At 38.5% G+C, this 72,089-nt stretch overlaps 1 protein-coding gene across 1 annotated transcript; it reads left to right on the top strand.

Moving 5' to 3' along the window:
* Positions 1–23,702: 23,702 nt before the first annotated feature.
* Positions 23,703–45,395, top strand: rps6kb1.S (ribosomal protein S6 kinase B1 S homeolog; the record flags this gene model as incomplete). Its single annotated transcript, NM_001087466.1, is given in 15 exon segments — positions 23,703–23,814; positions 28,840–28,886; positions 29,034–29,154; positions 30,143–30,211; positions 31,014–31,161; positions 31,592–31,649; positions 32,400–32,500; positions 34,515–34,605; positions 34,993–35,083; positions 36,571–36,678; positions 39,515–39,577; positions 40,224–40,301; positions 40,910–41,017; positions 44,153–44,265; positions 45,043–45,395. Coding segments are annotated over 15 exon segments (1,506 nt in total). The 3' UTR covers positions 45,281–45,395.
* Positions 45,396–72,089: the final 26,694 nt, after the last annotated feature.

Raw genomic sequence — 72,089 nt, forward strand, 5'->3', positions numbered from 1 at the left:
ATGAAGAACCATATTTCTATCCTGCATAGATTCCCATCAGAAATCAGGTTTTGCTGGGCCTACACTTAAACCAATATTGGCAAGATTCATCAATCTTGGATGACATTTTAATTGATGTGTCCCCTTCTCAAATAAATGGATGTCTGTATTTTATGTGCCTTTTCTGATTTATTGAAAACCATGCAACACCATACTAACTGCTATGGATCTTGGCTGTTTCAATAGCATTACATATCATATGACAATTCTATCTTCCTGGTAGGGTATAGCACCATATTATTCTTTAATCTAAATTGCACAAATCTTTCAAGGTACAGGTATGGGATCTGTTATCTGGAAACCTGTTATCCAGAAAGCTCCAAATTATGGAAAGTCTGTCTCCCATAGACTCAATTATAATCAAATAATTCCGATTTTTAAAAATGATTTCCATTTTATCTGTAATAAAAAAGCAGTACCTTGTACTTGATCCAAATTAAGATACAATGCATCCTTATCGGAGACAAAATAATCCTATTGGGTTTTATTAATATTTAAATGATTTTTGAGTAGACAATGTATGAAGATTCAAATTACAGAAAGATCCGTTATGCGGAAAACCCTAGGTCCCAAGCATTCTGGATAACAGGTCCCATACCTGTATATCAAAACAAATGATGTGGCACATTTTGGGAGTTCTGAACACAGAAGTAAGTAAGGGCAAATCATTTGCTTTCTATAGGCAAGTTTCATCTCAGTTACAATGTTACAGGGGTTATATAATAAAAGGGACTAAGTTTGCCCAGGTGCAGTAACTTATAGCAAGCAATCAGAAGGTAGCATTTACTGGTTACCTGATTAAAAGAAAACATCTTATTGGTTGCTAATAGTTTAAGGGCGAATTTGTTCAGTTTCTTTGAAAAATTAGCGAATGCAAAAAATGGCAAAAATTTGCGCACGTCAATATCAGCGCTTGCGACAATTTTTCTACACGCGCCTATTTTGGCCAAATGCATTAAAGTCAATGGCCGTCCAAATAATTTTGGGGCACGCGACTATTCTGACGTGCGCCCAAATTTTTTTGATGTGGTAGATTTTTCAGCTGTGAATTTATTCGCCCATCACTAGTAGCTAATGGTCACTGCACATGGGCAAACTTAGTGCCGTTTGTTAGTTATGGGGGTTAGGATCTCCAGCACCATGGACAGTGAAGACTCCTAGCTAGATACTGTATCTGTCAGTAGTGTTAATCCTTATACAAATGACTTTCATAGAAAACAGTGTGAGCGCACACGCTGGCCTTCCTTATTCGATTGCCTGGTGCACAATCCTCTGGGGAGACGGCACTCCCTCGATTTCCAATGTAAAGCAAAGAAAGGAGGAATCGGCACACAGGAACAAATTGCAATGTGTTCGAAGGGGCGTGCCCCCGAAACGTTGTGCATCTTATGACACAATAAACACTTAGGGGTTTTCCTCACATTGCAATTTGTTCCTGTGTGCCGATTCCTCCTTTCTTTGCTTTACAAATGACTTTCACATTTCCAAGATGGTGGTCAGACACAAAATGTGCTGTCATTGAATTTGCCTATAAGTACATGAACATCACTGAGAACAGGTGTAGAGCATTTGCCATGTTTGTTTTGCATTTAGTAAATATACCACAAAACATAAAAGAAGGAAGAAAGTTTGCTTTAGTGCTTGAATGCAATTTTCCTGCTTGTATTTGCTTTAGAACCTACATGATTCATTCGCTCGTGACTTCTACAGATTTACATCACATTACTGCACTTCTTTCAGACAAATTTTTAAATCATGGCAGTGTTTCATAATCTGCCTATAATCTGTGCTTTGGTAGGTTAATTCTGTTGACTAACCTAAAACCCTGATCTGGTCGACTTACAAGGCTAATGTGAAATGCCGTGTATATGAAGTTGTCACATTTATGACTATTCAATATTTAGAGTCAACTGAGTGAAAGGAAAACTGGGTGTTGCCGGGATTATTCGGAGATTTTACAGTTAGTGAGTGCTTTGTATAAATGACCAGTCTGGTATGTGTACGTGTCTAACTATGTATTACAGTGCAAGTCTGCATGCAAGAGTGGGTACTCAGGGAAACAACTCGGCGTGCTTTTCTTTTCATCACCATAGTTTAATATAATATTAAAGGTACAAAAGTAAAAGTAAAGTATTGTTTAACTGTGAGAGAAGGAGGCAGATTGAAATGATATAATCGTGTCAAGAAGAATAAAGTGTACTTGTATATCTAAATGAAGCTGTTCACTAGATTAGACATGGACTGGGCAAATACATGTGTATAGCTGGCACACAAATACACCGCATAATTCTTGTGTCAGGGTTTTCTTGTCCTTGTCGAGAGTGACACAGACTTAAAGGCTCCAGTGCTTGCTCTCTAATTATTTGTTTCTGTTGAGACATATGGGAATGTATTATATGCCTGTGACCCACCTGCATTAAATCATAAAGAAGGGGGATTCATCAATGCACATTTAATGGCCGAGAGTGCACACGGTTCCGAAAACGGGATTGGGAGGCCCATTTATCAAAGGATGAATTATAGTGGTTTTAGAGGTTTTTTGAAACCATGATTAAACTCTTCTTTCTCTATAATCACAAATGTTAGAACTCTGGGGAAAGGGTCGGACTGGGCCGGCAGGACACTTGGAAAAAACCCGATGGGCCCCCGGCCCTTGTGGGCCCCGCCAGCCTAGATCTGCACCCATATCCGCTTCTTAATGCCGCAAACTCTCTTAGTCGGGAGGTTAAGGCAAAAACAGCGTGTGCGTACTTGGTGCTTGGTGCTGTTCGCATACGCACAAACGCAGAGTTGTGCGCCGACACAGCTGGTGGCAGGAGGGGCGCCCTGGAGCAGTAACCCCAGTGGGCCCCGGGCCCCCCATTCCGACCCTGTCTGGGGATAATGCTGCACTGAATAAAAAAAAACATGGCAAACATTTCAAAATGTTTATATGGAATCTGGGTCAAAATTTGCAGTTTTCATGCCATTTTGCTATCATAAAATATGTACGTATCTTTGTGTATGAGACTAATAAATAATGACAAAGATATAGGTGAAACATTGCACGTTTATAATAGCTCTTTAATGTATTTAATTTGGGAGTAATTTGTCCTGTATGTTTGATACTGCTTCCTACTGTCTCTGTGCACTTGCTCCATCATCTATAATGATTTCATGAAAAAAATGTTACTTAGATGGAGACTGTTATGGCCGTCCCATCATGCTTTGGAGGAGATCTTAGTATTGGGTCAGCAGGACTGTCACTATCTCACATAAGAAGCAGCCTACCAGCAAATAGGAAGATCCATTGATGGCTTATGATATCTGTGCCAGGCCAATAACTACCTGCAGAAGAACAAAAAAGGAAATACACAGTATGGTTTCAAAAAAGAGGAGATGAGGTATCTCAAGTCATATTAACCACCAGCTAGAAATGAAGTATACATGTTATATTAGTGTCAAGTTTTGTAGGGGATCTGTCACGAGACATAAAAAGCTGTATAATAAAAGTCCTTTTAAAATTAAACACGAAACTCATATTCATGAACACATCCATATCTGTTTAATAGTATTTAAAGATCTGAGCTGTCAACCACATATTGCCTGCCTCTATTTGGAATTATTTCTTAGGGTAACAGTTAGGGCAGGGGGGCAGAGCCGCAACATAATGGGAGCAGGCCGGTGATATGGTGGGGTGGGTCAGTGACACGGCAGGGGCTCTGTAACATCAGGGGGGGGGCTATGACATGGCGATCGGTAATTGACTGATCTACACGACAATCATAGGAAATCCTGCCCGGTTTTGCTCATTTAGAAAACTGGGCAGGCAGTTTTGACCCAGACAGCTGTCGGGCTGTCCAGGTCAAAACCAGACAAGTGGCAACCCTAGCGACAGTCAATGAAAGCTCTAATTGATGGGGGATGGCAAATGTTAGCATCCCCCCCAAGGAGTGCTATGACTTACCAGGCCAGTGCTCCTGTTAGCAGAAAACTGCACCGGCCCAGGGCACTGGCGAGTGACCCTCTTCCTTCCTTCCTTCCTTCTTTCTTTGCGTTGGTATGCATGCACAGTAGAGCTAAAAGCTGAACTTCAACAAAAATCGGTATCTGGTAAATCGGATGACTAATTACATAAGGGGCCAGGGTGCATGAATCCCCATGAGGACAATTGAAAACAATTGTCTTTTAAAACCTGTACTCTACTCAGGTTGCCTACTCACTGGATATGTGAGTAAATCAGACCAAATCAATATACAGGTACGGGGTCTGTTATCCGGAAACCCATTACCCAGAACTTTCCGAATTACAAAATGGCCATCTCCCATAGACTTATTATTTGTATTCCCTTTTCTTTGTAATAATAAAACAGTACCTTGTACTTGATCCAAACTAAGATGTAATTAATCCTTATTGGAAGGGTTTATTTAATGTTTAAATTATTTTCTTGTAGATTTAAGGTATGAAGACCGAAACTACAGAAAGACCCATTATCTGGAAAAATCCAGGTCCTAAGCATTCTGTCCCATACCTGTACTCTATATCAACAGGATGACAGTCAATATTCTCACATGACTTAGAATTGATCTTTCAAGGAAAAATAATGGGAAAGAGAACCAGTTTCACTATATATCACGAGTATGCTTAAAGGTATAGAATAAGAATAAACCAATCATTTCACAATGATCTGTTTCTGCCACCATATCATTTTGTTGTGCCAGAACTTATAAACTTGTTGTTTGTCCCTACAGCTGCCACCATACAGTATGTATTCTAATAGAACTCGTTTTATTATTTTGGCTGAAAGGCATCTGCTCTGTTGCCATTGTATGACACCTGCAGCATTAATAGTATCACTAGCAGTTGCAGCTGCCAGAAGGCTAACTTAATTCACGGAAGCTACTCACAAAGACAAAGGAGAGGAAGAAAATGAGATCTTTATATTAAAGAATAATGGGAAGTGACAACAAGGTGTTTTGAACTGGAGACGGAATTCATGTGGAACTTGAGGGGAAGGTACAATGCCATTTGTGTTCCTTTTCAAGCTGATTTATTCAGAAAACTGCAGTTCATAAACTCTAGATGATTCAACTTCTGGAGCCAACTACCACTCCCTTCCGAAAAAACTAGCACACTCATTTCTTTCACTCACACTCACATACTGACAGAGAAGTATATTGCTCTACTCATTATTATTATAAGGATTTTATTATTTTTATTATTATTTATATACTGTAGCATTGATACATTATACAGTTACCAAAAATAACCAATCAGCATTTGGCTTTGTACACTATTGGATTAGTTGCTCTGGGTCACTTCACTGGTGCTATATAGCAGTAAATTAGCCCCAGGGACAGACAGCGTGAAAATTTCCCCATTAGTCTTGGGATATATATATATATGCTCTGAGAGTTTGAATAATTAGATGTGCAATTTTTGTATCACCTTGGCCATCTCACGCGATAATCTGTTGATTTGTGATCAGACCAAATCTGGGACCCAAGGGTTTTCCAGATAAGGGGTTTCCCCCTAATTTCCATCACCAAACTTTTAAACATAAAATAAACCCAATAGCTGTAGAGCAATACTGATTTTGGCAGCTTAGTAAGGATCACTGTTATATAAGTACAAAGAAAACGCAAATTATTTTTTAAAAAACATTTGCTTGAAATGGACTCTATAGAGAATACTGCGCCGTAATTCAGATCTTTTTGGATATTAGATTTAATGTAATAATGTTAGAATGAATCCTTGTCTGAATGAACAAAATCTTCCACAGTTTTTAACATTGCTTTGCATGTCTAGTTTTTAAATACTGCGAGTAGGGTCAGATCCGTCTCATTTCATGAGTGACAACAGCAGTTGATCAATATGGGATGTTGACATGGGAAGGATTTCACACATACTCATCAGATTGATAAACTACTCAGTGCTAGTGTGTATAAATGTACATCGTTTTTATGTATACCATGCCTGAAGAGGGGACCTAAGTAATCCTGAAAGCTCAAATTGTTTTAATCTACTCAGTTAGCCAATAAAAGGTATCACTGACTCTATATTTCTTGGTTTTGATCTATGGCTAACACGGTACAACACTCTACTACAGCAGTGCAAACAGAGTGTTAGAGCACCATCTTGTGTTAACTCAGAAAAATGAATCACTGTGTGAAGAACCCTTTAAATAGGGCTTTAGGAAATACAGTACTGTAACAAGAGTCATACTGTATATTATTCAGATTCTATCTGCTGACTTACAACATGATTTCAGGAGTCAGTGCCCGGTGTGCAGAGACATTAAAACTGGTGGAGGTGGAGGACAATGTAAAGGAAAAAACGACAGGTATGGGATTTGTTATCCGTAAACCATTATACAGAAAGCTCAAAATTACAGAATAGCTGTCTCCCATAGATGGAAGACTATAACCACATGATGGAGTCACTAAGGCCTAGATTGAAGGAGTTCTTTGCAGGGCCGGATTTCTGTTTGGGCCATCCCAAGGCCGGAGAGCCAAACACCCGCACCCTCCTACGAAGCACTGGGGAATATATCATGGGCTGTTTAAACAGCAGTGCCAGTACTTCTAATTACATTGTAATGCGGATGGGCGGCATGCCACCCCAAAAATCTTCCCGCCCTAGGCCTGGCCTTTGTGGCCTTACCACAAATTCGGGCCTGGTTCTTTGTCAAAGTCAAAGATTAATGTACTCAAAGCCATTTTATAAATGTCATTTGTGATTGTTTATCGATTTAATATAGTAGTACAGGTATGGGACCTGTTATCCAGAATGCTTGGGACCTGGGGCTTTCCAGATAACGGATCTTTCTGTAATTTGGATCTACCTTCAAAATTTGGCCATCGAATTAAAATACTTCGACTTCGAATATCGAAGTCAAAGGATTTTTCACCGAATTTGGCCATCGAACGATCGAAGCAAAACCGTTCGATCGAACGATTATAGCGTACAATCGAAAGATTTTACTTCGATGTGTGAAGACTTAGAAAAATGCATTAGAAGATCCCCATAGGCTAACATAGCACTTCGGCAGGTTTAATTTGGCGAACCATTGAAGTCGAAGTTTTTTAAAGAGACAGTACTTCGATTATCGAATATTCAAACTATTTTACTTTGAATCGAATTCGAAGTAAATTCTAAGTTGTAGTATCCTATTCGATGGTCGAAGTATCCAAAAGATTACTTAGAATTTCGAAACTTCGATAATTCCCTCGAATTCCTTTCGACCCTTTATAAATCTGCCCCTAAGTCTACTAGAAAATCATGTAAACATTAAATAAACCCAATAGGCTGGTTTTGCTTCCAATAAGGATTAATTATATCTTAGTTTGGATCAAGTCCAAGCTACTGTTTTATTATTACAGTGAAAAAGGAAATAATTTTTTAAAAATGTGGATTATTTGATTATAATGGAGTCTATGAGAGATGGCCTTTCCGTAATTTGGAGCTTTCTGGATAATGGGTTTCCGGATAATGGATCCTATACCTGTAGTAAAATAATGTTCTGATATTGGGTTTGATACCTCAATAAGTTTATGACTGCACAGCGAGTGTGGCAGCTGCTAAGCGAGTGTTGCATGTTATCTAAGTGTTGCATGGGAATTAAGTGTTAAGCATCATTAAAAACCTCAAGGCGTTTAAAAGTAAAAAGGCGTTTTTGAGGAGTTACACTTGGGAGACTGTAAGTACCCAGGGTAAATATGAGTGCAAGTGGTTTGCTGGTATTACTCAGTGTGTGTCTTGTCACGTGTATGTGGTGTTGGAGCAGCAGTTCCATGCACTATGTGAGAGATGTCGGTGGGTTTTGATCTTGCAATCTGAACTGCAGAATCTAAGGGAGGAACTTGCAGCATTTAGGGTGACAGTAAACGTGGGGAAGGAAAGGAGGCTCAAAGAGCAACCACTGGCAGGGGCCAGTGTAGTGGGGGTGGTGAAGGGGCAGTGGAGGCTAATGAGGGAGACAGGTCTGTTACAGTCAAGAGGGGATGTAGGGGGGCTGGTCCACAGCTCGTCCAAAGCAACAGATTTGCCATTTTTTGGCTGAAGATGCTGGGGATGACAGCTCTGAACTGGTGTGCATGGACAGGGCTGTAATCTGCCATAAGAACACTTCATGCTGAACAGTCTGCTGCTTGCCTGGTGCTAGGGTCGGCATGTGGTGGAACGAGTGGACAGATTATTGGGAGGGGCTGGGGAAGACCCAGTGGTCTTGGTACACATAGGTACCAATGACAAAGTTAGAGGAGGTGATGTCAACCTCGCCAAATGAGCAGATCTTATTGCGTATGGCCACCTTTAGTTGAGGTAGTAGGCAGAGTAAGGGAAAAATGGGGGAGGAGATTTGCGTGGGGTTACTGTTAAGGATAGGGAGGACCACATGTCATATATTAATTATGGTTCCAGTATTAAATGTATGTTTGAAAATGCAAGCAGTCTGACTGGTAAAATGGAGGGAAAATATGATGAGCTCTGAAGAAGTGCCGTTTTTTCTGGGCACGAAACGCGTAGGCTTAACTGCACTTTGATTGCCACTGTATATCACACTGTTTGCTTGAAGCCACATTTGATGAAGTTTATACGTTCCCTATTTTCTCCGGCTGAGCGCCTGCAGTGATAGAGCTCTTTTTGTTCCGTGTTAATTGGGATTGCTTGCATCCGTGGAGTTCTCGCGGGATGCCGCTGGAGGGGAGAAGTGCTTTCTAGATGCCGAGTGGGTGAGCTCCGGTTATTATCCTCATATATCTACTTTGGAAAATATGATGTGATTGGTGTGGCCAAAAATATGATGTGATTGGTGTGGCCAAAACATGGCTGAATAAGTCGCATTAATAACAGCGGCTATAATTTGTTTCGGAGGGACAGAGACAACAGAAAAGGAGCGGGGGTTTGTCTGTTTGCTAGGCAGGATTTAAAAGCTTATATAAAGGAGGAGGTGGTGTTAGAAAATGAGGGGGCTGAAGTTTTATGGGTGAAGCTTTTCACTGATTGCAAGGTCCAGCAAATTAATTGTAGGAGTATGTTATAGACCTCCTAATGTAAGTGCGGAGGAGGAAAAACAAAAATACACTGGGGCAACCAAACCCCTGAATTTCAGAAAAACTCATTTTAGTACCTTGAGGGCCTTGTAGAACCACATCGACACTAAGGAAGCACAGCCGCACTTGCTTGCCCATAGTTTTGTGCTGCAAGACAGTACGGCCCCACCACCATTGCTGAAGTAGCTGGCTCACTTTCTGTTGAGCCCATTGCCTTTCCTCTTTAGCTAGGCTGGCCATCATACTGGGGTTCAAACTCTGACTCTGCAAGATTTCCATCTGGACCCATTCGTCAAGCTGAGTTTCCACTTCCTTGTACACCCAGACAGGGGCATACAGCATGCATAAGCCAAACGTTTTAAACATCTGCAGGTTGATCACCTTTTGCAGTTTAGAAACTGAGCTGAACTTCCTGGCTTCCACCTGGCCAGAAAGTACCCAAATGATGCTTTCGTCCTCATAGGGTAGGTAAGTAGGGGCCAGATATGGAGATACTGCTGCCCCCGAATCCTCCCAATCATGGCCCTATGGATAATAGATCTGCAAAAGTGTCACTTTCCCATTGGTCCACAGCCCGTCCCTGCAGGACCCCAGTGTCCTTGTCTAGACAAGCTGTAGGCTCTCTGGCCACCGTCTCTCACCTAAGCTGGCAGCCCGACATCGGTGTCTATTGCGACCTCCAGATTGCAGTTTTCCCTTGCGGTGGGGGTACTGGTTACATCGCCTTCTCCCTGCTGGTGGCCTGAATGGCAGTTGGCACTGCAGTAAGGGGCCTCGCAGCTTGGCTGTACCAATGGATCTCTTTCCACGATACGCAGTTGTCTTTCTATCTTTGTCATAGACAAGTCACCAGTCACAAGTAACTGTAAGGCCTCAATGCAGGCAGACCAGGTGAGGGGGGCTGGTGCACTCACTGGCTGTTTGTGAAACGGGCCCCAATAGCAAGGGTGTCAGCACTCCACACAACTACTGCGGAAGTCTCTCAGTGCCCACCCGATCTCAGCATCGCATGGTCAACATACCGGCATCATCAGTACAACACCATGCTCCATCACTTTCTCTGCCTGTCACAGCTGCCACTCCGCTTCTACAGGGTTTCTTTTACAGTGCAGACCAGGGCTCTGGTTGCCCACAAGGCTATTCTTCATACAAAATCAGTTATTCGTGTACACCACAGCGTTCTCCTCACTGAAGCCTCCAGGGCCCATGCCCTATGGGATGCAGTGGCAAAAGTGTCATTAGCTGTCAGGGGCTCCCTCTTACAGGCCAAAAAGAGGAAGTGCCTCAGCAAGGCACTGTTTTATATAGGCTCACAGATGGAGTTATCGCCACCTGCTGGCTGCACTACAGAATAGTTTAACTATTTACATAATAAAAATATATTGTTTTATTTTTACCCCTTTACACCTAAACTATGTTAGATTCTGTAGAATGTGTACTTTTCAAAAATATATGGTTTTCTGGGGTAAACCTACTGTTCCTGGATTTTCTGGCTGTAATCTAAAGTATGCCATATTCTGGGAAGTGCTTTGAAAATTTGGTAGTGCTGGGAATTTTTTATTAATAGAAGTCAGAAATCTCCATAAAACTATACATATCTGGTATTGCCACATTGGAGACATTACATTTTTATATATATATATATATATATATATATATATATATATATATATATATATATATATAATATTTTTCTGGTATAAATCCCTATATCAAGAAAATTAGCAATCTTTCCTCTTTTGTGGTATTTAGAGCTCCACATCTTTTTTCAGAGGTGAAAATACACAAAATGTATAGTTTTCTTACGCCCCCCCCACGGCCAGGAAATGCCCCTAAAGTGAAAGAGCACAACACAAAATATTCAAAAAATTACTGGCTTCAAGTGTCCTACAATGTGGCAAGAAGTGGACTAAAGAAAAACTGACAAATCAAAAATAATTTTTATTAAAAATACATAATTTGTAAAAAAATATATATATAACCTTTTTGCCAATGTACCTAATTACAGTTGTGTTCAGAATAATAACAGTGTGTTTAAAAATGTGAATAAAGATCAAATCCTTATAATAGCGTTTGAATTGAATAATAGCATTGAATCACTGAACTAATATTTAGTTGTATAACCAGTGTATCTGAGAACTGCTGCACATCTGTGTTGCATGGAGTCCACCAACTTCTGCCACCTGTTATGTTCCATAATTCTTCTGCATTTCTTGGTTTTGCCTCAGAAGCAGCATTTTTTATGTCACCCCACAAGTTTTGGATTAAGGTCCAGTTAATGGGCTGGCCACTCCATAACGTCTTGTTGGTCTGGAATAATTTGCTCAAGATTGTGAAAGCTTCTAAGAATTTTTCTTTATCAATCCCAAATTTTGTGTATTGCTGGACATATGCCCTAAATGAAACAGAAAAGAAGAATTTTACAATTGAAATTTGCTGCATGATTTCCAGAACTATTTCTTTAAATGCCAAAAGTTTATTTCTACTTCTCCTTCTCAACACTAAATATTCAGTTGATACCTCTGCTATACGATGGATAGCCATTAGATACTGTTTTATATATATTTTTTATATCCCTTTAACTTCAAATTATATTTGCTGTAAGGGGATTTTAGATCACTATTTTGACCAGACCACTTAAAACAAATAGTCAAATGTCAGAAGTCACATGCAGATGCTTTAAACCAATTACCAGCATTGAGATTCAAGAGATACTTTTATGCAAACATTTACAATGCTTTGCCAATGATATTATCCATGGGTTTCAGAAGAAAATGGCTATTGCTAACCAAAGTAGCAGACTTTTCATATTGGTGTTTTCCAAAGGGTGAATGCATCATCTGGTGATATGTATATAATGTAGGATCTCTGAAGCCTTCTGAAATGAGGTAAAATGCAGTGTCATTTCACTAGAGTTTAGACTTGGAGCTGAATTTGAATGTTCTATTTACAGTGAAATTTAATGCACTAAAATTGTAGATACCCACTCCTATCTGCACCCTCATTTTCAGGTATAACATAGGTCTCTTATATTTTGCTTTTATCCCATCATAACCTCTTTCCATTGTAGTGCATGCTGCCTATCACACTATTCTCAAGGGCCCATGGGGTAAATTTATCAAAGAGTGAAGTTCCGCCACTAGAGTGAAATTCCGCAGCTCACAATTCATTTCTATGGGATTTTGAAAGGCATATTTATCAATGGGTGAAAGTGAAAGTTCACCCTTTGATAAATACGCCTTTAAAAATTCCATAGAAATGAATGGAAAGTGGCGGAATTTCACTCTAGTGGCGGAACTTCACTATTAACTTCACTCTTTGATAAATATACCCCCATGTGTTCAGTGATGCCTTTCTGAGGCAAGAACTTAGGGGCCGATTCACTAAGCTCGAGTGAAGGATTCGAATGAAAAATACTTCGAATTTCGAGGTATTTTTTGGGTACTTCGACCATCGAATGGGCTACTTCGACCTTCGACTACGACCTTCGATTCGAACGATTCGAAGTAAAAATCGTTCGACTATTCGACCATTCGATAGTCTGAGTACTTTCCCTTTAAAAAAAACTTCGACCCCCTACTTCGGCAGATAAAACCTACCGAAGTCAATGTTAGCCTATGGGGAAGGTCCCCATAGGCTTGCTAAACTTTTTTTGATCGAAGGATTTTCCTTCGATCGTTGGATTAAAACCCTTGAATCGTTCGATTCAAAGGATTTAATCATTCGATCGAACGAAAAATCCTTCGATCGATCGAACGAACGTTTAGCGCTAAATCCTTCGACTTCGATATTCGCAGTCGAAGGATTTCAATTCGAGGGTCGAATTTCAAAGTATTTTTTACTTCGAAATTCGACCCTTAGTGAATCTGCCCCCTAGTGTGGGGTAAAAATTGAATTTGTGTTATTCCTTTACAGAAATGGAAGAAAAGGGAATATTGGACTATTCCAAAAAATAGCAGTGTCTGCATTCTTCTTTACAAACTCAAACATTCACTGTATAAACTGAAAAATGTTTCAAGATTGTGCTTTCCTTTGAATCACTGAACTAATATTTAGTTGTATAACCAGTGTTTCTGAGAACTGCTGGACATCTGTGTTGTATGGAGTCCACCAACTTCTGGCACCTGTTAAATTCTACAATTCTTCTGTATTTTTTGCTTCAGAAACAGCATTTTTGATGTCATCCCACAAATTTCCTATTGGATTAAGGTCTGGATATTTGGTTGGCAATAGGGATGGGCGAATTTGACACGTTTCAATTCACCAAAAACTCGCCACCGGTGAAATGTCGCCGATGCCCATTAAAGTATATGGGTGTCAAAATCCGGCAATTTTTTTTGACGCGTGTCTTTTTTTTTGCAACAGGACGCCATACAAGTCTATGGGCGTCATTTTTGCGGTGAAACAAAACGGATATAAATTTCCCATCCCTAGTTGGCAACTCCATAGCGTCAATCTTGTTGGTCTGGAACCAAGATGTTGCTCCTTTACTGGTGTGTTTGGGGTTGTTGTCTTGGTGAAACCCAATCAAAGGGCATTTCCTCTTCAGCATAAGGCAACATGACCTCTTCAAGTATTTTGGTGTATTGAAACTGATCCATGATCCCTGGTATGCAATAAAAACCACGATGCTTGCACCACCATGTTTTACTGTATTGAATTCAGTGTTTGGGGTCATCTGACATACTATTACATTTTCATTTTCGCGATAGTTTCCCTTTAATGATTGAATTACACAGAATCAGCAGCATTTATGCAATGACTGTTGTTTCTGTTGGTTTTCTATTACGCTACTACACCTACTAGTAAATGATTTGCCATGTAGAAAACCACCAGTGTTTCAACTTACCTAAAGAAGCAGCACATCTTTCCCCCTAAGGATAGTCAAGTTAACAACAGAAGTGTTAAACTGCAGCAGCGCTGGGCCAAGGGGTAGGCAGAGTAGGCACGTGCCTAGGGCGCAAAGCTGGGGGGGCACCAGCAGGTCCGGACTGAGAATTAAAATAGGCCCTGGCATTTCAGGTACACAGAGGCCCAATCAGCCCACACAGAGGCCCAAACTGCTCCCACCAGCCCACTAAATACTGACTTTCTATGGCACTTGATAGCAGCCCCTCTGGCATTTGCCAGAACCCACAGACAGGGTCGGACTGGGGGCCTGGGGCCCACCGGGACTGCTGGTCCAGGGCCCACTCCTGCCCCCCTACTGCAACGTGATGAGCTTGGCGCGACTGTGTGAATGCGTCGCTCAGTGTGCATGTGTAAACGCCACATGCGTATTGCCGAAAACCTTTTTTCTCCAAAATTTAAATATTGTAAGAAGAGGGAGCCAGTCCGACACTGCTCACAGATTGCCAGTCTGGGCCTGGGTGCCAGGCAAGTACCTCCAATGTCGCCTACCCCCAGTCCGGTGCCCAACTCTCTGTGGTTTTTACATCTTCTTGCGCGTGAACACATTTTCTCGCCAATTCGCGCAAAAGAAGTACCACTGCCTTTTTTGCTCATTCACATGCGAGCGCCACCTTACTGCTGCTGGCTGAGATGGTGGCCACACATGCCAATTAATACCTAACATGGTTATCTGGTGTAATTTTTTTTATATTTCTATATTTTTTATACAATCTTCACTCACTGTCATTTATGTAAATAACATGGTTCATCTTGCCCTACATCTGCTCTGCCGCTATACTTCATTTAACATTTTTCTTAGAATTCTTATTTTTATGGTAATTCTTTTGTACTTAGTTGTAGTATTTAACTAGTATGTTTTAATTTGGCACAGTCTAAAAAAGTGGATCAGGATGCATTTCACTGCATGTTGTACCTGTATAACTATGCATGTGACAAATAAATAATCTTATCTATCTATCTTAAAATAGCAAAGTGTGGAAAATATTAGTTGCTCTTGTAACATGCCAGAAAAAAATGTGGTTATAGTTAACCATGTCACACAAAAGTAACTAATGAGCAATTAATAATGTTAAAATATTTGGCACAAAGACATTCAAAAAACAAAAGCATGATTTCCTGAGAAACTTACATAAAATGCATAAAATGTAATATAAATTCTCAGAGTCAGCTAAATCAGTAAAATATGAAGTCCCTGCGGGAACTGGTGCTCTTGTGTTTTGAAGCTTTCTGGATAATGGATTTCCAGATAACAGTGTTTTGATATAAACTAGCAGTAGAAAACTACCTTTTAGGCAATTTCTGGTGGATATACAGAAGTGAATGCCATATTGTATGTAATGTCTGAATTAACCTTTATCTACTACAGACTATTATTTGTATGGGTGCCTGAATGCAAACCCTATACACATACAGTCTGTCACTAAGGGGAGGAAGAGCTCAGTGTAAAATCAGCCAATTACAGACATGGCCCATTAACTTCTGATTGGTTGTGGTTTTCTGGAATTGTTTAAACTCAAAGTCCTAAAATCGTGGTGGATGTTTATATAATTGTAGTGTTATTCTCAACAAGAAAATAAGGAAATAGGTTTTGCACTAACTATACTTATAACATTGCACAGAGGCTGAAAGTTACAGTTTAGAAGCACAGCTAAGCAAAGCAAGAGAGCCCCAGGCAACAACACAGAATAACTTTTCCACAAAATGCCCTTTTGTTTATACAGTTCAGAATGTTTCTGAGAAGTTGCATCACCTTTGGCTACCAGGAAAAGCAAGCAAACTGAAGCTGAATGGTTCATTATTTAGTATGCACTGAATGGGTGACCATTGCTTCCAAAATATATATTTATTACAATATGTGCAAATAAAGGGCAACCTATACCAGCTTTTTCCCAAAGACAAAACCTAAATGCATAGAAAATGTATTTAAAACATTATCTTGTTTCAGATATCAATGGTCTTAACAAGTTAGGTACAAGATGTTTTAAGTTTAAAGGATATCTAAAGCTTTTAAGTTTCAAAATCACTTAAGGGTGTCCCATTATTGGTACCTCATAGTGATTGTAATCACTTACCTTCTTTCTACACACGCACAGCAGAGTGAAAAAGCCATTTTTTTTGTTATACTTCAGCTTTTCACTCTACCATGTATGCACACTTGTGAAAAGAAAGCAGAAGCAGGAAGAGTCAGTTTTCTGCTGATTTGACCATTTGCCACAGTATCAGGTAAGTGAATACAATCACAGATGGTTGTCTGACTTCAGGGACATATGTCTTTCTGGATTTATATTGACATGTCTTCTACATAGAATGATTAATGCAAGCAGAACATATTTTCCATTTGAAATAATTTGAGTATATATCTAGGTGACCTAAGCTGAATATACTAAGAGTTTCTTCTAGCATGGGAACCAACAGAATTACGTTTGGTGATTGCTCTTACTGTGGAAGCTGTAACCATTTCTATTAGCAAAAGCCTTTTCCCAACATAAGTAAAATGAGTCTTTCTTCCATAAAACTGTCCAAAATCACCAAGGGAATGTCCAAAAAATAAATAAACTCTGTCAGTGAATAAGACAGCTTATGTTTTAACTGCCTAGCTATTTGTATTTATTTTAAGTGCTAGTTCATGACTGTCCTCGCCTTCTTCCATTTTAGCATTAGCAATGAGCACTTGCCTCAAATGTTTCAGTAACCCATGCCAATTAAATGTACTGTATGCCAAGGCGTGTTCACACATCTAAGGAATGTTACGGAGACCCATCTTGTATTCTGGGTGTGGAAACAAACACTCCATTAATTCCCCTGGGAAGAAAAAGGAAAAATATTGTATTAGCAAGCTCACCCTGAAAAAGTTTTTTTTTCAAGAATGTATTACATATCTTTTATGTATACAGTTTTGTTCAACATAATAGCAGTCCAACATCACTAACCTGATCAATCACTGTTTTTGGTAGAAATTATATTTCTTCAAGGCAAATCATTTACTAGTAGGCGTAGTAGAGTGAATAGAAAACCAACGGGCCCAACATTCATGACATGCATGCTGCTGATTCTGTGTAATTGAATCATTAATTGAAGCTTGTTCCAAATAATAGCAGTGTGGAGTTCAATTATTGAGGTCATTCATGCTGTCAGGTGTTAATTACGGCCCTTATTTAAGGAAGGAAGGCAGCTAATGTTGTGCATGCTGGTTATAGTGCATTTCTCTCTGAAAATCTGAGTACGGTATAATGGGTCGTTCCAGACATTGTTTGGAAGAACATTGTACTTTGAATAAAAAGTTGATTGGAGAGGGGAAAACAGTTTTTAAAAAGGTCCAGAAAATGATAGGCAGCTCAGTTAAATGATGCAATGCTTTAAAATGGCAACCAAAACCTGAAAGACGTGGAAGAAAAACTACCATCGGAATGGATAAAAGAAAGGCCAAAATGGCAAAGTTACTTATGAGTAATGTTACAATTAGACGAAGCCAAGCTATCGGCAAGAAGCCCCAGCAAAGTCTCATTGTTGAAAAAAAGATGTGCTGAAGAGGTTACAATTTGCCAAAGATCACATTAACTGGCCAAAAGAGAAATGGAGCAACATTTTGTGGGCTGATGAAAGCAAGATTGTTCTTTTTGGGTCTAGCCACAGACAGTTAGTCAGGCGACCCCCAAATGCCCTTGAAATGGGGTTTTCAACAAGACAACGACCCAACGATCGTTGGCCCTGTTTTATGAGCCAACGATCCAAGCTCGAGCATATCCCGTCAGTCTCTAGTGTCAGCAACGAACTAATAGTGATTGCACAGATTCAAGAACACTCAAGGGAAAGTGATATATTTTGCAAATCAAGATAGCATCAGCAATACATATAGTCAAATACAAGAGTCCTCTGCACTCGACCCATTATCAATATATTTAAGACAGCGACATTTTGTGCATACTGCTACTAAAAAATGCCTTACCCTTTAAACAAAACAGGGATTGTTTGTCCATATATTGCAATATATTTAAGCTGGCCAACTACGTCAAAGTCATCCCATATCTGGCCAGTCCTATGCTCAATTTTATCTGATTCATTAAGAATTCTGTTGCTTCATTATACATTTTACAAAGGGACTTGGTTTTACCTGCAACTTAACTTGCTGCTTTCAAAGTAAAACTCCCAAACTTGGCTGCCCTTTTATTAGACACCAGTGGGATCACCTGACTATAGCTGGGAAGGGTGGGAGCTACAACATGGAGCTGGTCACTGCTCCTGTATAAACTATAACAAACAAGGGAAAGTTGTGCTCACCACTATTTTTTAAAACCATTAGGCGGGGGTGCAATGAGGCTGTGACCACAAAATACATATAGTCAAATACAAGAGTCCTCTGCACTCGACCCATTATCAATATATTTAAGACAGCGACATTTTGTGCATACTGCTACTAAAAAATGCCTTACCCTTTAAACAAAACAGGGATTGTTTGTCCATATATTGCAATATATTTAAGCTGGCCAACTACGTCAAAGTCATCCCATATCTGGCCAGTCCTATGCTCAATTTTATCTGATTCATTAAGAATTCTGTTGCTTCATTATACATTTTACAAAGGGACTTGGTTTTACCTGCAACTTAACTTGCTGCTTTCAAAGTAAAACTCCCAAACTTGGCTGCCCTTTTATTAGACACCAGTGGGATCACCTGACTATAGCTGGGAAGGGTGGGAGCTACAACATGGAGCTGGTCACTGCTCCTGTATAACTATAACAAACAAGGGAAAGTTGTGCTCACCACTATTTTTTAAAACCATTAGGCGGGGGTGCAATGAGGCTGTGACCACAAAATACATATAGTCAAATACAAGAGTCCTCTGCACTCGACCCATTATCAATATATTTAAGACAGCGACATTTTGTGCATACTGCTACTAAAAAATGCCTTACCCTTTAAACAAAACAGGGATTGTTTGTCCATATATTGCAATATATTTAAGCTGGCCAACTACGTCAAAGTCATCCCATATCTGGCCAGTCCTATGCTCAATTTTATCTGATTCATTAAGAATTCTGTTGCTTCATTATACATTTTACAAAGGGACTTGGTTTTACCTGCAACTTAACTTGCTGCTTTCAAAGTAAAACTCCCAAACTTGGCTGCCCTTTTATTAGACACCAGTGGGATCACCTGACTATAGCTGGGAAGGGTGGGAGCTACAACATGGAGCTGGTCACTGCTCCTGTATAAACTATAACAAACAAGGGAAAGTTGTGCTCACCACTATTTTTTAAAACCATTAGGCGGGGGTGCAATGAGGCTGTGACCACAAAATACATATAGTCAAATACAAGAGTCCTCTGCACTCGACCCATTATCAATATATTTAAGACAGCGACATTTTGTGCATACTGCTACTAAAAAATGCCTTACCCTTTAAACAAAACAGGGATTGTTTGTCCATATATTGCAATATATTTAAGCTGGCCAACTACGTCAAAGTCATCCCATATCTGGCCAGTCCTATGCTCAATTTTATCTGATTCATTAAGAATTCTGTTGCTTCATTATACATTTTACAAAGGGACTTGGTTTTACCTGCAACTTAACTTGCTGCTTTCAAAGTAAAACTCCCAAACTTGGCTGCCCTTTTATTAGACACCAGTGGGATCACCTGACTATAGCTGGGAAGGGTGGGAGCTACAACATGGAGCTGGTCACTGCTCCTGTATAAACTATAACAAACAAGGGAAAGTTGTGCTCACCACTATTTTTTAAAACCATTAGGCGGGGGTGCAATGAGGCTGTGACCACAAAATACATATAGTCAAATACAAGAGTCCTCTGCACTCGACCCATTATCAATATATTTAAGACAGCGACATTTTGTGCATACTGCTACTAAAAAATGCCTTACCCTTTAAACAAAACAGGGATTGTTTGTCCATATATTGCAATATATTTAAGCTGGCCAACTACGTCAAAGTCATCCCATATCTGGCCAGTCCTATGCTCAATTTTATCTGATTCATTAAGAATTCTGTTGCTTCATTATACATTTTACAAAGGGACTTGGTTTTACCTGCAACTTAACTTGCTGCTTTCAAAGTAAAACTCCCAAACTTGGCTGCCCTTTTATTAGACACCAGTGGGATCACCTGACTATAGCTGGGAAGGGTGGGAGCTACAACATGGAGCTGGTCACTGCTCCTGTATAAACTATAACAAACAAGGGAAAGTTGTGCTCACCACTATTTTTTAAAACCATTAGGCGGGGGTGCAATGAGGCTGTGACCACAAAATACATATAGTCAAATACAAGAGTCCTCTGCACTCGACCCATTATCAATATATTTAAGACAGCGACATTTTGTGCATACTGCTACTAAAAAATGCCTTACCCTTTAAACAAAACAGGGATTGTTTGTCCATATATTGCAATATATTTAAGCTGGCCAACTACGTCAAAGTCATCCCATATCTGGCCAGTCCTATGCTCAATTTTATCTGATTCATTAAGAATTCTGTTGCTTCATTATACATTTTACAAAGGGACTTGGTTTTACCTGCAACTTAACTTGCTTTCCCTTGTTTGTTATAGCATCAGCAATACAGTTAGATTGGCCATTACTTCTACATCTCAAGGGTAAATAAATGCTGCTTGGGAGATCCGTACCAGGCAAAATCTATGGGCACTTATATAATTATCTTTCCTAGTAGTTGAAGACAAGACGGTTACAGCAGAAAGAAGGCAGTAAGCAATGGCTGTGAGAGAATTAATAAAGATGAAGAAAGCTAGTATCTATTATCTGTCATATAAGCTGATGAGACAGGGCTGATTATTAAATCTGGTGCTAATTGTGCTGGTTTCAGAGATTCCATGTACCTCTAATTATTTGCTAATCAGCCTCAGCCTTATATTGTGATATTTACGCATATTATACATAATCAGTATATTGTGTCTGTCCCTAAGAGCAGGTGCAGTGAATCAGCAGAAAAGAATATGAGGAGCTACTGGGGCATCTTTGGAGGCACAGATCTTCACTTCTAAAGGGCTGTGGTTGCTTTATAATGTATATTATTTCTGTAAGACTTTTTAAAGAGGTTGTTCACCTTTGAGTTAAAGGAACAGTAACACCAAAAATATGAGTTTTTTAAAATAATACAAATATAATGTAGTTTTGCCATGCACTGGTAAAACTGGTGTGTTGGCTTCAGAAAGACTACTATAGTTTAATAAGCAAGCTGCTGTGTAGCCATGAGGGCAGAAATGTAAGCTGGAAAAAGGAGAAAAGGCACAAGATACCCAGCAGATAACAGGTAAGCTCTGAAGAATACAAATGGATCCCTCAGAACTTATCTGTTATCTATAATTATTTATAATAATTTAAAAAAACTATGGAAAAAAAACTAAATATAAAAGTTAGAATTAGCCATTCTATAGCATACTAAAAGTTAATTTAAGGAGAAACACCTCTTAAAATTTAGTTTGCCTTTAAAAGAATTGTTCATTGTAAAAATAAAAACTGGGTAAAATAGGCTGTGTAAAATAAAAAATGATTTCAATATAGTTAGTCAAAAATGTAATGTATAAAGGCTGGAGTGACTGGATGTGTAACAAAATAGCCAGAACACTACTTCCTGGTTTTCAGCTCTCTTGGTTTACACTGATTGGTTACCAGGCAGTACCTAATCAGTGACTTGAGGGGGGGCCACATGGGTCATAACCGTTTGCTTTTGAGCTTTTCTGAGCTGAATGCTGAGGATCAATTGCAAACTCACATTTTTTATTTTGCACAGCCTATCTATTTACCCAGTTTTTTATTTTTACACTGAACTGCTTCTTTAACACAACATTGGAAAGTCTGTGCAATGACACCATGCTTAGGGAAAGAGGGTGATTCCATGAAGCCACTGACTAGACTAACTTTCTAACGCTGAAGAACTGAAATGAGTGGCAAAATAAGCTTTTATTATCAGTATCAATAAATTCTGAATGAAATAGAAGTAAAAGTGCATACACACCTCAGTCTATGGTTAAATAAAATTCTGTGACGCACAATACATTGGAAACAGCTGTTACATTCATTAGTAAGCCCTATTAAAGGAACAGTTCAGTGTGAAAATATGAACTGGGTAAATAAATAGGCTGTGTAAAATAAAAAATGTTTCTAATAAAGTTAGTTGAAAATGTAATGTATAAAGGCTGGAGTGACTGAATGTCTAACATAATAGCTAGAACACTACTTCCTGCTTTTCAGCTCTCTAACACTGAGGGAGGCCTCAAGGGATATAACTGTTCAGTGAGTTTGCAATTGATCCTCAGCATTCAGCTCAGATTCATAACCACTCTTGGAAGAAGCCTGAACGGTGAAATGCGTCAGTGGTGACGTAGCAGGTGTAGATGCATACGGACTGTGAAGCTGTGGCAAGCGCAGTGGATCCAGGCGAACGCTGAATAGACACGCGAACGCTGAACATACACGCTGGATGCATAGGAGAGACTGTGAAGCTGCCAGCAGCAGGACTTGGTTTTAAAACGGATTTTATGCGAATGAATTTTCCATGCTTGTGAGTGTAAACTTTTACTTATTATTAAAATTTTAATTACGCTTCTACACATGCTGCCTTCTTATTGCCTATAAAGGAGAAAAGGAAGACTAAACTTGGGAACGGAATTCACGCTGCGATAAGCTTTGGTTTTCTGGCTTTCTTGTGAGTATAATATACCACCAGAAACACTAGGATTTTAGGTGGATAGAGTCCACCCCACCATTCTATGGATCACTTGTCTGCTGCATTTAACCCACTGTTCACTATAACAATTTTATGGGACACATATAATGAGTATTTGAACACTTATATGGTGGTTTTTTATATATTATAAAATGCTACACTATATTACTTTTCAGTTTTTTTCCCTCCTCAAATCACTTTGAAACTTATAATTGTTGGTGGTGGAAGAGAGCCTGGTGATCGCTGGATTGGGAACACACTGCGTTTGTCGTTTTGGGAGTCGTTTTGTATTTATCAGATTCATAAGCAACAGATATGACCCATGTGCCTCCCTCAAGTCACTGATTGGTTACTGCCTAGTAACCAGGGTAAACAATCAGTGTAAACCAAGAGAAATGCAAAGAAGGAAGTAGTGTTCTGGTTATTATGTTAGACATCCAGTCACTCCAGCCTTTATACATTACATTTTTGCCTAACTAACTATATTAGAAACATTTTTATTTTGCACAGCCTATCTATTTACCCAGTTTTTATTTTGACACTGAACAATTATTTTAAGGATCGTTAGGGACAAGGAGTCGTCATCTTCTATTTCAAATCATGTTTTCATTCCTCTCTGTAGAATCACAAACGCATCTAAAACACTGCACTGTTTTGCCTTCAAATGACACGATTCTGACACTGCCATCAACCTGCTCCCTAACAAGGGAACTGCACATGCGCCCCCACGCTAGATTACGCTTTACGTTAATGTCTCATAGCAGTCGTCTTGCGTCGCACAATAATAAATGAAGAATGGGTTTTCATGTCTTTATAATTGCATCTCGTATACAGTCAGTTATTATTAAACAACACAGACAGAACTCCCCTATAGCGCCTTCTATGTACGTGCTGCTTTTGGGCATGCGCAGTTTTTAGAAGGTGCGTGGAGGGGGGGGTTACGTTTTGGGAGCGCCGTCGCTTTACTACGTCCGGTAATGGTGGCTCTATGTTCGAGTCCATGAGGCGGGGAAACGGAGAACCGAGACGGGGTGCGGGGAAGCAGAAGACGTCCGAGGCAATGGCTGGGGTGTTTGACATTGACCTGGACCAGCCGGAGGACGCGATATCAGACGATGAACTGGAGGACGGGGTAAGGGGAGACCTACTTGGAGTAGTAGAGGCCTGGGAGCCACTTCGGCTCTTACTTCCCTGTTTGCCACTTTCCTCTTGTTATCTGACTTTCATGACTTCAACTGTCTCTGGACTAGCGCTACGCCCTGCTAAATACGTACAATAACATAGTTACACGTCCCTATATTGCTGTAAGTATCTAGTGTAATACGCTGCTTTAACCTCTACTATACAGGGAACTGCCAAGGTGGGAAACTCCATTAGAACTGTAAGTGGAGCAGGGCAAGCGTGTACTTGTCACATTGTCATCATATTGTGCTGCAAGTAAACTTGAAAAATAAATAAATCCAGCCAGGGAGTTCCAAAACGTCTTTATAGTAGGCACCTCCATCATGCGCTTTATAGAAATGTATCGTCATTTACATCAGTCCCTGCCACAATCGATGTGACACATTTATCAGCACAGGGCTGTAAATCTAATCCTGTTAGGACAGAGACACACGCTGCTTTTCGGGAGATTAGTCGCCCAGCTACAAAACGCTTGTTCTTCAGGCGACTAATCTCCCCGAACTACCTTCCCGCGGGCTAGAATGTAAGGGCAGAGACACAAGGGCAGATTCGGGGATATTAGTCGCCGTGAAGAAGAGGAGACTTGTCGCCGGGCTACTAATCTTCCTGAATCTGCCCTAAATCGCAGACAGGATGCCATTTAGATTGCGTCGGCTTTTCGAAGTCGCCCGATGTAGCGGCAACTTCAGATGACTTCGGAAAACGAATCGTTCCAAGTGCCATCCCGCAGGCAATTTTGATTCTAACTGTCGTTAAGGCATTAAAAGGAAATTAGTCGCCCGAAGTAGATTTCCCCCAGTAGCCTTGTCCACCACCCTAAGATTCGGGGAGATTGTCGCCCAGCGACAAATCGCCTCTTCTTCGGGCGACTAATGTCCCTGAAAAGCTTTTCCGTCAGCTAAAATGTAAATCGTCGGCCTGGATGGCACTCGGAACACTTAGTTTTCCGAAGTCATCCGAAGTTGCCTCACTAGGAAACATCAGGCGATTTAGATTCTAGCTGGCGGGAAGGCATTTAGAAGAGATTAGTTGCCTGAAGAAGAAGCAACTAAATCTCACAGAATCTTAGGGCTAGTCCACACGAGGAGATTCGGGGAGATTTTGTCGCCTGGCGACTAATCGCCTTGTCTTTTGAGTGACTATCTCCCCGAACTGCCTCAGCGTTTTCCCCCATAGGCTACAATGAAAAGTCACCTGCACTAATGCACACTCAGTGAGGCAACTTCGGGCAACTATAGAAAACTCATTGCCGTGTGTGCATTAGCGCAGGCGACTTTTCATTCTAGCCTATTCCTTTTACATTATAGTTTGTGTTAGATACACTCTTTACTCTGGAGGTGTTGGACTGTGTTATCTGCTGTGTAAACATTTTTGCCCTATTCAGCTTAAAGGGGAACTATCGCGAAAATGAAAATAATATTTGCTTCAGCTTATTGATATAAGACAATAAATAAAAGCATTTAAAAATTCTCTGCTGTTTCTGAAATAATCAAGTTTATCTTCACTATTCCTCTCTCAGCATCTGTTTCTCTATATTCTGTCTTCATGCAGCAGTTGGGTGTCAGATAGTAATTGACAATTAGATCCATATATCTTATAGGGGGGCTCCTTTTGCCTAAAAGATGTATTATAGCTCACTCTTTTACTGGAATCAGTTGTTTGAGTGAGCTCTAATACATCTGCTGTAATCTGACACCCAACTGCTGCATTAAGACAGAATGAAGAGAAACGTATGCTGAGAGAGGAATAGTGAACATAAACTGGATTATTTCAGAAATGATGCAGAATATTTAATTGTATTTAGAAAGTTTCTTACTTCAGTATGAGGAAGCTTGTATTAAATTTTCATTTTTGGGATAGTTCCCCTTTAAGAGTTGAGGCACACTGAGTGGATCATTGCTTTTTTTCAAACTGCATTTTTTTATGCATGTGAAGGAAGCCACTGTCATTTTCACCCTTCATGTAATTTCTTTGACTGGCCCAGTGTTGGCCTGTGTGGAGCTGCAATGAGCAGATTTTGCCATGACAATGTAAGTGAATGATCCACTCGGTGTGCTCCTGCCCTAAGGAACATGACATAAGGGTAATGTTGTTGCCCGCGTTCAGGTGTGACTACAAAACAAGCAAAATGCTGTGCATTGTCTGCATTGCGTATTAATCATCTCGCTCTTTAATGTGGGTAACAAAGTGACCCTTGTCATTGCCCTATATGGCTGTCCCCATTACCACAGAGCAGCACAGTTATGTAAACTATAGTATCGTTTCTAGATCAAGCACAACACTTTTACCAGTGCAGAGTAACTGTACTGATTGGGTGTGCAGCTTATCAGGTCATGTATGGTACTCTTGGGAGGACCTGCCTGACTGATAATTTATCTGTCGGGCAGGTTTGAAAATCCTGGCGGGTGTCTGATAAGTTACCATAGGCACTCTGTATGTTTGGACCATTTGCTTCTGATTTTAGTGGTTTTAGTGGCCAAATCAGGCAGATATTGCCAAACGAGCAGATCTCACCATGTGGCCAGATTTACTGTTGGGTTTAATTCAGTAGTCAAGGACAGATATTAAAGCCAGAATAAAATGTAATTAAAGGGGCGGTTCACCTTTAAATTAGCTTGTAGAATGTTATAGAATGCCCTATTTTGAGCAACTGTTCAATTGGTCTGCATTTTTTTTTTATAATTTGGAATTATTTGCTGCCACTGCCTTCTGAGTCTTTCAGGCTATCCAATAAGGGTCACTAATCCCAGCAGCCAAAACTATTGGTCTGAGAGGCTATAATGATTTGGTTACTCTTTATAACATGTTTCTTTTTTTGTTCAGGCCCTCACCTATTCATCTTCCTCTCTGTTGAGGAAACCACTTAATAGTTGCTGGTATATCTGACTACAGCAACCAAGCTAGAGAGCTTCATATCAAAAAATAAAAAAGGTCCAATTGCAAATTTTCTGAGAATATTACAGTCTATATCATACTTTGTGTAAATTTAAAAGGAATACCCATTAGGGCAGGGGTCCCCAACCTTTTGTTACCTGTTTGATATTTCTGCCATTTTAATTTTTCCTGGTAATTGAATATCATGGCTATAAATATTGTTTCAGTGTTTATCAGGAGAGGCATTATTTCTACCAGAGCAGCTGTTTGAACTGCTCCTGTCAGTGAAGCAGAAAAGAGATTTTGCCAGATGACAGTATAACTTTATTAAGCACAAAGTAGTCTTTCATAGTTTCAGATTAGATCAGAATTTAGTTTCAAGTATTCCTATCATGGGCTACAAGGATATCTTAGAAGTAAAAAAAAAAAATAGCAGTGCCCTGCTTCCCAGCCAAGTACCACTCGTTTGTTTTTCTAAACAAGAGCCACAGATGCCTTGAGAAAAGTACACAAAATCCTCCATAAATATGACCTTAACCCCTGTTGTAAGATATTTAATGGTAATTATCTGAGGTATTTTACTAAACTTTTATGGCTTTTGTAAAAAATTTTATTTGTCACCCATTGTGGCCACTGTGGGCACTTTAAATGGGTGGATCATTCATGACTTTTCGTATGTTATAGAATTGTCAAGTCTGAGCAATTTTTCAATCATGTGTGTGAATCTGTGCAAAAGTGTTACCTAGTGATAAGTGCAGCAGATATAATGAGTGTCTCACAGGCGTTGATTTCAAATAAAAAGGCTAAAGCCTCCCCAGCCACTAGCATTTGTGGCTTTTAAGGGAGAGAAATTGTCCAAACCAAGGATTAATAAAAAACAACAAGGACATAGGGCCACTGTTAATTTAAAGGGGTGGGTATGAGGGTGCACTAACCACATGAAGCTCAGCCACAGCTTCCGGCTACATTTCAGGTACAAGAGGAGGGTTGTGGGTGCACTCCTAAGGCCATATGAAAACATATTTAAATACAATAATCCCCTGTCTAAAAAAAGAAAAACATGTTTTTTTGTTACAAAGTTATGATCATAAAATTGATAAGCCCGCCATACCACGTCAAGGTAAACCCCATATGGCGGTCCCTAACTTGTTTACCTGTGATCAAAATATAAAAACCTGGTTTCAATCTGTGGACTAGATCCTCCCCCGCCACCTGCATATGCGGCTTAAAAGCCACAAATGCTAGCGGCTGGGGAGGCTATAGCCTTTTTATTTGAAATCAACGCCTGTGAGACACTCATATCTGCTGCACCTATCACTAGGTAACACTTTTGCACATATTTACACACATTACACTCCTCATTAAGCTTTTCCTTTTTCATCTCCTACATCTATCCCCACACCTGTACTTATACTCGCACACATCCACACACGTTTGCACCTATATATACAACTTTACTTTGCCTTAATTTTAGTCTCTTCACAATCGCATATGCAAGTGGCGGGGGGGGGGAGGATCTAGTCCACAGATTGAAACCAAGCTTTTATATTTTGATCACAGGTAAACAAGTTAGGGACCGCCAAGGTTTACCTTGACGTGGTATGGCGGCTTATCAATTTTATGATCATAACTTTGTAACAAAAAACCCTGTTTTTCTTTTTTAAATTATTATTGTATTTAAATATGTTTTCATATGGCCTTAGGAGTGCACCCACAACCCTCCTGTTTTGTACTTTTTATTAGTCGTCTTTCTGATTAAGCCCTCTCCTGTTCATATTGCATTCTGTTATTCAAATCAGTGCATGGTTGCTATGGTAATTTGGACTCTAGCAACTGGCTAAAAACCATAAATAATAGAAAATGTAAACCAACTCAGATTGTCTCAAAATACTCTCTACTTCAATCACACTACATAACACAAAGCTGACCAACCACATTAAAACTTTAAATGAACTGTAGGTAGTGTTTCACTTTGGCTGTCTTTGTAAATTTATCTATGCCTATATTTTTCACTGAATGCTAACTTAAAGGCAAACTCCATCTCATTGTCATTGGGTGTTTTCGAATCACAAAACATTTAATTTTTTTACTTTTTTTCCAGGGTACCTTTATTGAGTTCATGGACCATGGGAGTATATCTTATGAACTGTAAGTTTGTATCAAAGTTTGAGATTTATTCTCTGTTAAAAGTAGTCATTGCCAGAAAAAATAATTCTGCAAAGATAATTTACCTGTCTTAAAAACAGTTATAAAATTGTCGTACCATTTTAAAGGGTAGTTTATGTTCTCTTGCAGAGGCATGGAGCATTGTGAAAAGTTTGAGATCTCAGAGATAAGTGTGAACAAAGGTCCAGAGAAGATACGACCAGAATGTTTTGAGCTTCTTCGTGTACTGGGGAAAGGTGGTTATGGGAAGGTAAGTTTCTAATAGTGTTCATATTTTAGGCTGGACTGCAGATTTTTCAAGGTGCAAAGGCACCTTTTCCCGTACTATTATTAAATAATCTTAAAACACAGCAGATTAGGTTAGCGATGTAAACCAGAAAGTTAGAGCAACCGTTGTGAAATGATAAATACGTGATATATAAGTGGAACTTTTATACATTATCTCATGGATAATCAAAAAGAAATCATATCTTTAGTTTTCTATGCAAATGTATTCTAAAACAATAGAAAAAGCACAGTACCCTTTGCACTGACTCTGAATCCTCACCTTCTAGTGCTTTTAGTCCAAAATACTTAGGGCACAGGTAGCAAATTTGTTCGATTTCCTCCACAGTTTGATTTTATCGGGGTAGAGGAAAGCCTTTTATGCGTAAACCCCCTTAGCAACATTGACAGGCCAAGTGTCAGTCTTGTTGGAGCTGCACAGAGCGGATATAGGCAAGAAAATGTGTGTATGCAGAAGAGGAAACGAAGACTAGTTGAAGAGTTAACCACCCCTATAATACAGGGTTGCCCAAATGATGGATCATGATTGAGCTCTGTCAGATGCAATTGAATTGGTGTATTCATCTTACTATTCATATTTCAAATAATGGATGTTTGTTTAAATTCATTGTTGCTTATATGTAACGTGTGACCAGTTGACAATGGCAGTCCAACACTCCCAAACATAACTCCATTAGCTCTGCCTTTTGGTACTTCTTGTTCAGATTTTTAAGTAAAATGGCTTAGGGATTGGTGTTTATTTAAATTCTCTATTTAAATAATGATCATTCTGCAGTAAATTCTGGGAACCCCTTTATTTAAAAACGAATGTACTGCTAAGCAGGGAGGTGAGACTAGAATCTGTGTGATTAAAACAAATATTTTTGGCCTTTAATTAATTGATCTAAATTGTTTGCAAGTATAATATTCCTCAATGGGGAACACCAGTTATTCAGACTTTATGTGTTGAATAGGTTTTTCAGGTACGGAAAGTAATTGGAGCTCATACAGGAAAAATCTTTGCAATGAAAGTGCTTAAAAAGGTAAGGATTTTATTAAACTTTTGCAAAATACAGAATTAATTGTTTAATTTCAGTAATTACTGTTTGCGTTTGATACATTGATCACAACAATGCATTTTATGCACTGGTTTTTCAAACCTTGGGTTTGAATCCACTGCTTTTTCTGTTTTCATGCACGTGGATGAGTAACTGTAACAGGAACTGTGCTGCCGAGTTGGCATAAAGAAGTATTTGATGCAGAGCTCCAGTTACTCATCTGTCAAAGCAGCAACATGTGGACTGTTTGATGCATGGTAGGGCTCCAATGACAAGTCTGGTGTAGTCTTCTGTTAGCTTAGATCCATTACCAGTTACTGAATTGATTTCCGAGCTTGCTGGCTGTACACTTTTTGAAGTATACAGTATATAAAGGGAAACAATGCCTTGAAAACTGTCTGCATGCCTATATTAATGCATTGTGCTGTAATACATTAGATTTATTCAGTAAAGGTTGTTCTCTTTCTAATAGAATATGTTCTGTTCTGTCTAAGCAGTCCATATTCCTATCTTCCTGGACATAAAGTTGTTTACTGTGGCTTCCAGTGATGCATCCTTGAGTAAATTAATACACCACAATGAAGGTGTGGTGAAAGTAAACTTTATTTAGCTTCTAGGTGATCCATCAAAAGGTGAAACCCTCATCTAAACTGACTATTCAGTTGCATTATTCATTCACCTAGAATAAATAATGAGCTCCTTTTTAACTTCTTAAGTATATCAAGAATCTGCTGTTACTATGTTTTTTTTCTTCTTTTTTTTTTACTTCTGCTGTTTTATCATCTAGGCTATGATTGTACGAAATGCTAAAGACACAGCTCACACTAAAGCTGAGCGGAATATTTTAGAAGAAGTAAAGCATCCTTTCATTGTGGATCTTATTTATGCCTTTCAAACTGGTGGAAAACTCTACCTCATCCTAGAGTATCTTAGCGGTCAGTTTGTATACTTTCTTATCTTCCATTGGGGTAGTAGACCCTACTGTTGCTATTCTGCCCTTCCTGTTGAGCCTCTACCCTCTTCTTTTTTTTTTTGTTGAAGATTTGTTCTGTGTTTTATGTAGAATTTCAAAATTTTAAAGTAAAAAGTGATTTCCCTTTTGTCCATCCTGGATTGTATGGCTTTCTTAGCTGATTTGGTAATAAAACTATAGATATGGGATCTGGAAACCTGATATCCAGAGAACTAAAAATTATGGGAAAAACAGCTCCCAAAATTAAAGATTATTAAATCTGTTGTTGAAATATATATTTTAATGTCTTAAATTGTATCATAGTTTGGCCAGTTTGCTTTTGTGTGTGTTCTATTACTCAAGATTGAAAGTTTTGGTATAAATAATGTAATGTATTTTTTTTTTGTTCACAGGAGGAGAACTCTTCATGCAGCTGGAAAGAGAAGGGATATTTATGGAGGACACAGCCTGGTAAGTTAAAGGGAACATCACCCAGTAGAGCATTCAACAACCTCACTGCTCTCACCGCAAAAAAACACCATAGCCTTTAAAAAAAAATAAAAAAAATAAATAAAAAAAATAAATATTCAATCTGCCCCTTGTTCATTTCTGTGGCACAAAATGATCCCCTAATATATATCTATAATGACCTCTTAATTGTAATCATTTCCACTTGCAAGGACCTTTTCCTAGCAACCAGGTTGCTGCCGAATAAATACCTAAAAAATGCAAATAATAAAAAATGAAAACCAATTGCAAATTGTCTGAGCCTATCACTCATAGTAAACGTTAATTTACAAGTGAACAACCCCTTTAACTTTCTTTGGTACTGTATTGTAAGCTTTAGCAACATTTGAATAAAGCACATACACTGCTACCTCAGTGTCTAGGCTTCTGCTCACTTCTCATAAAAGACTATTAAATTTGTATGGAAAGATCTATTAAAAAAACCATGCTGGTCCAATGCCACTTTTTCACATATCTTATCTCTTATTACCCTCCAAAAGCATTCCTAATACTGATGTCCAACTATCAGGCCTATAGTTTTCAGACCGAGAATGTTAATTTATTTTGCATCACGTTAGCAGTTTGCTATTGTGTAATCTTTCAGCACAATATCAGATGTCAAAGAATCCTGGAAAATTAATTTGGACTATGAATAAACTTTACTATGTATGCAGTTTTTGTGCAACACAAGTCAATTTTGTTTTTGTTTTCCAGTTTTTATTTGGCAGAGATCTCAATGGCTTTAGGACATTTACATCAGAAAGGAATCATTTATCGAGATTTGAAACCAGAGAACATCATGCTTAATCTTCAAGGTGGAAATACAGTAAATAGTTCATATTAAATAATTTGCATGAATGATTTTATACTTTTAATTAAAGAGATTAAGGAGTATTATAACCCTCTGATAACCTGCTGGCAGGTTCTACTAGTCTCAGCTTTTATACTGTGGGTCCATACAAAGAGCAGCTGTGTACTGCATCTGTTTTTAGTGCTCACACAGGGTTTATTTCAACCAGGAAACGCGTAACTGCATTCCAAGGACCAAATTTGCAATTATGCGCACAGTTGGATGCAGCTACTGTTCATGCATACAGAACACAGGACAAATTGTCATATAAGGCTAATATCATACAAGCCATTTAGAGTGTATAACATTGGCATTTGGACGTAACCCTTGGCAACCAGTTTGTATCTGTGCAGGGCTCTGTTTGACAGTTCATCTGGTTTATATGCAACCAAAACTTTCCTCCAAGCAAAGAATCCAAATATAAGCCACTTTGTGAGGCCACTGGGGGGCAACATGTTGTTCATGAGCCACTGGTTGGGAAACATTGCTGTAGAAGATTTTTTTTAAATTATTAACTATAATAACCACTATACCCATTGCCCCCCCCCCACAATCTTAAAGTGATACACCAAAAAACTACTTTTTGCATAGGTTTTGTTTTTGTAAGCAATTGTTAGTTGAAGTTCCTAAACCTGATTGTCCCATCTCAGCCTGTCAGTTAAAGTTTCTGATGCTAACGGACTCCTGCTGCACAAATATGGCAGCCCCCGCATAGACAAACACAGGGAGACAGATAGGTAATGCATTGGGCAAATAAATACGTTATGGCAAAATTATAAGCAGCATGCAGCCAATTTTATGATTGATGTAAAAGGAATAATTTCTGGTGTCAGTATCTCTTTAATTAAAGGTTGTCTTTTGACACCTCAGATGATTGCTACAGTCTATTTTAAGTGAATAACCGACCTAGCAAACTGATGGGATGGTTTACCGTTATTGTTTTAAATTCCTCCCAACAATTTGTCAGCTTGTTTAAATAGACCAGAATCAGCTACATTGTTGATGAGTGTGCAGTCAGCAGTGCAGTCTGACTGTTTATCTTTCAGTTTGATTTAAAGGAAGGCTTTTCCTTAATTTGTTGTATGTTGCTAGACTAAAAAGTAACAGAATACAAATATAATTGTTTTATATAAGAATTGCCCCACTCAACACAGTTCAACATTTGCACCTGATATTTTTGCCAGCTAAGTAACAATCATATTGATGTTCTGTCATAGCTTGTATTCATACAGTTGCCACATGAAACAAATGAAAGACTTCCTAAACTGAAAGACTTCCATGCTCTACTTGCCAGCCAATTTAGCAAAATTTAATTTTAGCTATAATCGGTTTGTGACCCTGAAATAGCTCACGGTCACAGCGCCATACACAGCTCTTTTTAAATAAGTGAGTAATCGCAACTGCCATGCCATGACATTTAACAATATGCTGTGTGTCAAGCCACCAGTTCAAGCTAAACCAACCAACCAACCAAGGATCTTATTTTGGCCAGAACCACATTGCTCCTTTTTAAGGGAATACCTTTAAGTAGTGTGAAATAAATTCAGTTTACTATGTAGACTAGCCACAATATATGGTCTAATTTTTTTTCTGTGCTTTCCTAGCTGTTCGTTTTCTTCTTGTAAGCCAAAGTCTAATTCAGTATCTCTTAAATTTTGTGCAGATTCCCCATTGATTTCTACCTAGTAGTGAAATGTACTTCTGAGTGAGCCTTATACAATACACATTTTTACAAATAATTGAATTTGCTAATGTATGGCTTTAATGTAATTTATAACCACAATAATGGGTGTGTTATTTTATAGATAGCTCTAGTATTTAATGCATAAACATATTTAAATACAGTATTATTAGCTTTATATTTTGAGCTGCATGTCAATTTTTTCCCCAGCTCCAGTTTAGGAAGTGCTTTAATATAATATGTGTTTCTCTTGCTATACATGCTGGATCATTTTAACACGTTTTATTTAAACTTTTAGGGCATGTGAAACTTACTGATTTTGGCCTTTGTAAAGAATCTATCCATGATGGCACAGTCACACACACCTTCTGTGGAACAATCGAATACATGTAAGACTTAAATGTGTGTCCTATTTACCATAGAAGAAATTAGAGGTAAATAGTAAACCTAAATATTATGTTATTGTAATGGGTATCCACAATCAATGATTTGTTTGATTCTTTTTCATGTTTTGGCTCACTTTAGATTGCTTCCTATTGCTTATTTCATCTCCTGTGTTTGTTGTGATACAAATTTGCAAATCAGAAAAAAATACATCATTATTTATGTAGCGCCAGCAATCTACGCACTGCTTTTCAATAATTATAGCTATAGACTGGTAGTTGCATGTTCCCTTTGAACCTTTAACAAAAATAATTATTTAAATATGAACACATGTATGACTATGGCTTAACTTGCTTTATAGAAATAAGTGCTAATTTGTTTAATTTTCCTAGGGCACCGGAAATCTTAATGAGAAGCGGTCATAACCGTGCTGTAGACTGGTGGAGCCTGGGAGCTTTGATGTATGACATGCTGACTGGAGCAGTAGGTGCACTGTTGTTTATGCATGTTTTGCCTCCAGTGACCTTTTAACATATGCTTTTCCTCTAAAGGGCCTAGAATGTGTAACGGCTATTTAGTTTGCTATGCTGATATCTGGTGGTCTTTTTACCTAGGGTTCCCTATATAAGTATAACTATTGGGGTCCCAGTGGTATACTTAACAGTATATAATATGTTGGTTTAGGGAGCCAACTCTTTCCTAAATCCCAAGTTTTAACCCTTTATGTACAATATTTGTTCAACCTTTTGTTAAAGGGATACTGTCATGGGAAAAAAAGTTTGTGTTTTTTTCAAAACGTATTAGTTAATAGTGCAGCTCCAGCAGAATTCTGCACTGAAATCCATTTCTCAAAAGAGAACAGATTTTTTTAGATTTAATTTTGAAATCTGACATGGGGTTAGACATATTGTCAGTTTCCCAGCTGCCCCAATCATGTGACTTGTACTCTGAAAAACCGTCAGTCACTCTTTACTGCTATGCTGCAAGTTGGAGTGATATCACCCCTCCCTTTTCCCCTCTAGCAGCCTAACAACAGAACAATGGAAAGGTAACCAGATACCAGCTCTCTAACACAAGATAACAGCTCCCTGGTTGATCTAAGAACAGCACTCCATAGTAAAAGCCAGGTCCCACTGTGACACATTCAGTTACATTGAGTAGGAGAAACAGCCTGCCAGAAAGCAGTTCCATCCTAAAGCACTGGCTCTTTCTGAAAGCACATGACGACCAGGCAAAATGAGCTGAGATGGCTGCCTACACACCAATATTAAAACAAAATAAAAATACACTTGCTGGTTCAGGAATGAAATTTTATATTGTAGAGTGAATTATTTGCAGTGTAAACATTGTAATATAGAAATAAAGACTGGAACATAAAATCATGACAGAATCCTTTTAAGGCCACTATACCTTAATTTCTTTTATATTGCCTGTCTATAGATATAATAACATGGGTGACCCTTTTAAAATGAAACCTAACAAAACTGGCTTAAAAGTCTTTATTGCCTTTATTCGCCAAATAAGCTGATTCAAGTTAGTTTTAACCTATTCTACCCGGCCAATGTCTTTTAGATTCTCTGTCTGTTAGCTTTCATAGCTCTTCTACTGTTATAATTCCCTAACAAGGAAACAGAAAGGGCATGGTTCTGTAGGTAAGGGTATGTAGTCTTTTGTTGTGGCTGATTCAGTGTTACAGGGAGGCTTCAAGAATCCCACTAAAGTGAGGGATTTTCTTTTTTAAATTGCTCATTATTATGTTTAAGTTTTTCTTTGCACAGCCCTTCTGTTTGTCAGAGAAATGGAAGACCTATGCAAAATTGCTTCTAAATCATCATGGAGGTTTTTTTTTTTTTGGTTTTTTTGAAAGCGTTAACTGTACCTTTTCTATTCTATGTTTGCTCAGTTTGTCGTCTGTACAGCCGTTCTTTGCATTGTTGCTAACTGTAGAACTGTTTTTTTTTATGTTTTAGCCGCCGTTCTCTGGTGAAAACAGAAAGAAAACTATTGATAAAATTCTCAAATGTAAATTAAACTTGCCTCCCTACCTCACTCAAGAAGCCAGAGATCTGCTTAAGAAGGTAGCTATCTAACCATTTAAGATGTGTAAATTTGCCTTACTGGTGCTTTTAGCTTCCCAGGACTAATATGAAGTCAGACAATCCAGCCAGCATCTTCCCAGACTTAATATATTTCTACCGATGTTGTTGCTGAGCAATAATGCTTTGCGGGTTAAAGGGGACCTGTCAATCTAGAAATTATTCCAAATTCTTTTCTTTGGTGTTTGTCAAGCAAAATTAACTGTGTGTACACTATATAACTATTTCAATCTTGTTTGCTTCAGATTTAAATAATTATATAGTGTACACACAGTCTTGGAATTTGCAATCACAGCAGGCAGGCAGACGCCATTTTGTGGGCACTGTTATTAAGGCAAGCTGTGCATCATCCCAAAACCAAAATCTTATTTCTGTGTCATCTCAGGGGGACACGGGGAACACTGGGTTTAAGCTCACTGTTAAATCCGTTTCTCTGTAGTCGCTAGGGGGACACAGGGCGTCCCCTCCTTCTGTGAGATGTTGACCATGTTGGTTCATGATGGAATGTTTTCCCGAGTTACCTGTTATGCAGTTGTTATTCAGATTTTATTCTGATATTACCTGTTCAGCAGTCTCTTTGGTACAACCTGATAAGGTTTGGTTGTTGGGGTTAAGCCAGACCCTCTGGAACACCCCTTTAATAAAATTCAAAGTGTCCTGCCTCCTGGAGGGTGTACCTTAACTCCAGTGTTCCCTGTGTCCCCCTATCGACTACAGAGAAATGAATTTAATGGCGAGAATCAAGAAATCCCGTTTTATGTGCCAGAATTGGCACACATGCCTATGTCCAGGCTAGACAATTAGATGGTGGGGAGAATTTAGGGTTTGCAAGTTAATCTAGGAAGTGCAGAAAGGAAAGTGAAAGTAATTAAATGCCCTGCCTCTATATCTGAGGCATGAACTGAGGTTTTAAAGGGATGTAAAGTTTTCCTATTAAAGGGGTTGTTCACTTTTAAATTAACTTTTGGTATGTTGTAGAGATATGTAGTGATACTCTGAGACAACGTGCAACTGGTTCATTTGTTTATGATTTGTGGTTTTTGAGTTATTCAGCTTTTTATTCAGCAGCTCTCCAGTTTGCAATTTTCCAAATCTGGTTGCTAGGTTCCAAATTACCATAGCAACCATTTATTGATATGGATATAAATGAATGAATATAAATTACTCTATAAACTATAAAAGAGAAAAAATGAAGGCCAGTTGAAAAGTTGCTTAGAATTAGCCATTCTCTAGCATACTAAAATTTAACTTAAAGGTGAACCATCCCTTTAACTTAAAAGGAAGACTTTACATCCCCTTTAAATACCTTTATCTCATTAATGGATGTTTTAATTTAAAAAAAAAAATGTTGGTTTCATGTTTATCTTTAAAGGGGTCGTCCACCTTTCAAACACTTTTTTCGTCCACCTTTCAAACACTTTTTTCATTTGAGTTATCAGATTTTTCACCATAAACAGACTTTTTTCAACTGCTTTTCCGTGTTTTATTTGTTACTGTTTACCCAAAATTGAAGTCTAATGCTTAGACTGGCAACTCAGTGATCCAGGAGCATCTGATCAGTTACAATTTGCTAATTTAGTTGATACATTTAGTTGATACATTTCTCAGCAGCATCTCTGGAGTATTCGCAACAATTGTATCGATTCTAACAGCTGCCTATAATGAAACTCAGATTCTGCTCAGCAGGGACAAAGATAACAAATGTATCAACTAAATGTATCAATTTAGAACAATTAAAGAGTCGGTGACCCCCCCTCCCCCTACAGAGCTGCTTTAGAAGATGAAAAATAAAACTTTACACTTCAATATTAGAAAAACAGCCTCAAACAGAGTAAACAGAGAAACCGTTTTTATTTCTGGTGAACAATCTGAAACCAACTGAACTGAGAAAAGTGTTTGAAGGTGAACAACCCCTTTAAAAGGACTTTTATTCTACAGCGTTTTATGTCTAGGTTACTGGTTACCTTTAATTATTATTTAATTTAATTTGGCGGCTATTTAAGGGGGCACAATTATAGGAAATTTTCACCCTCAAACTTAGTGCAGTCTTTATTAACACACACCTTCAGTGGGAGAAGCAATATTCCTATGTAAAGCTAATGAAGGGGACTGTTCTCAAAACAAGTATCCTGCTCAACAAGGGTTTGCCCTGGGTTGATATCTGTGTGCCAACTGTGCTTTAGTCTGCACTCCACATTTAAGGGATCCCTTCCAATGCTGTACCCTAGATTAGAGGAAGGAGAAGTCGTCATGGTGTGCATCAGCACCATCCCAGTCCAAAAACGTGATGAAATCCCTAAAAGCATTTTTGAATATAAAAAATAATTTATGATAAGCCTTTGTTAATAACAATTAAACCCCATAGAAATTGGAGGGCATGATTTCATATTAGCACTTTTTAGAAAAAAAATAAGAAATAACACATTATGCTGTCTAGGCCAAAAAACATGAAACTTCCTCAATCTGTTAATCATCTTCCTAGAAATACATTTACTGTACCAAACTTTGAACAATAGGGTGACCTATGGAAAAGGGAAGGGGGAACTCTGCTCATTGCCTGGTTAGTGGTCATATAGAGGAGATTTAGTATCCAAGTGTCCCATATTCTGGTGTATACCTCCATATAGTTATCCAGCTGATATAAGTTATTATTCATTGTATATATTCTATTTTAATAATGTGTTTTTTCTAAACCTAAGTTTGTTCTTAATTAAAAAAAAGAAATAAAAAGGCATGTGGCTGAATGTCTCATTTAAAATTATACAGCTGGCTTTTTGCAATTCTAACACTAAAATGTGTGTGTTTCTCTTTGGTATAGCTGCTAAAAAGAAATGCTGCATCTCGTCTTGGAGCAGGAGTTGGAGATGCTGGAGATGTGCAGGTAAGATTTACAATTTGTCTGCCTGGTAAGCATTTGAATGGTTAGTACAGTCTGACATGCTTGTATCAATTTTATGAGTGATATTTCATTGATATTTTGGGAAAGTACTAATTTTGGCAAAGATAGACTTTGCTAAGACTTGGTTTTTTATTTGTTATTTAAACCCACTGTGCTTTAGTTATTTTTGTGATTCGGAGGCTTTCTGCCTGGTGTTCTATGACATTGACAGACTTTACATATTGCCATTTATGGGGCTGCTTTAGTTTTGTATGTGTGAGGTGTGAGAGAGTGAGAGGCATTTTGCAATGCTTTAATAGCAGAATCTGAATAGTTGGCTTAACATTATTAAGCTTTGTCTGTCCACTATTATTGCATGATAATCTTATAGCATTTAGAATACCTAAATTGCTATTCCTGTTGGCTAATCTTGCTTGGAGCTATGCATTAAGATCACTAGGAATGACAACCATTTTAAAGTTTTCATTAGTGTAATAATGACAGTAGTTTAGCGGTGTGAAAGAACCATTCAAAGCAAATTTAATCTGAACATAAAGACTTAAAAGGGGGAAAATTATAACGTTTTTGCAAAGAAAAATGAAACGTAATGCCTTTAAGGTGACAGTAAACAATATTTTCAATGTTTTAGGGTCACTCCTTTTTCAGACACATTAATTGGGATGATCTTCTGGCTCGTAAGGTGGAACCTCCATTTAAACCTCTTTTGGTATGTAAACCGTTTCATTAAGGTTGGGAGCAGTGCTTTGAGTAAAACAGTGCATGTATTAGTTACTATAATAGTGCATAGTTCCATTTTCATAGTTCTTTTATACTGGTTTTGATTAAACATACTTATAATATTTTTGCTAAAACATCATCTGTTTGACATATATTGTCTAGTTTTAAAAATGAAAAATGTAATTTAATATAAAATATATTTTTTTAATTACCTCCCACTCTGCTATAATTAAAATATTTGAGACATTTGAGCTCATTATAAACAAGCCCTTTCTCCTTCCTGCAATCTGTGTCTCAGGTTTACAGATAAGGAGTTCATTATACCGGGGCTTGAACCAGGAATTGTAGTTTAATTATATTCTTTTCAGAAAGTCAAAAACCATAGCCAGAAAATATGTCCAGCACAAGCCTTGTTAATTTAGTGATGAGAATACTTTTATTTTTCTAAAACTAGAGTGCAGTAGTTGGAATTGTTTGGCCAGATTATATGCACAATGTACAACCAGGTTAAGGAGGCCAGTGTCCATTAAAAAGATATAGGAACACAGTCTACATTATTATTGTTAAGTCAAACATGTCATTTTTTTCTTTGCAAAGCAATCTGAAGAGGATGTCAGCCAATTTGATTCAAAGTTTACACGACAGACCCCTGTGGACAGTCCAGATGATGCCACTCTCAGCGAAAGTGCCAACCAGGTGTTTGTGGTGAGTTATTTGTAAAATAGATTATTTTTATCAGCAAAAAAGTAAAGTACCTTGTGAAGTGACACGTAGTGATATACATTTCAGTTATCAGAAACAGCTTAAACTGCTAATTTTAGTAAAGGTATACATTGTGGTAGAAGACCTACCGCATATACTCGAGTATAAGCCGAGTTTTTCAGCATCCAAAATGTGCTGAAAAAGTCTACCTCGGCTTATACTCGGGTCAGCGGGCAGTAGCTGAGATTGCAGTCACTTTTAATCATTCCTTGGGGAGAGACTGCAATATCACACAGCGCCCTCTGTTGGTTATATGAAAGAATAACAGTGCGCCCTCTGTTGGTTATATGTAAGAATAACAGTGACTGCAAAATCACACAGCGCCATCTGTTGGTTATATGAAAGAATAACAGTGACTGCAATATCACACAGCACCCTCTGTTGGTTATATGAAAGAATAACAGTGCGCCCTCTGTTGGTTATATGAAAGAATAACAGTGACTGCAATATCACACAGCACCATCTGTTGGTTATATGAAAGATTAACAGTGACTGCAATATCACACAGCGCCCTCTCCTCTGTTGGTTATATGAAGGATTAACAGTGATGGCAATATCACACAGCACCCTCTGTTGGTTATACGAAAGATTAACAGTGATGGCAATCACACGCCACCCTCGGGTCGGCTTATACTCGAGTATATACGGTATTTACCCATTTTCAGATTTGCTGTTCTAATATACCGTATATAATTATATACTTGGTATTAGTGCTGGAGACACATGAGGGTTTCCAAATTAGTTGTATTATCAAACATAAACATTTTGATACCTTTATCCATAGGAAAATATGTAATTGAATTTTTTTTAAGTATTTAGTCATATACATGTATGGTATCCGTTATCCAGAAAGCTCCCATCTCCCATAGAATCCATTTTATCCAAATACCGTATATTTGAGTATAAGCCGAGGTTTTCAGCAACCCAAATGTGCTGAAAAATCCTACCTCGGCTTATACTCGAGTCAGTAAAAAAAAACTCTGGTAGGTGAAACAGATATTAAGAAGACAGCTGCCTTACCGGTAAATTTGCAGAGAACATGTATCCCACATGATCTGTAGCTGTGCCTGCACCCCGGATTGGGCCCGCAACCCATCCGTGGGGCCCCGATCCCAAGGAGCCAACAGGGAACACCCCCCCCCCCAGCCAGAAACAATAGCGCTTATCCACCACGAAGGAGGAGCAGCAGCGCTGAACTTTTCACAAGGAGTGTGTGGCGCGCTGCCAGCTGAAGTGCGGGTGGTGCACACGCTGACGTCATCATCTCAGCGACGTACAGCAACAACTCCGGGCCGGGCCCCCTGCAAAAAATCTTGAAGGGGCCCAGCGCCGGCTGCAGGAAACAGTATCCCCGGCTTCTGCCTGCCAGCATCTCCGGGCTGCCCCTACCCCAGTGAATCGAATAATCTTTGAAGGGGCCCAGCAGCAGAGAGCAGCTTCCCCTCCCACCCGCTAACAACTCTGGGCAGCCCGGCCCCACAGGTGAAAAATCTTTGAAGGCGCTCGGCACCTACTACAGGGAGCAGCTTCCTGGCTCTCCCGTCCCGTTGGAGCAAATTTACCGGTAAGGCAACTGTCTATCTATTTCATCTACCAGAAGTTTTTTTTTATCATTGTAGGATGAATTAACGTTTTAAGCATCGTGGCTTGATTTATTTTTTTCAGGGGGTGCAATTACCTGCTTGTCCATCAGTCTTAGTTGTGTCTAGGCTTATACTCGAGTCAATACGTTTTCCCGGTTTTCGTAGGTAAAATTAGGTACCTCGGCTTATACTCGGGTCGGCTTATACTCAAGTACATATGGTAATCCAAATTTTGAAAAATTATTTACTTTTTTGCTTTAATAATTAAACAGTACCTTGTACATGATTGTATTAATTTAATGCTTATATGATTTTCTAGTAGACTTAAGGTATGAAGATCCAAATTACGGAAAGATACGTTATCCGGAAAAGCCCAGGTCCCCAGCATTCTGGATAACCAGTCCCATACCTGCATTTTGTTAAAGAAGTGAAATTACTACAGAAGGAAATTTTAGTCTGCTGAGCTTTCTCTGGAAAAATGTAAACTAAAGTAAATGCCCTTAAAGTCTAAAATAGTGCTACAATTGTCTGGCTCAGAGACGTTAAAGAATATTCCACAGAAGGTTATAAAATATCCCTTCCTGTTTATTCTCCCAGGTAAAGTTGTTGTACCCTGTTAGCCATTAAAATGTTACAGGGCAACCTGAATAAAAAGTGGTGTAAAGGTGATACCTTTATTGGCTAACTCATATAATCATAGAAGTTTTCAGAACATTTTAGGGTAATCAGCTTGAAAAGGGAACTAAAATGTTCTGCAAGCTTGCTATGATTATATTTAGTTAGCCAATAAAGGTATCACCTTTATACCACTTTATTTTTCATTTCAAAAGGGTTCACTGTAACATATTTATTCTCCCAAACTGTTCCAGTGCAGACTCAGAACTGAGTCATTTAGGAGCAGATTTATTAGGGTCAAATTGAAAATTAGGATTTTTGGATTTTTTTTAAGGTCAAAATTCTCAAATTCAAAATGTGAATAATCCAAACTCTATTAGAATTTAGAGAGTTATCAAACCGTGCCCCTTTAAAAATTCGTATTAGACTGTTCGCCACCTAAACCCTGCCGAGTTCATTTAAAAGTCAATGGAAGAGGTCCGGGGACCAATTTGGACATGTTACTAGCCTTCCTGACATGCGAGTTTAGTCGAATTCTTATTGAATTTGATTAGAGTTTTCAGGTCGATAATATTTGTTCTAGATTTAGATATTGGATTTTTTAATAAAATAACCCCTCAATCGAATTTTCGAGTTTATTCAAATTTAATAGAGCTAAAAAAATTCGCATGAATTCGACCTTTGATAAATGTGCCTCTTAATGTTATATCTGGTTTGATCGGTAGATCTGCAATAGTAAAATGGACCTTTGATAAGGAGCAACAAAGGCAAATTGGGTACTTTTTTTTTTACATTACTGCATCTTGTCTCATCTCCTTGCTGTAAAATAAATGTTATTTTATCAACTGTGGGGTGAAAAAATAACAGGTTTTCTTTCTAGGGTTTTACCTATGTGGCTCCCTCTGTACTTGAAAGTGTGAAAGAAAAGTTTTCATTTGAACCAAAAATTCGCTCTCCGCGCAGATTCATTAGTAGTCCTCGAACACCCGTAAGGTAAATATTCTTGCAAAGAACTATTGGAAAATATTCTGAATGGATTAAGATTAAACAATTTAAGCACCCCTGAGTTATCAGTATGTTATATTGTTATTCCTATGAAAGGGTGCAGAGGCAGAAAAAAATATTCCTTAAGACAGTTTTGGCTAAAATGGAGTTGTTACATTAAGCAATAAATAAGTCCATGCATAACCAAAGGAGAAAATAACCAAAGGAGAAAATAAGAAATGTGGCAATGTGGTACATTAAATGCTTTAGGATTAATATGCTTCAGTAGATTAATGCCCCTTCCTATTCTCATTAGCACCACACAAGCCAGCTTTATAGGTTTACTATTTTTGAACTGGTTTTTCTACTGGTTTATATATTCGAGATTTTGAAGGTACATGCAAGGCACTTTTATGGGCAGTTTCAAAATGTATTAAAGTGTATTAAAGTTTTAAAGTGCAATTATAGGTAATAGTCGAGCTGCAATTCATTATGTGTAGACATTAGTAAATATTATGCATTTTTCATACCAGATATTCCAGCAATGGTCCTTCTTTCCCATAGCAACTTGCAAGAGTTTGCATGTTTTTCTGTGTGCTTCAGTAGTTTTGTAATATATGATCACAGAGCCAAATATCCTTTACGAATTTCTACCCTAGAGAAAAAAATCTTTTTCTTTTGCCAAATTGCAGGTGCAGGCATCCTGGAGAGAGATCCTGAATTAAAACTCAAAAAAAAAAACTTTTTCTAGTTTTCTTTAATGGGTTTAATATATTTTATTTACAGCCCTGTGAAGTTTTCTGCTGGAGATATCTGGGCAAGAGGGACAGCTGCTGGAACCTCAAACACTCAGACACCAGGGGAGTTTCGAATGGAAGCAGGCGGTGTGGAACAAATGGATGTGACTGTAAGCGGAGAAGCTTCAGCACCGCTACCAATCAGACAATCTAATGCTGGGCCATATAAAAAGCAAGCTTACCCCATAATTTCTAAGCGACCTGAACATCTACGCATGAATCTATGACAGTGCAGTATTTACAGATGTATTCTGACTTACATAGGTGGTAAAATAAAAAGCAAGAATCGATAACTCATAACAAGGCACGAAAGACCCTGTTGGGGGAAGCAAATCATGGAATCGGTTGTTGCACAGAAATGTTTCAAAAGACTAATGTACATTAATTTTTAATAAATAATATATATATATACATATATATCCGTGGTGCAAAAAAAATCAAATTCGGTCAAAACTGGAAACTCTAATTGGAGACTACTTATTTGGTGGATTCTTACCTAATTCTTTCCCTATCAAAGTTGGAAGCTGACAGTATTCATTTACGCATACATGTAGCCATCACATCTAAATCTATGTCCAAAATAGATCCGATTGGAGGCAATAAATATTCATGATAACACCAATGCCATAGCAACTTAAACTGTTATACAGTACCACTTGATTACACTAGCTGAATAGTGCTGTGTGATCACATACAATGGAGTTGTTCTATCCATTAATGTAAATGCACAAACCTGCAGTTCCGAACTAAAATAGGGCTAGTTTTACCCAGAATCCAATTGGTTGTCTTCCAGTGTGTTTAAGGAATACCTTCAAATGGGTATCTAAATACATATATAATTACCTTTCTATCCATTGACATTTCTATAATTGAAATTTTCTACTTTGCTGTTCCAGTGCATATACAGGAAAGATCATTATGGTCAGAGGTTTATGTGGATCCATGTACCTTAAAGGGATACATACTGTCATGGGAAAAAAGTTTTTTTTTTTTTTTAATGCATCAGTTAATGGTGCCGCTCCAGCAGAATTCTGCACTGATATCCATTTCTCAAAAGAGCAAACATATTTTTTTATATTTGATTTTGAAAGCTGATATGGGGCTAGACATATTGTCAGTTTCCCAGTTGCCCCTAGTCATGTCACTCTTTACTGCAAGTTGGAGTGATATCACCCCCCCCCCCCAGCAGTCTAAAAGAACAATGGGAAGGTAACCAGATAGCAGCTCCCTAACAGAAGATAACAGCTGCTGGTAGATCTAAGAACAACACTCTATAGTAAAATAAAGGTCCCACTGCCACACATTCAGTTACATTGAGTAAGAGTAACAACAGCCTGCCAGAAAGCAGTTCCATCCAGCAGTGCTGGCTCTTTCTGAAAGCACATGACCAGGCAAAATGACCTGAGATGGCTGCCTATGCACCAATATTAAAACTAAAAAAAAAAAATACACTTGCTGGTTCAGAAATTAATTTTTATATTGTAGAGTGAATTTTTTGCAGTGTAAATTTTTTGCAGTGTAAACAGTAATTTAGAAATAAAAACAGCATCATAAAAATCATGACAGAATCCCTTTAAAGTGTCTGGATGGTCACAGGTTGCCAATAACCTATTTTAATTCCCCCCTCCTGTTTCCTGTGCTACCACAGCAACATTGTTCTGAGTGTTCATCTAATAAGAACTTTCAGCGCTGGGACTAATTTATGATTGTAAAAAGTATTACATGGCCTTTATACTCCTGTCTTCCATAATGAGAGAAACCTGTCTCACAAGCTGAACCTTGGCAATGTTATCACAATGCTGGTCTTGACTTAGATTCTGTATGTATGACTTAAAGGTACAAAGAAAGAAATAAAGGTAAAATTACCTTGCTTGCCTTAAAGAAATGTGTGGATATAACTTGGGAGGATTAATGCTTGTGTGTCCTATTTCATGCTGTGTGCTTTAGCAACATCAGGCGTTCTTGTTTCTTTAACATTTTCTATACAATTTTAAACTCTTCGAAATTGGTAGCTTTGGCAGATGAATATTAGCATGAGTTGATATGTTCGATGTACAAGGAGAAGCAAAAAATCGTAAGATATAATTTAAAAATTCTGAATTAATTATGCTTTAGGATGCAAGCCATAGCAAGAAAGTACCCAAAACCTAAAATGCCAAGGAGACCAATCAAAGCTTCGAATGGGTATAGAAAGGCTGTGTTTGAGTCTACTCTCATGCAGAGCCCTAAATGTTTTAATTCTTAGCAAATGTTTTTTTTTTTGTCAATAAATTGGTCTGTTTATATATATATATATAATACACAAAAGCCATGAATATCCTGTAAATTATATCCTTAAAAACTGTGACTTCTGATGTCATTTCTGTCACATGACTCACTGAAACTTGTGTATTATAATAAAGTACCCCAGTTGCAAAATATAAGGATATTAGAAGTTACCTCGGAGTTCCATGACCTGTATAAAAACACTCGGCCTTCGTGTTTTTATATGGTCATGAAACTCCTCTGTAACTTATAATATCCTTATGGAAAATTGTGTGCTTTGTAGTTATGATTGAGGTTCTGTGCATCTAAGTTCTGTGCATCTAAGTTCTGTGCATCTAAGTTCTGTGCATCTAAGTTCTGTGCATCTAAGAATGCTTTCTTTCACAGTGGTGCCTAAATGATAGAAAATGAACACTTAATTCATAAATAATGTAAAGCAAAGAAAAAACAATGTCTTGTTATTAGACACTTTTCTACACCATCAATAGTTTGGACAAACAATGATATTTAAGCGAAGTTAGTGTAAGTGTTAAGCAATGTCGTCACGTAAATGTCCCCATTCTCAATTCAAATCTACAATGCGCGTATTTGCTTCTAAAACTTTTAATTAGATCTATTTTGATCAAACTTTGAGTGCTACTGTTTATAATAATTTAGCATTGTATAAAAAGCAATGCATACACTGTTTTGTAGTTTGTACATGTAAGGTGGCCATACACAGGCCAATAAAAGCTGCCATCTTGGTCTATCCACTTATGGGTCTGTCCGACTCGTATGTTCTGAAATCGGGCAAATATCAATCATTAACGTTAAAAATCCTGTTGGGGTGTGGCTGCATGGATCGTTTAATGGTTCTTTCACCCTTACAGCCTGTGTTCCCATTGTTGTTATTGTCTGGCCCAAAATAACCCAACTCAATGTGGGCAAATATCGGGGAAATATCTGATAGTTTGGCAACCTCACCAAACAAGTGGATCTTTACATGTATGGCAAGCTTTACTTTTGTTTGTGTGTGTTTGGTCAGTAATAGAGGTAATGTGTTTTCTAGGGCTTGTCGCCTGGCCCCTCTGTACAGGCTATAAACAGACGTCTGAGTAGTTTCCATTTTACAGCCTTTTGTCTGTCACTTTGTATTTATTTCAAACCACCAACAACAAATGATGACAACATGCAGATTATAGACCGTAATTCAAGCTTACTTACTTGTTTAAAGGGATACTGTCATGGGAAAAAAAATTTTTTTCAAAATGAATCAGTTAATAGTGCTGCTCCAGCAGAATTCTGCACTGAAATCCATTTCTCAAAAGAGCAAACAGATTTTTTTATATTCAATTTTGAAATCTGACATGGGGCTAGACATTTTGTCAATTTCCCAGCTGCCCCATGTCATGTGACTTGTGCTCTGATAAACTTCAATCACTCTTTACTGCTGTACTGCAAGTTGGAGTGATTATCACCCCCTCCCTTTTCCCCCCAGCAGCCAAACAAAAGAACAATGGGAAGGTAACCAGATAACAGCTCCCTAACACAAGATAACAGCTGCCTGGTAGATCTAAGAACAACACTCAATCGTAAAAACCCATGTCCCACTGAGACTCCTTCAGTTACATTGAGAAGGAGAAACAGCAGCCTGCCAAAAAGCATTACTCTCCTGAAGTGCAGGCACAAGTCACATGACATGGGGCAGCTGGGAAATTGACAAAATGTCTAGCCCCGTGTCAGATTTCAAAATTGAATATAAAAAAATCTGTTTGCTCTTTTGAGAAATGGATTTCAGTGCAGAATTCTGCTGGAGCAGCACTATTAACTGATTCATTTTGAAAAAAAATTTTTTTCCCATGACAGTATCCCTTTAAGGTGTAAGGTTATCAAGGAAGATTTTTGCAGGAGATAAATTAGTGTATGAAGATAACCTTTTAGTCTAGACCAAGGTTATGCCTATGAACAAAGATAAGTACCTTCATACATGGGTAGCTTTATACATCTCAATAGTTACAGTATTTGTTGGTCAGATCAATGTTAATAAAAATTACTTCTGTAACTGGCTTTTTTTAAATTTTTTTAGTAATCGGGCATTCCTAAAGCTTTATGAGCAAATGTCCTTAATACTCAACAATTATATCATGTAATAATAGCATATGCCTTACAAATGGAGTGCAAAGTTACATTGAGTGGGCTTGTGCTGTGTGAGTTGTGAGTTGATCCAAAATTCTAAGGCCTTTACACATGGGCATTGGTGGTGGATCTCTCCTCTGTTTAACGGCAGCCCATTCTTCTGGGTCGGGTTGTAATCACTTGGACATATGCAAGCAGCAAAAGCTGGTTAAACACAACTTGATGCTTTCTACCCGTGTTCGGTGCTTGTATGCCTGGAATGCAGCAAGAAACACCCATGTTTGAGCCCTAAAGCAGTAAAATGAATTTTATTAACATAATATACTTTATTTACTATTTCATTGTATAAAAGGGTTGTCAAACTCACCTTTTTTTGGGGGAGGGGGTGTTCAGGATCCAACTTTAAAAAAAAAAAAGTTTTTGTTTTAATTATCTGTATAATTAGATGTAATTAATAATGTATAAAACACATATAATGACCTGCTAATGACCTGCTAGTTGGCTTGCGGTATGGATTCAATTGAAGGCAGGAATGCCAATACTTTTCTAATTCGAGGTCTACTTTTAGTGATGATGACCCATTATGATCTACATCCATAAAATCATTGTTCCATGAAAAATATTACTCAAATATTGATTTATGGGAAAATGTATATTGTCATATTTAACAAACAATTCTTGTCACCTTAACATAATATATGAATGGAAAGCATAAAACAGGAGGGTAATTTAGACAAGCTGTTTGTTGACAGTGTCTTGAGATCCACTGATCACCAGCTAAAGGTCTACTGGTAGATCCCGATCTATATTTTGGACACTCTTGGTCTAAGGAAATCTTAACCCAAAAAAACGCACAAAATAATATTGTAAATTATATGGTGATATAAGCACTACATTCATTGTGATTCCTAGATTTTCAAGCTATGAATGTTTTACAATGCTACAGGTATGGGATCCACTATCTAGAAACCCATTATCCAGAAATCTCTAAATTATGGGAAGATTATCTCTCATAGACTCCATTTTATTCAAATTATAAAACCTATTTCCTTTTTCTCTGTAATTAAAAAACAAAACAATGTGCTTGGTCTCAGTTAAGATATAATAATCCTAGAGGGCAATCCTTTTGGGTTTATTTAATGATTATGTAGTTTTTAGATCTCCTTATCCAGAAAACCCCAGGTCCCAAGCATTCTGGATAATAGGTCCCATACCTGTAATATGAAAGTGGAAGATCAGTGCTACCTGCAGTTCAGCTGACAGAAGAAAGACTTCTAATGGTCCTTACAAAAGAGCAGAGAAGCGTCATGAGGATTGTTTTGCCATTAAAATGGATTACCAGCATAATTCCATGATCATGTTTGATTCTGCACTTCCTTAGAGCCCTAATAACCAACAAACTTGTCCAGGACAAATATGAGGCCATGTATGGACAGATTAAATTAGACATAACCCCTATTTTGAGTGCATTGTAGTTTATTCCCCCCCCCTTTTTTTTTTTAACGGTTTCTTAGATGTTTAGACTTTATTCAGCATTTTCATGCTTCATTTGTATTAAACCGATTGACTGAAATGGTTAAATAGCATCTTTATAGGAAGACCTACATAAAATAAGGGAAATTTTATAAAAATTTTTTGCCTATAATGAATTGGATTCTTAACATACTCACTGAAGATTGTACTTTTTCTTGAGATGTAACCAGAATTTTGGGTAAAATATGTAAAAAAAAATATTACAATTCTGAAAAATAAATCTGCAGCTTGTTGAATGTTATACACAAAAGAAGTGGCTAAGTACATTGCCCAGTAATCGTGGCATAAGATATTTTTAGAAGCTATATTAAGTTTTTCTAGCTGTGCTGTTATTGGTCTCTGCTGACATCCTTTTTAGAGCACTTGAACCTTGTTATGAGCTAGGGGGTAGACTTAGGGGGTTATTTACTAAACTCCGAATGCAAAAATCGCGTAAAATTTGTGATTTTTTTTTTTGTTTTTAAAAATCACGATTTTTTTTCTGACTTTATTAAACCTAGAGGATGGAAAAGTCATAATCAGAAAATCCAGCATCTCAGACCTGTCAAGGTTGCATAAAAGTCAATAGGAGAAGTCCCAATAATTTTTTGATGTGCAATGGGTTTTCGTGCAATACCCTGAAGTTTTCAGGCAAAAAACATTGGGGGTCATTTATCAACACTGGGCACATTTGCCCATGGCCAGTAACCCATGGCAACCAATCAGATTGCTGCATTCATTGTTCTACTTGCAGATGGCTTTTAAAAGCTAATCGCTGATTGGTTGCTATAGGTAACTGCCCATGGGCAAATTTGCCCAGTGTTGATAAATGAGCCCCATTGTGTCTTCCAGTGAAAAATCAGAAAAAAATTGTGAAAATTTGACTTTTCCGCAAAGCAAATTTTTAGGAAAAATTTAATAAATAATCGTAAAAAACCTGAGCGGATTTGATTGGAGTTTGCAGCAGAAAATGTTGAAATAAAATAAGACTTAGATAAATAACCCCCTAAATGTAGGAGCTTTGTACCTTAAATATCTCCAAACCTCTGCATTTTGCAGAACACAAATCCAAACAACCTCCTCCTCTTACCTCATTTGTTGCACTGGGTCTGAAGGGCTGGGTACAATGCAAGTGACTGACAAACGATCCAATCAGCAGGCAGAATACTGTTTACTGTAGATGTGCCATGTAGTGATGTTCAAGGTGACCTGAAACCTGCAGATCCCAAAGGTTCCATGTCTTGGAACCAAAAGTGTGCAGAAGTATTGTACAGAGCAAAGATGACGCAGGTGTGGGTCCTACAATGGCAACATTTTGCAGGTGGTTTTTCCAGACCCACACATCACTAGATTAGAACCAATCATCTATTTACCATGGTACCAGGCCTTTATTGCTGCCCAGTTAATTCACTTGGATATTCTGTTTAGCTACCTTGCATCAAAGGATTACATTTTAAGATTACAATGTTGTCATTTGTCCTTCGTAACTACAAATCTATGCTCCCCACATGCTGCTTCTGAATTTTAACTTTTAATTGGGCTAATGTTAAAAAAAAAGAAAGTTCATACAGAGTGTTTAACCTGCCTGAAATAAATACTTTTTTTACACAAACACCCAATTCCACTGTTTGGAAAAAAACAAACTTCTTAGTTAATTTTGAATGGATCATTTCCCCCTCTCTCACTTTGTTTCAAGTAAAGTTTGGTTTTCTTCCACATCTCACAGGTTTTGGTTGCCATTTTAAAGCATTTGAGATCATTTTAGCTGAGCAGCCTATCGTTTTCTGCACTTCGTATATATTTTCCTCTCTCCAATCAAATTTTTAATCAAAGTACACTCCTGAACAATGCCTGGAATGACCCCCCACGGTGCCGGCTCAAGCTGACACGTTGCCATGCGACGTTCGGATGTTCTGAAGATACAGGTAGTGAAGGGGAATTGCAGGTAAGAACTACATTTATCCGACGCTACGCTGCATTTTCATCTGACAGTCGGATAAATGTAGTTCTAACCTGTGATTTCTCCTTTACTTCCTGTATCTTCAGAACATCCGAACGTCGTCTGCGTTTCGTCGCATGGCGACGTGTTGGCTCGAGACGCACCATGAAGTTCCTCCCTTACTCAGATTTTCAGAGAGAAATGCCCTATAACCAACATGCACAACATTTGCTGCCTTCCTTCCTAAAATAAGGGCTGTAATTGACACCTGTTTTTTCATAGAATGAATGACCTCACTAATTGAACTCCACATTGCTAATATTTTGAACAAGCCTCAATTAATGATTCAATTACACAGAATCAGCAGCATGCATGTCATGACTGTTGGGTCTGATGATTTCTATCGCTCTACTACACCTACTAGTAAATTATTTGCCATGTAGAAATATAATTTCTTCCAAAAAGTGATCAGGTTAGTGATGTCAGACTATTCTAAACACAAGTGTAAATAAAGTTGTTAGACAATATTCCCATTGACTTCTATACAACCTCACCAGCTTTAACTTGGCATGTTTTTTCTGGTGCTTCTTCCTTTAATTAATTGTGACTATTCAAGTTTTCAGAAAACACTTGTGCTACAGGGTTTCCTTCTCCTTTAAATTCTTAACACTTTGCTAGGAGACGGTGCTTTCATTGTTGTTAACTGACACCAGAAATTAAACTTTTTACATCTATCATAGTATTGGCTTTGTTTGTTACTTATAATTTTGCCATAAAGTATTTGCTCAAAGCTTTTAAATTACCCTTCTGACTCCCAGTGCTCGTCTATGAGGGCGCTGCCATATTTGTGCAGCAGAAGTCCGGTAGCATTAGAAACTTTAACTGACAGGCTGAGATGGGCAGTCAGGTTGGCAAAACAGTCCGGTTTAGGAACTTCAACTAAGGGTGCTCTGAGTGGCTGTTCAGAAGTTAAGTTTAGGGATCATCAGAAATAATCAAGCAGAAAACGGGGCTTGTTTGATATAAAAACTAATGCTAACTAATGGGATGGTTATTACATGCTGATGCTCAATGCACTTCTTCTGAGCTGAAATTACTATTAAATAGTCATATATTGTCATAATTATACACACACATATGTTGAGTTGGTCCCTAAGCTCAAGGCACAGACAGAGGATGTGCTAAGAATCAGAAGAAAAGATCTACATTCAAAGGCAAAGATCTAGTGTAAAGGCTGTGATCTCCATGGCCAAAAAAAAAAAAAAATGCACAATGGAGGTCATTTATCAACACAGCATATTTGCCCATGGACAGTATCCCATAGCAACCAATCAGCTTTTTCAGCCAGCTATAGGTAGAACAATGAGGGGCAGATTTAGCAAAGGTCGAAGTGGAAAACATTGAATTTCGAAGTAATTTTTGGGTACTTCGACTAGGAAATAGTCCAACTTCGATTCGAAGTTGAAAAAAATTTGAAATTCGATCTAATTTTTTTGAAGTACTGTCTCTTTAAAACTTTGACCATTCGCCACCTAAAAGCTGCCGAAGTGCTGTTTTAGCCTATGGGGGACCTCCTATAACCTGTATGGAGACAATGAGGGGAGTTTGGGAGATTGACGGTCGAAGTTAAAAAAACTTTGAATCAAAGTAGATCGAAGTAGCGCTACTTCGAATCGTACAATTCGAAGTAGGCCCACTTCGACCACCATTCGGTTGGTCATTTTGAATTCGAAGTTTGAAGTTTTTTTAACTTCGACCTTTGATAAATATGCCCCTAAGTGTAACAGTTTGACTGTTTGCCACGGTTACTTCCATGGGCAGATCTGCCTGGTGTTGATAAATGAGCCCCAGTTTGTAGAATTTCTAGCCCTTTTATTAAAGCTTTAGTTCTTCTTTAATGTAGATCATGCATTAAATGGAAGAAAAGCTCTAAAGAAAACAAAATTCATGTATTTTGCAAGGCTGGATACCAGCTAACAAATCAATTCCATTATTTATAATTATTGCTGGTCTGTTGAGAATATCCACAAAGATGTCAGTTTGTCAAAATACAAAAATGAATCCATCGGCCAGGAAAAATAAACTGGCATATTTAACATACAACAGTCGTTATTTTGGTTTGTAAGAACCTGTAAAACAAAAAACCATAACTGAAGTATAGTGGTTTTCTCACTGATGTTTTCAACAGAAGTCGTCATTTCGACATTTTGCAAATCCAGAATATGTAAATAAATATATCTTTTCTATTCACTTTGTTATGTGTTGTTATATAATTATTCTTTAGTAAAAGGAAATTCTTCTTTCCAAAAATAACCATAAATCAAGGATGCTTTATTTCATTAAAACATTTAAAAAAACATGTTTTGCAGCATTTACTTGATACTGACACGTTCCTATGATTTTTATAGGAACATGTCACTATCGCTTTAAGAGTCCCTGCATTAACAAAACAAATTACATTCTGGATGTCCCACTACAAATTATTCCTACTCTACAAATCTTTTTTTTTTGTGCAACTACTCAGTTTAAATATCCCATTTGATATATGTATCAATGTTCTCTCTTTTAAAAGTATACCTCCAATTTTTAAGGTCAAACCAGACTATTTTAACATACAGTCCCCAATTTCCCCGACTTCTTGCTCAATTGAAAGAGGTTTTTTGGATCTTTAAAGTAAACACCAGGAAGTCTCTGGGCATGAACTCAGATTTTGCTTTTACTTCTCCTTTAGCTTTAATTTGCCTAGAGGCTTTTCATTTCCTTTTCAGTGTAAAGATAAGTTTAATATACTATAGTTTAAATACAGTATGACAATATTAGAGTAAAAAGTAAAGCAGGTTTGAAAGCTACACACCTGTAGCTGAAAAAGTGTAATAAAGAAGGAACGTGGAAAATAATAAGAATACCAGGATCCAAAGACACTGCAGCTTTGAACACTTATCCTTGAAAAGAGAAGCACACAATATGAATTTAAACAGGAACACAGGTGAGGTTCATTACTGTTATTAGGAACAGTTTATAGAAACTGTACATATACACAGCATAGCCTGGAGGGGACAGCCATACTGTACATCACAGGACCAAAATGATTGTATATCGTATATGAATGTGGTGCATATAAAGAATTTCCTGCAGCAGACTAAAGAGTTCATTAACTCATGCATGGATTCCTTAAATGCCTTGAAAAGCTAGCAGGAAAAAAAACAGATTGATGAAGTTATTGGGCAGAACCCCAGCTTGAGTTAATTAACTCAAGCTGCATTTCGACCCAATAACTTAATCAATCTTTGTTTTTTTTTCCAGCTACATTTTTTTTAATTAAAAAATACCCCCCCCCCTCCCCAGACTGCCACACATCTGCACATTGTCCAGGGCAAAAGTCCACACGTGCACAAATTGCATCAAGCATCCAGTGGCATAACTAAATGGGCCCCCACCAAAAATCTTTTCCGGAGGGTCACCCGAGACTTATAGTATATTTATTAGGGAATCAGAATGTCTGTAAGAAATTGTGAATCTAGGGTTGTGATTTTTTTTTTTCAATTTATATTTTTTTGTTATGATCATAGTTATGATACACTGTATACAGACATATGCTAATTATATAACCAGATTGCCAAAAATAATCACAATATTAAAAAGACCTGTGAATGGTAGCTCAGTTGTTTGTTTGTTATAGCAACCATAAACCTTATCACTTTTTAAAAGAAACACACTCAAGAGGATGCAAATTAAGGTCCAGGTGGAATCTTTCTATAATCCCCCATTTGATCAATTGGTTACATGCTAGTAGGAAGGGGCAAGTCCTTGATAAACGAAGTTAGAGGCTACCAGTCACCTCCATATTCTTTCCCTCTCTGAAGGTTATTATTCTTTTGATTCTTCTGTCAGAAATCTTGCGAGGAGCACCTGGTTGTGGCCAGTTTAGGGTGAAATGATAGCGTTTCCACTTCTGAATTATGGCCTCATTTGTACATTCAGAAGCTTAGAAAAACATCTGTAACCAATGCCATCAGAATGTTTTGCAACAATAAGGATGCAAAGATGTTGAGAGCTCTTTGCGTTTACCCATCATGAGATGCTTCTTGTGATTCCTTGGTAATGAGTATCCTTTTTATAGGTCGTCAATTAGGAAACCAGCTGATATTAAGGAGCATGATTACTTTCTAAATACTGACAGATTTCAGGAGGTTTCTAGGCTTTCCGTGCCTTTTTCCAGCTCCTTTTCTTCAGGGCTGGTCCTATCACATGTGGGGCCCAATTGGGACCATGTTGGCGGGGCCCCTAGACAAAGTGTTGCTGGCTACTGACACACCAAGTTTTTAGGAAAATAAGGGCATACAGGCACAAAATAGAAAGGAAAGGGGCAGACAAGGTAACATAATAGGGGCACACAGGGTAAGAGAGAGAGGGAGGAAATAGGAGAGTGGACTGGGCCAATTAGTTTGGGGCTGGGCCGATTCAGCTTGGGAGCAGGCTTGGTTGGATTGGGGGCAGGCAGGGCCTATCAAGGTTGGAGGAAAGCTGGACCTATGAGAGTTGGGGGCAGGCTAGACCTATGGATTTGGGGATGGGCTGGACTCTCAAAGTTGGGGGCAGGCCAGGCAGCATCATGTGCTGAGGGAAATATTATCTGTGCTGCCCTGTGGTGCGGGGCCCCCCAGAGGTGCGGGGCCCAATTGGGCCCAATTGGTCCAATTGGCCTAAGGCCGGCCCTGCTTTTCTTAATGTGTTAAATACTTAATTCCTGTGTGATTCCACTTCTCTTTGTATGTGTGTATTACTTGGGTTGTTACAGACATCTGAAATATATTTCAGCTGCTACCCCGGGCAAATGACCCTAACTGTTTACTTAACCCTCCGTGCAGATTCTGTCCAGCGGAGTTCACGGGCGCCATCTTCAGCCACTTCCGTAATCTTTGGAATGAGACAGGCGTAATCTTTGGAATGAGACTGCATGTGCAGTTGGAGAAATTTTCTGTTACGCGACAACTGCGCATGTGCTGGAAATCTCGAAAATTGCATTCCGAAGATTACCAAATTGGCTTAAGATGGTGTCCGTGAACTCTGCTGGACAGAATCTGCACGGAGGGGTAAGTAAAGAGTTAGGGGCATTTGCCTGGGGTAGCAGCTAGGCTGGGGGGAAGGGGGCTCTATGTAGGGTAGGTTTTTTTTTAACTTTTGGGTTTGGTTCTCCTTTAAGAGGTATATATGAGCTGGAGAGAGTGCAGAGACGTGCAACTAAACTGGTTAGAGGGATGGAAGACAAATTATGAGGGTTGAATGTTGTTGACTGTTGGGGTTGTTTTCTCTGGGGGGACATGATTACACTTTACAAGTAGATTAGGGGACATTATAGACAAATAGCAGGGGCCTTTTTACCCATAAAGAGGATCACCACACCAGAGGCCACCCCTTCAGACTAGAGGACAGTCGGACTGGGACACCAGGGGCCCACCAGGGGCCCACCAAAAACACCAGGGGCCCAAAAACCCTAGACCAGGGGCCTACTGTACTATTATTATTATTCTCCTCATTCAACCTCTATTCTCCTAGTCTCTATTCTTCACATACTATAATATATTATTCCATCTATTTAGCCTCTTAAAGAAATAGGAAATGGCCATGAAATAGGCCAAATCTTTAGCAGCACAGGGGCCCTCTGACACCTGGGCCCACTAGGAGTTTTATTTTTTTCCTGGTGGGCCAGTCCGACACTGCTAGAGGAAAATAACTTTAATTTGAAGCAGCGTAGGTGGTTCTTCACAGTGAGGGCAGTGAGGTTGTGGAATGCACTGCTGAATGATGACCCGCAATCCGCAACCCGGACCCGCATTCTTGCCCACTTGGAACCGCTACCCAACCCTACCCGCAAGTACCTTATCCACGACCCGCTGATCATCAAGAATCGGGAAGTGCTGTCATTGTAAACCGGAAGTGACGTCATCGGAAGTAGATGTGATCAGAAAAAAAGGAGTAAAACAGGAAGTGCTGTCATTGTAAACCAGAAGTTTCGTCATCGGAAGTTGCTGTGACCAGAAAAAAGGAGTAAGAAGACCCGCGGCCCGACCCGCGACACACAGAACCGCCGACCCGCAGAACCACCGACCCACGTCTTTACACGCACCCAGAACTTCTCCCCTCAACCCGCAAGGTACCGCAGGTTTTTGCGGGTAACCCGCGGGTACCTGACCCGATGCAGGACTCTAGCCTGCTGAGCAGAATCTCTGGGTTTCATTACAGGCAGCTGTTAGAGTTGATACAATAGTTGCTAATACTCAAGTGATGCTGCTGAGAAATGTATTAACTAAATGTTGCAAAATTGTAACAGTTTAGAGTCTGCACCAGAATTACTGAGCTGCCAGACTGAAACACCAGAGACATGAACATTCAACTCTAAACTTAGATTTTGGAAAAACAGTAAAAAATAAATAATGGAAAGTAATTGGAAAAAGTCTTAATTTCTGGGGAACAATCTAAAAACAACTGAACTGAAAAAGAGTGTTTTGAAGTTGAACAACCCCTTTAAGAGTGGCTTAGATGATTTCTTGGACAGACATAATATGAAAGGCTATTGTGGTACTAAAATCTATAGTTAGTGTATGAGTATATATAGTTTATGTAAGTGTATATAGGGGTCAGTGTGTCTATGTGTGAATGTTGGGTTTCATTTGGAGGGGTTGAACTTGATGGGTGTTTTTTTTCAACCCGATCTAACTATGTGTTAAATACTTATTTTCCCCACTGTATCAATCAGGAAGGCCATCAGGAGGCCTCATACATGGGCCAATTAGCTGGCGACGTGGTCAGCTTAATAAAGGAGCGGGCACTTTATATCGGTCTGTGTATGCTTTACAATTGATCTACAGATTTATTTATTTAGTTATTAAAGGCTATATTAAGTAAAAACCATTTTTGTTTATGCAGTAATCTCCATTTTAAAAAGACTTATTTTAAGAACAGAGAAAACTGTATGCCAATGTATTGATAAATGTATTGATATGTATTGATATTGTAAAAGGTGTTGAGATTAGCAAATAATTGTCAAGTAATGTCAAAATTACTGTCAATAAACAGTAATGAACAAAATATTAGACTCCCCTTTCAGTAGCACTAACACGTAGGGGGTTATTTATTATAATTTTTGGTGATTTATTATGCCCCAAAGCTGTTCCAAGTCTGAAAATACGCCATCTAAAACCTGCCAAATTCATGTAAAATTCAAAGGCAGATGTCCCCTTCACCATTTGAATAAGTTTAACCCTCACTGAATGTTCGGAGTTTTGCGGGGTTTGGCGCTGGTTTTTCCGGAAATAGGCAAATTTGTCATGGCTTTCGGGTGTCAAACACAAAAATTTGGGGTTATTGCACAAAAATCCAAAAAAGTTGAATTTTTTCCCCGATTTCTGATTTTTTCAAGTATTTTAAAACACAATAAAAAAGCCAAATCATGGATTCTAGTTTGGTTGGACTTTTTTATTTAAAAAATCAGAAAAATTCATATTTTAATAAATAACCCCCTCATTGTCCATTCCAGTAAGCTCTCTCTTTTCTGAAGTGGGGGAAAACTCTTTTTGTATAAGAAATACACAAATGGACATAATCAGATGCTGTTCGGAAAATAAAAATTACTGCTCTGGTGACCTGTTCATGTCTTTCGATTTCTGTCAACTAGAAGCACAGTTTTTCGAATGCATGCTTACTTACTCTTAGAAAAACCTGATATATAATGCATTTTTTTTGCATACAGAAAAGTTGTTAGCAGACCAATCCCAACAGAAATGCCTAATAGAAAACAAAATAAAAACAGTTAAAACAATAAAAAAAAATTAAGAGGAAAAGATTTAACAGAAAAAGTAAATAAATTCAAGAAAGACAAAATGAAAAAAAAGATAGTTTAACATGCTTAGCCTTATAAAAGAAAATGTAATTCTAAACAAATTTACACTAGTGCAGAGAAGAGCAATTGCACTCCCTGCTCTAGAAGAGATAATTCACGAATTGTAACAAGTATTCCCGCCCAGCACCTCCCCTAAACTTACTCCACCCATATCTAACACTATTTAACACTGAACAGTGTGTAAGATTACTGGCTTGAGAAAAAGCCCTGTGAGGCCCGAAACGTTGCCACTTTTTTTGTCTACCTGCACAATTGAGCTAATAAAATCACAACGTTGAAACAGAACTACAACTGACAGTGTGCTGCAGTCATTGGACTTTGTACTAGGATTAGATAAACCCAATAGGCTGGTTCTGCTTCCAATAAGTATTAATTATATCTTAGTTTGGATCAAGTACAAGGTAATGGTTTATTATTACAGAGAAAATGGAAATAATTAAAAAAAAAAATTGTATATGGGAGATGGTGATACTGTAATTCAGAGCTTTCTGGATAACTTGTTCCCAGATAACAGATCCCATACCTGTGGTACACATTGTTTCAAACCATTGTTTCTTTTGATGATAACGTTCCTTTGATAAAAGAAGCAGACCAAATAAATAGCCTGGGACCATGTTGCCCCCAAACAGCAAATTACCTCTGTCACTGTGGCTGATTAACCTTATTTTAATGTTTCCTTATAGAGCTGTTTAAGACTAAGGGGGATTGTAATATTGATCGCTAGTACAAAAATCATATTCAGTCAATTCGCAATGCAAATAAATGTTTGCAAAGTGAAAAATTTCGCCTTTACGAACACTTTGCCCCTTATACGACAGTAATATAGTGATAACGAATTTTAGAGTTTGCGAATGTTCGCAGTATATGTAATAAAACTTGGCAATCGCAAACCATTTTTTTCGACAAAATATTTAGCGAAACTGCAGAACAGGTGTTAAAGGTTCGCAATGCACAATTAAAATTTGCAGTGCAATAAAAGCCTAATAAAGAATATTACATTGCAACAGGCAAATTTTTATTTGTGAATTTTATTACATTTCTCCATAAGAGATATATTTGGAATACACCAAATACCAACAAATTAATGGCACAATAACTACATTTATAAAGCTACTTTATGTAATAATTTTATTGAGTGTAAGAGCTTTTAAAACCACTGTTTATGTCAGATAATCTGAGCTTCCAGAGTTTGCTCTATTGCCTTTAATGAGTTTTGCCAGGTCTGAGGATGTTTTTTTTAATCACTGCATTAGTTGCTTAAAAAATACTTCTGATAGCTGTTTATAAGGATTGATAGCCACAATCCCAGCGAAGACCCAACAGAAATACTGACAAGGCTTTTTAAGGAATTAATATGTAATCAGAACTGCTGTTCCTGAACCTGATGTTAACCTGTTTAAAGGAATGGTTTTCTTAATATTTCTTCCCTTTAACTTGTGAGATTTTAAATGAACAGTAGGGGGCAAGATACACCAGCAAGTCAGAGACGGCTGATATGATAATGTACCATATACATGCTGAATCTTTCCTAGTTAATAAGCCATCAGTGAGATCATAGTTCTAACACTGAAATCTGAAATCCAAAATTGGATGGTTATGTGTAATGCTTAATACAAATTACAAAAATCTTTCAGAAATGTGTCAATGGATTCAGTTGCGTAACCAAAATGTATCCAGCCCTCCCATGTGCCAAAATCAAAGGTGACCCCCGTGGTGTGCCAAGAATTGCTAATTTTGCATGCATCACAGGGCACCTGCGGGCACCCTATACAGAGGAAGCACACCTGGGCCCAGGGAATTAAAAGAACTTTAAATTAAATTTAAACTGTTAAATAGGGCATACTGCTTTTATGATGATTCAGTGTACTGAAAAATAAAAAAGAGAGAGGGTAAAATTATATAGTAACCCCATTTCTGGTTGTGCTACTTTACTTAATGCAGTAGAACCCACATTTTACTTTTCAGGGACCAGGAAAAAATTATGTAAAAAACGGGAAAATGTAAAATCAGGGAAATGTGTTAAAGTAACTTTTTTCTTCAAGTACTGAAAGGATATAAGCTCAGTAGTCCATTTTACTTTGAGATACAATATTTACTGTGTTAATAACAAGAGTTAAACATTGAAGCATTTATGTTACACTAGGGGGCAGATTTATCAAAGGTCGAAGTGAAAATCTGAATTAAAAGAAATTAGAATTTTGCGCTTTTTGTGTACTTCGACTAGATAATAGTCCAAATTTGACTTCAACCATTCACCATCTAAAACCTGCCGAATTACTGTTTTAGTCTATGGGGGACCTCCTAGAACCCATTTGAAGTCAATTGGTGGACTTTGAAAAATCAAAGTTTTTTTGGGAAAAACTTCAATTCGAATTTGATCGAATTCACTATTTCTTCGATTCGATCAATTCGAATTTGGCCAAATATGGACCCATTCAAGCAAAAACTGACCTATTCAGCCAAAAAAACCCTTCAACTTAATTTCGGTTGGTCTTTTTGAATTCGAATTTTGAAGTTTTTCAAATTCGACGTTTGATAAATATGCCCTTAGGTGTAAGGCCTCTCTGTCAGTCACATACACAACCTAAAGCAATAAGTGATTTGTGCAGGACTGTATAAGGGGCAGACTAATTGCAATTGACCATTTACAGGCAGAACCATGGCAAAATATACATCTGGTTAGTATTTTAAACCTCTTTATTTCACAAATAATAACATTCATAGAGGAAAACAAGCAGTTTTTGGGAACATCAGGACAAAATTTTTGATGTCAAATCCAGGAAAACATTACTTAAAATCAGGGAAATGCACCAAATGCATTATAAATTGGTGGGACCACAAATAAAAAATGTAAAATGCAGGGAAACTTAAAATCAGGGGACTTAAAATCGAGGTTTCACTGTAAATCAATTTTTCATCACATGTTGTGACTTTTAAAAAGTAATTTTACTACTGCACACATAGTAGAAATCTTTATGTTTAAGTTCTATGTTGCATGGCATAACTAGCAATGTCTGAGTGCAGGATGTGCACTCGATCCCTCTCCCATGGACTTACATACTATGCCCACTCCAGATGAGAACACGCAAAAAAACAGCTCTGGTGGGCCCCACAGCAGGCCCAGATTTGTGGGAAGACCACAAAGGCAGCAGGACAGTCTGGCCTAGGGGCACATTATACACTTGTACAGTAATTTGGTTATTGTATTATGTGGATTTGTGTGTGTGCCTGCAAACTGAGCACATGCTTCTGTAATTTATTTTGCACTAAATATAATATTCTGCCTAAAAACTGAACTTTAAAAAACTTAATGACATTAAGTTAAATATTTTACATTAGTATTAACAGTATGATGACATCAATTTAACCACTTAAGTATTTCTGAATTGCCACCCCAAGGATCAAATGTCAAAGCTTTGAAAAACAAATTGCCTTAGCCAGGATATTGGCAATAAGCCTAGCACTGTAATATGCAAATCAAGCTGTGCCAGCATACCATTAAAATGGAGTTTACATTTATATTTTGCTTAAATTGATATATGTTTGCTACTTATTTCTCAGTCCTGTTATGATACAATAGTAATCTTGTACAAAAATATAAGTACAGGTATGGGATCTATTATCCGGAAACCAGTTGTCCAGAAAGCTCTTGTCACGGCCGCAGCCGATACCAGAACAAATGGCAAGCACCCTGGTCTCGGCTCGGCTTCACCAGTAGTGTGACCACTGTTGGGCTTCGAGAGGAGCCCTCAGCTTACTTGGGTGCCACCTGGACTTAACGAGGGGTGCAAGGCAAGATGTTCTGGCTGGCGAAGGGGCACGGCAGTTAGCAGAGTCTTTTGGGCTGAAGGTCACGGTACAAATGGAGCAGGCAAGAGAATCGTCAGACAAGCAGAGTCGAGGCAGGCCGATATCAGAATCGTCAGGCAGGCAAGGGTCAAACCGGGTTGTCAATCAAGGGGTTAAGCAGGAAGAGTTGTCGTAGGCAGGCAAAGGTCAGGATACAGATTTCAGAATAGTCAGGATACAGGCAAGGTCAAACATGGATAATCAGACAGACGAGATTCAGATCAGATGCCCAAGGCTCAGGAAACCACTAGAAACAAGTTCTATCACGGGCACTGGCTGGGGATCAGAATGGGCCTTAAATACAGTCAAATTTCGCGCCAAAACGTGCGCAAATGTGCGCTGGCGTAATCAAGCCAGCACACCAGTACCGTTAAGAGGCGGGCAGGCGCGCCGCGCGCGCCCTAAGAATCAAGATGGCGCCGGAGAGGAAGAACCACGCGGCGAAGAACCATGCGGCGGGCGTCCCCGCCGCACAGGTAACTTTCTTACAGCTCTGAATTACATGAAGGCCATCTCTCATAGGCTCCATTCTAATCATGTAATTTAATTTGATTTAATGATTTCCTCTGTAATAATAAAAAAGTACCTTGTACTGTGCTTGATCCTGAATAAGATATCATTTATTATTTTTTGAGATACACTATCCTGTCAGGTTTATTAAGCAGACAACACTTATCCAAAAAATCCCAGGGCCCACAGCACTCTTTATTTTCAATATATAAATTATACACAGATCAAAACAGCAGTTTACTGGAGCTGAAGATTTAACTGTGAAATAATGAGCATATATTTCTTTGCACCCTAATTAATGTAAAACGTGTAAATAGTCAATAAGTTCTGTGCTTTCAAATGTAAGGGGAAATGGACCGATCATAACCCTTGTAGACACTCTAAATCAGAAACTATTCAGAAGGGTGACCTAATGAAGTGATAGCTTGGGGGCCGATTCACTAACTTCGAGTGAAGGATTTGAAGTTAAAAAACTTCGAATTTTGAAGTTTTTTTTGGGCTACTTCGACCATCGAATGGGCTACTTCGACTTTCGACTACGACTATCGAAGGATTCAAAGTAAAAATCGTTTGACTAATCGACCATTCGATAGTCGAAGTACTGTCTCTTTAAAAAAAACTTCGACCCCCTAGTTCGCCATCTAAAAGCTACCGAAGTCAATGTTAGCCTATGGGGAAGGTCCCCATAGACTTGGCTAACTTTTTTTGATTGAAGGATATTCCTTCGATCGTTGGATTTAAATCCTTCGAATCGTTCGATTCGAAGGATTTAATCGTTCGATCAAAGGAATTATCCTTCGATCGTTCCATCGAACTATCTGCACTAAATCCTTCGACTTCGATATTCGAAGTCGAAGGATTTTAGTTCCTAGTCGAATATCGAGGGTTAATTAACCCTCGATATTCGACCCTTAGTGAATCGGCCTCTTAGTGTGTTCTATTGCTTTTCAGCTTCAGATGTGCTGTAGATCATTCCCCACCTATATAAATCTATACAGCAAAAACAGTGGTACTTGTGTATTTGTTATGGCCTCTGTAGATTTCAGGAGCTGGTCTTTTTTCCTTTTCTGCAATGCTGAAATACTGCCAGCTAACCTTCAATCTTTCCCTGGGGAATACTCAGGGTCGGACTGGCCCGGCGGGAAACCGGGAAAAAACCCGGTGGGCCCCGACCCGTCATGGGCCCCCGCCGGGCCAGACCCCAATCGTGTTATGTAAAATAAATAAAAAAACCGGAGCGCCGCGCCGTCTGCGCATGCGCGCCAGCACCGCACCGTCTGCGCATGCGCGCCAGCATCGCACCGTCTGCGCATGCGCACTGCACAGAAGGAAGGGAGCGCACTGCAGGGTAAGGTGCGGCGCAGCAAGGGGGGCCCTGGACAGAAGTCCCGGTGGGCCCCGGGCCCCCCAGTCCGACACTGGGAATACTGTTTCCAGGAATACAACTGCAACATCTGCTGATTGTCATTAGCTAATTCTGAGGATCCTCCCACAGTCTATAGATATCTTTTCCAATAATGACTTCTTTTTTAGCACATACTTCTTTGTTTTGGAAAACAAAATCAGCTTTTGATTGAGATATTTCATAAAAGAAATGATTACAAATCACAATATGCATATGTATTGCTTAGTAATAAATAACATTATTTTTTACAGAAATATTGAGAAGGAGGCACGGGAGAAGTATGGTATCGGAACATAAACTTACTGAGCTAAAACTCAGAACTACTACATGGTATCAGGTCTTATAGAAAATGCAGTGGTGGAGGTGAGTAAGAATGTGTGAATAGCAATCTATTTTAAGCTTAACCTTAGACACAGTTCGTCTGCTTCTGTATAATCAATGTTCACGGTTTGCTGTGAACTAAGGTTGGAACTACATGGTGCGCTTCCGATCCGACTCAATTAGAGGAAGCGCAGGTATCACGTCAGATGCGCCAGATCTAATGTAAGTAATACAAATGTCGCATCTACAAACTGATTGCATCTGACACTGACGGGTGAAGACGCAACATGCAGCGTTTGCATCCGACAGTCGGATTGGAAGGACCCACAGCATGTATTTCCAGCCTAAAGCTTACTAAAACTGACGGAGACGGAGTGTAATAGTACTAAAATTCGGTGTATTTTTTTTTATTAGGGGATATATCTAGGGGAACAGTTTAGTATTGGCTACTTTGAGCTTTACTGGCCTATAGAACCTTTTGTATTTTAGTCTGAAAGAGCTAAGTCTGAGATGCCCTGATGAAAACTGAATTTCCGAACAGGACTATGAAATGAATTACGTGGTGACCATCCAATCAATGATTGCTGCGTCAAAGCTCTGACAATCCCCATCCATTGAGACTGTAAGACATCGACTGCAACAAGATAACACCCTCAGCAGCAGAACAAAGCTCAGTCCCAACCAAGTATGTTTGTTGCTAGATTTGTGTCTTAACACCACATACTTCATGTACAAGAACCTTTTTTATAGACAGAAACATGGCTGTGCAATGGCTTCTCCAGTCTCTCCTATTGTAGCAAACCTGTACATGTAGCAAACCTGTGAGGAAGTGGAAAGGAGGGCCTTACTTACTTTCCAGGGAACTACACGAGTCACTAGTTCAGGTATGTGGATGACACTTGGGTTAAAATCTAGAATAACCAGATGCCTTGGGGTTATTCTAGATTCTGCCCTGTCATTCATTCCTCATATCCAGTCACTTATTAAATCATGTCACTTCCACCTAAGGAACATATCCAAAATACGATCATTTATCACCCAAGATAAATTCTTATTCACTCTCTCATCATATCGCGTCTAGACTACTGTAACTCTCTTTTAATTGGCCTCCCCCTCCAGAGACTGTCACCTCTCCAGTCCATAATGAACACTGCTGCGAGGCTCATACACCTCAGCAACCGCTCCTCCTCTGCCTCGCCATTCTGTCAATCCCTGCACTGGCTTCCGTTACCTTTCAGAATCAAATTCAAATTAATGACACTGACTTTCAAAGCACTTCATAACTCTGCCCCAGCCTACATCTCTGAACTCATCTCTATATACTCACCCAATCACTACGCTCCTCTACTGACCTGCTACTCAACTCTTCTCTCATTACCTCCTCACATGCTCGCATTCAAGACTTTGCAAGGGCTGCACCCCTCCTCTGGAACGCTCTCCCACGGTCTGTCCGACTTTCTCCCAACCTTTCTGCTTTCAAGAAATCTCTGAAAACGCACTTCTTTCGAGAAGCCTACCCTCACTCTGCTTAACTACCAAACGCAACACCACATACAATACCACATTTCTCACCCACTTAATTCGATCTTGCCCACTCCCACATCTTGTGTATTACTCCCTTCCCTTTAGACTGTATGCCTATGCATAGGGCCTTCCTCACCTTTTTGTACCTTTGTGATGTTTGTTACTCCATATGTTCTATGTATGTAATTCATGTGATGTAGTTGTATAATCACATTTACTTTACAGTGCTACGCAATATGTTGGCGCTATATAAATACATGTTAATAATAAAATAATAATAATCCAATGAAGTGGTGGCCTTTACAGAACACATTAACTCAGTGGACAATAACATCAAGTTCACAAGGGAAGATGTACACGAGAACAAACTTGCCTTTTTGGACTGTTTGATATGCATCCAAGAGGGGGGTAACTTGAAGATGGAAGTATACAGGAAACCCACTCATACGGATCAATATCTGTTGTTTGATTCCCACCATCCGCTGGAACACAAACTGAGTGTCATTAGAACTCTGCACCACCGGGCGGAAGTTGTGGCAACTGATACAGAGTCCAAAGACAAAGAGCAAAAACATCTCAGAGGAGCTTTGAAAGCGTGTGGCTACCCAGACTGGGCCTTTGTAAAAACAGCAGCAACCAAGCCCAACAGGAACACCAATAGAAATAACCACCCGGAGACGCATAGTAGGCGAAACATAGTCATCCCATATGTAGCTGGAGTGTCTGAGAAACTCAGGAGGATTTTTAACAAACACCACGTCCCTGTGTTTTTCAAACCTAGCAACACACTGAGACAAAAACTGGTACACCCAAAGGATCAAACACCAAAAGAAAAACAAAGCAATGTGGTATACAGAGTCCAGTGTAGCGAGGAGTGCACAGATCTATACATTGGGGAGACAAAACAACTGCTCACCAAGCGAATGGCTCAGCATAGGAGGGCGAACTCTACAGGGCAAGAATCAGCTGTCTTTCTACACCTAAAAGACAAGAGACACTCCTTTGAAGATAGCAAGGTCCAAATATTGGATAAAGAAGACCGCTGGTTTGAACGAGGCGTGAAAGAGGCGATTCATGTCAAGGTGGAGAGACCATCTCTGAACAGAGGCGGGGGCCTTCGACACCACCTGTCTGCTACATACAATACTGTTCTAACATCTGTACCCCGGCAGTTTCACAACACTTCACACATCCATTAATGCAACTCTCACATGTAACACCTCTTTCTAGGAGTTGCATGACACATTGGATAATCCTGGACAATGTATTGGGATTTGGCAGCTGTGCTCTCGATCTCAGTAGGGCACCCCCGCTCCAGGTGTAGGAAATGAACCAATTAGTTAGAGAACTGAGAGAAAGCAAATGAAGAGGCAGAACTTGCTGCTAGGTGCTCTTTATAGATGCTTTGCTATATGGTCCTATACATTGGGACAGATTTACTAAGCTCGAGTGAAGAATTTGAATGGAAAGAAATTTGAATTTCGAAGAATTTTTTTGGGTACTTCGACCATCAAATTGGTCAAATTCGATTGTTTCGAGCGATTTTATCGTTCGATCGTACAATTTTTATTTGATCAGAGCATTTGCGCTAAAATCCTTCAAATTCGATGTGCGAATTCAAAGGATTTTACTTCGAGGGTCAAATTCGAAGGTTTATTAATCCTCGAAATTCGACCCTTGATAAATCTGCCCCATTATGTTAAAAAGTCAGCAAAAAGTTGTGAAAAGTAATGAAAAGCTTTCTTTCTAGATTTGCTGAATCTTCCTCTCTATGTTTTCATTGTTATTTATATTGTTATATATTAATAGTATATATATATGTTCCAAACTTTGTAGAAGGTAAAGATGGGTTGTCTTAGGAAACTCATTTGTATTATGTATCTGTTTGACAGAAATTTGAAACCACTACCAGCATGCATCGATTGTCAATGGATGAACAAATTATTTATGAGTCTAGCAAGTGCTGTATGTTTATAACTGTACATATGAGCCTTACTATATCCATTGGCTATTTTACATAGCAAATTGCATTCAAGCAAACTTCAACTACAGGTAAGATGGTAATAGTCTTAATCAATACAGAGCATTCTGTGTATTTTTATGTTTGTGAATAAATATTCACTTTTTATAGAATGCCCAGTTCCTAGCAGTGGACATTATTGTTTACATTGTATAGTCATTGAGTTATTTGCCTTTTGCTTTTTTCCCAGCATTCAAATGGTGTGTGTGTGTGTGTGTGTGGTCATTGACCTTAAAAAAATGCTCTGTAAGGCTATACATTTATTGTTATTGCTACTTTTTATTGCTCATCTTTCATTTCAGGTCTCTCATATTCTAGTGTCTTATTCAAATCAGTGCATGGTTTCTAGCGTAATTTGGGACCCTAGCAAACGGTATATGTCATAAGGTTTGACATACTGTTCCTAGCACTATTTAGCAGCAAACTTCAGAGCTAGAAGAGACCAAAAGTTGAAAAGTACCCTAATCCCTGACCCCTGTTTTTGTTATCACTGACTGATTCCCTGCCCCTTTCTTTATACTGGCTTCCAAACCATTTTTTAGCCCCAGAAAACATGTAGTCATTTGTGATGGGTGTATCTGACCCATTTTGCTTCACCGAAAATTCACGAAATTCACAAAACATGGGCGGCAACATTTTTTTTTGACATGGCATAGCCAAGCCCAGCACAATATTAACATACAGATGCAGCCACTTTGGTTTGTCTGTTTGACACAGAATAACTAAACACAGATATCCCATTTATCTCATTTAACACAGAAAACTGTGTCACAACATCCCACCTAATTAAAGCATTCACCATTGTGAACAATGGTGCTTTGGTATGCTAATGAAAAGGTTAAATGCATTAAATGAGTTAAGATGACTTTAGATAACACAGTTTATTCAATTAACCCTGAGTCATGACTCATTTAACTCACAAATCCAAGTGGCTTCATCTGTACGAATATTGCAAAAAAATCCTTAATAATCCACTTTTGTTTTAATGCTGCCTGCCTCCTTGTGTAAATGCAAATGCATCACTCACACTTTACAGAATTTCTTTTATACCTTATGTTTAGCCTCTGAGATTCTCCTTGTTTCCTGAGCGAGACACTAGAATAACAAGCTCCTAACAAACCTACAATTACTGGATGATACTTGTCAAGCTCTATATCACATAAATGCAAATTAGCTATGCTTAGGTAAAATGAACACAACCATGTCCATGCTGCCAATAAAAGCTATAAACACTACATAAAATATAATTTAATTTCCTCAATTATTGCTATGTATGTCAATTATATTTATAAATACTATTGTATATGAACAGTATTCAGTATTAATCAATATTAATGTTTTTAGTGTTTCATCTCCAAAATGTGTAGCTGCGTTTTTTTTTTCTCCGTACAGCATCCATATGAATTATTTATGTACTTGCATCTCCTGATTAAAAACATATTCCTCTCATGGCTGGAGATTTTTGCAATGGCTGAACGAGTCATGAGAGGATAAAGAGTTGTTCACTCATCTTCAGGACAGTTTCCAAAGGAATGTAACGTTCAACCCAAAAGTATGATCTGCAATTAGATGTATTGTTCTTGACAAGATGTATATGTCATGCAATGTTACTAAATTAATCTAGTCATTTTCCTAGGCAGTGTTCATGAAAAAACAAATGACAGTATTTTACTTTT

The sequence above is a fragment of the Xenopus laevis genome, chromosome 2S (assembly GCF_017654675.1).
Source record: "Xenopus laevis strain J_2021 chromosome 2S, Xenopus_laevis_v10.1, whole genome shotgun sequence".
NCBI lineage: Eukaryota > Metazoa > Chordata > Amphibia > Anura > Pipidae > Xenopus > Xenopus laevis.